This window comes from Myxine glutinosa, chromosome 4 (genome assembly GCF_964187855.1).
Source record: "Myxine glutinosa chromosome 4, kmMyxGlut1.1, whole genome shotgun sequence".
Lineage (NCBI taxonomy): Eukaryota > Metazoa > Chordata > Myxini > Myxiniformes > Myxinidae > Myxine > Myxine glutinosa.
Window position 1 is genome coordinate 112,339,850 of NC_136264.1, and position 72,089 is coordinate 112,411,938.

The 72,089-nt window shown below is 41.1% G+C and overlaps 1 pseudogene; it reads left to right on the plus strand.

Moving 5' to 3' along the window:
• Positions 1-24,078: 24,078 nt before the first annotated feature.
• Positions 24,079-55,019, plus strand: LOC144891642 (uncharacterized; annotated as a pseudogene).
• Positions 55,020-72,089: the final 17,070 nt, after the last annotated feature.

Below are 72,089 nucleotides of genomic sequence, written 5' to 3' on the forward strand. Positions count from 1 at the left end.
TCCTTGTTCACAATCCGAACTTGATGTCCAATAGCCAATTCAGGTCATTCCGGCCCATCCGTTCTCTTGTGTTGCTTCGCCATCCGGTCTCCCCGTTACTTAAATCGTTCCTGAATTTCCTGATGTCTTTGTTGTGCAGGAAGCAACAGAATGCTTGGTATGTTGGTGCGTGTTGGCCGCTTGAACAGCATTTCGCTTGGACTTGGGAGGTGGGAATCTACATGTGTTCACCTCAGGTGCCGAACATACTGAAGCACTCGGATGTGACCTTGGCTTGGTCTGCTCGTCATGCATCAAAGCACTGCTCGTCGTGCCTTCCATTCTCTTCACAACTGGGTACTTGCTGTATTAATCCGTCACTGAGAGGTTGTTGACGTTTTTGTTGACGTTTGAGCTGTGGTGATCCCAAATATAGTTGGTGGTTGAATTTAGTTTGCTGTATGTAAATCCCATTCAAATTTCAAGTGTTTCGGTTGAAAATTGAGGATTTTAGAAATTTGAAATTGTTGTTGACCTTTGGCCTATGTTGACCTTTTGGCCTATGCTGATCTCAAAAATAGTTGGTGGTTGAATTCAGTTTGCCGATATGTATATCCTATTCAGATTTCAAGTCAATCGGATGAAAATTGAGGATTTTAGAAATTTGTAAAAGGTGGTTGACCTTTGGCCTATGTTGTAATCTTTTGACCTTTTGACCTCAAAAAAATATATAGGATTTTGTCGGACCATGAACTCTACTATTTGGTGAAGTTTCGTGAAGATCGGTTTAAAATTGTGACCTGTAGGCAAGTATAAGTGAGCGGACAGACAAACAGACAATATGAAAAATCACTCATAGAGTGACACTTGGCAAAACAGAACAAAGTGCAATGGCACTCAGCGGGGCATCCTTTTGACCTCAAAAATAATTAGTGCTTCAATTCAGTGACCTGATATATGCAAACCGTCTTCAAAGTTTAAGTTAATCAGATGAAAATTGACAATTTTAGAAATTCGGCCTATGTTGACCTTTTGGCCTATGTTGACCTCAAAAATTGTTGGTGGTTGCTTTCAGTAAGGTGATATGAAAATCCTTTTAAAATTTCAAGCCAATCGGATGAAAATTTACGATTTTAGAAAATTGAAATTGTTGTTGACCTTTGACCTATGGTGATCCCAAAAATAGTTGGTGGTTGAATTTAGTTTGCTGATATGTAAATCCTATTCAAATTTCAAGTGAATCGGATGAAAATTGAAGATTTTAGAAATTTGGAATTGTTGTTGACCTTTGGCCTATGTTGACCTTTTGGCATACGCTGATCTCAAAAATAGTTGGTGGTTGCTTTCAGTAAGGTGATATGAAAATCCTTTTAAAATTTCAAGCCAATCGGATGAAAATTTACGATTTTAGAAAATTGAAATTGTTGTTGACCTTTGACCTATGGTGATCCCAAAAATAGTTGGTGGTTGAATTTAGTTTGCTGATATGTAAATCCTATTCAAATTTCAAGTGAATCGGATGGAAATTGAGGGTTATAGAAATTTGAAATTGTTGACCTTTGGCCTATGTTGACCTGTTGGCCCATGCTGATCTCAAAAATAGTTGTTCGTTGAATTCAGTTAACTGATGTGCATATCCCATTCAAATTTCAAGTGAATCTTATGAAAATTGAGGATTTTAGAAATTTGAAATTGTTGTTGACTTTTGGCGTTTGTTGCTCTTTTGGCTCAAGGTGATCTCAAAAATAGTTGGTGGTTGAATTTAGTTAGCCAACATGTAAATCCTTTTCAAATTTCAAGTCAATCGTATGAAAATTGGGCATTTTAGAAATTCGGAAAAAGTGGTTGACCTTTGGCCTATGTTGACCTTTTGGCCTCAGCTGATCTCAAAAATAGTTTGTGGTTGAATTCAGTCCACTGATATGTAAATCCTATTCAAAGTTCAAGTCAATCGGATGAAAATTGAGGATTTTAGAAATTTGAAAAACGTGGTTGACCTTCGGCCTATGTTGACCTTTTGACCTTTTGACCCCAAAATACATAGGATTTTGTCGGACTACCAACTCTACCATTTGTTAAAGTGTGGTGAAGATCGGTTTAAAATTGTGACCTGTAGGCAAGTATAAGTGAGCGGACAAACAAGCACACACACAAACCGGAGTGATCAACAGACTTGCAAAAAAATTTTTTGTTTTTTTTGCCAAGTAACAAACGGACTCAAATAAAATACCCTCTCCTCCTGTGAGGGTAATAATCCAGACTCGCCATTTCTGGGAAGTTCAACCACACCGTTGACGAGCAGTGCATCAGCAGTTCTCGCCAATGTTCAACCATCTTATTGTAATAGAGCAAACGTATATGGTTATGTCACTATGTTTGTCGCTATGTTTATATGCGACTAGCTGAGGTACCCGGCTTCGCCCGGGTTGAATAAGAATAAGACAAATATATGATGAAAAGAACATGTTGTAGCGGCTACCGCTGGGTTTTCACAATCGCCTTGCACCTATCAAGGACGCGGAGCGATCACCATGCCAGGCTCGTCCAGGACGCCCGGGCAGGCCCGCGCTCAACTTACCAGGCCTCGGTCGGGACGCCCGGGCATGCCCGGGCAGGCTCGCCCTCAACTTGCCAGGCCGCAGCCAGGACGCTGGGCCACGCCCCCTCTCGACTTTCCTGGGCAAACGCTCCGGGATAATATGTATATATATTGCTGCCCGATAAACGGGCTTTTCAGAGTGCCTGAGTGTTTGGCTTGATTAAAGCAACTCGGATGAATTCCAGCTTTTTGTCGCGTCCATTCTTCCGATCGACGTGGGAGCCCCAGCTCCTTCAATGTATATTTTAGAGCAATATCACAGTACATTTCCTACATGACGTTTTGTCAATTTTCAATTTCTCAAAACCTCTGGGTATACAACATTTCTGGTTTTCTTACTTGGTGCCAAGACAAAGATTGCTTGGTTTTCCAAACCTCGAGCAGCCCACGTACAGCTGGCCATGGGCAACACTTGTTCTGTGAAGTTCAAACCTACAACCTTCATTGATTGCCCCTACGCCTTGTTGATGGACATAGCAAAACATAGCCTGATGGGGAACAGAATCCTCTTGAAGGAGAATGGAAGGTCAGGTGGAATAAGTGGTATCCTTGGAATGAATACTTTCTCTCCTCTGTATTGTCCTGAGAGGATGGTTGCCTCTAGGACATGCGGCATCATTTGCTGGACTGTCATTCGTGTTCCATTACACAGCTTTGGTGGATCAAGATTCCTTAGAAGCATGATTGGTGCTCCCACCTTGAGAATCAACCTGTGTGTTGGGAGTCCTTGAGGCTTAAGACTGTTGAGAAACTCAGTTGGGAAGTTTACTGCCTGATCTTCATCTGTCACTTTGTCAAGAGAATCATAATTTATTTCATGACTGGGAAGTTGGTGGAGGAGCAAATTGTTGATCTCTTGAACAGCATTGTTCTTGGGGGCCAAAATGGCTCTTTCGGCAAACCATGATGAGTCCTGGAACTGGGTCTCCATATTGGGAAAGACCTTTTTGATCAAGTCATCTTTTGTTTCAACAAACTGTCCAAATGGTAGAATTATTTGTTCTGATGCATCTTGAGGGTATAGGCCATTGCCAACTTTCAAAAGCTGACTTGAGAACGCCCCTGCAGTGTTGGCACCAAGAAGGTGGACTCTCATGTTGGTATTCAGGGTAAGTCTTTGCACATGTGGCCAGAGGAGATAAGAAGACTTGATGCAGGCCTTGACTTGATCTGCTCTTGTGCCCCGTTGGATGACTGGGAGAGTCTGACGAAAGTCTCCAGCCAGAACAGTTGTCACACCACCCATGATTTTCTTTTTGTTGCGAATATCTTGGAGTGTTCTGTTCACTGCTTCGAATGCCTGCTTGTGGTTCATAGTAGCCTCATCCCAGATGATGATTTTGCACTGTTGAAGGATCTTGGCGTTTGCTGAATTCTTGCTAATGTTGCAGGTTGGGGTGTCTTGTTTGGTCAAATCCAAAGGCAGTTTGAAAGTTGTGTGCTGTCCTTCCTCCTTCAAGAAGTATAGCTGCAATTCCACTTGAGGCCACAGCCAGAGCAATTTCCGAATTTTGACGAACCTTGGCCAGGATGATATTAATGAGGAATGTTTTTCCTGTCCCGCCAGGAGCATCGAGGAAGAATATCTTGCCAGCATCATCATCAACACTCTTCAGGATAGAAGTAAAGGCTTGCTGTTGGTCCTCAACCATTCTTGGGACATTCTGCTCGACAAATGTGGTCAGCTCTTCCATGTTGTAGTTTGTTTCCCTCAGAAGCCCCTGAGCCATTCCCTCAATGCTGTTTTCTGGTTGGGGCATTCCACAATTTGCCATAGTGGTGCCATAGGCAATCAGGTGCTTCTCTAGCTCAATCAGGGCTTGATTGTAGATTGCACAGTTGAAATCGATATCCACACCAGGGTTCTGACGTCTGGCCAAGTGAAGAAAGTCTTCAGACATATTTCCTTTGTGGTCCTCCCAGAGCTTCTCTGGATCCTGAATGTCACATGCTGCCAATATGATGGAAAACAGCTGCCGTAGTTGTTTTGGTGCCTGTGAGACTGCTGCCTCATCAATGGCTTTTTTCCAATGTTCATCTTCTTCCAATAGACCATGGAGTCGGCAGGCATCGCGGAAGGTGGCACAATCTTGACCATTAACCCGTCGCAAATCTTTAAAGGATGTTGGACCTCTGACAGTGTGCAGGAGAAGGCACAGAAAGAAACAGTCTCTGTTCTTTGGATGAATTGTGTAGACTCTGCCAATTGCGCTGCTGGCATAAACTCCAGGATAATTGTCTACTGGAATGTCCTTCTTCTTGCGATTCCACATTTTGTTTTCCCATGTGTAGCCTACAACCTTCATTGATTGCCCCTGCGCCAGAAATATGTCTTGAAATATTCCTGAAATAAGTTGTTGACCTTTTGGCCTACGTTAACCTCAAAAATAATTGGTGGTTTAATTCAGTGATCTGATATGCAAATCCTCTTCAAATTTCAAGTCAATTAGATGAAAATTGACGATTTTAGAAATTTGGCCCATATTGATATTTTCACCTTTAGACCTCAAAAATAATTGGTGGTTGAATTAGGTGACCCGATATGCAAATCCTATCCAAATTTCAAGTCAATTGGATGAAAATGTAGGATTTTAAAAACTTCACCTTAAGTTGTTGACCTTTGGCCTATGTTTACTTTTTGGCCTATGCTGATCTCAAAAAGAATTGGTGGTTCAATTTCAGTGACCTGATATGCAAATCCTCTTCACATTTCAAGTCAATCAGATGAAAGTTGAGGATTTTAGAAATTCGAAATTGTTGTTGACTTTTGGCCTATGTTGACCTTTTGGCCTATGGTGATCTCAAAAATAGTTGTTGGTTTAATTCAGTGATCTGATATGCAAATCCTCTTCAAATTTCAAGTCGATTAGATGAAAATTGACGATTTTAGAAATTTGGCCCATATTGATATTTTCACCTTTAGACCTCAAAAATAATTGGTGGTTGAATTAGGTGACCCGATGTGCAAATCCTATCCAAATTTCAAGTCAATTGGATGAAAATGTAGGATTTTAAAAACTTCACCTTAAGTTGTTGACCTTTGGCCTATGTTTACTTTTTGGCCGATGCTGATCTCAAAAAGAATTGGTGGTTCAATTTCAGTGACCTGATATGCAAATCCTCTTCACATTTCAAGTCAATCAGATGAAAGTTGAGGATTTTAGAAATTTGAAATTGTTGTTGACTTTTGGCCTATGTTGCTCTTTTGGCCTATGGTGATCTCAAAAATAGTTGTTGGTTGAATTCAGTTTGCTGATATGTAAATCCCATTCAAATTTCAAGTGAATCGGATGAAAATTGAGGATTTTAGAAACTAAAAAAAAAGAGTGGTTGACCTTTGGCCTACGTTGACCTTTTGGCCTACGCCGATCTCAAAAATAGTTGGTGGTTTAATTCAGTAAGCCGATATGTAAATCTTATTCAAAGTTCAAGTCAATAGGATGAAAATTAAGGATTTTAGAATTGAGGCTGACGACTGTTGAGAAACTCAGTTGGGAGGTTTACTGCCTGATCTTCATGTCACTTTGTCAAGAGAATCATAATTTCTTTCATGACCGGGCAGCGAACATCATTATGTGCGACATTACGTCACTCCTACGGACGTGAAAACATTTGTTTTCCTTAAAAATATATTTAAAATAAATAAAATAGTACATAAATTAACAATAAAATAAGCTAAAAAAACAATTTAAAATACAATAAAAAGCACATTAAAAAAATATAAATATGTACGTACAGTATACTGTACGTATGCGCACTGCTGATTCTCATTCAAAACAGGCGACGTACAGTATTCCTTTACTGTGTCTGTGTTAGCCATGGGTCCGAAGAAGGATAATGCTAGTGTTTCCAAGCGTAATGTGGTTACGATGGACGATAAGGTAAATCTGATTAAAAGGTATGGAAAAGGTGGAAAAGTGTCGGTGATAGCGCATAGACCTTATCGCGAATCGGAACCGCAATGCGTCATGGGATCGGAAAGGGGCAATAGCGCCGCCACAAACTACACCATGGAATTGCAGCTGGCCCGGTTTTTTAAACCATTGATATTAAAATAAAAAGTCGCCTATAACCACCGGGATTTTATGCTGATTCCGAATCTGTGTCTAAAACTTTTCTCCGATGTGTAGTTCTTGAGTTCTAAGCAGACATCAAGACAGACAGACACACTCCTCCTTTATATATAGAGACGATAACGTCTTCTTCTTCTTCTTCAAATAAAATGAACACCCTCGTAATTACGTTTAGACTGCTGAAACCCCTCAGACCTTTGACGACCCTTTAATTCCCCCAAGACCCTTAAGACCACCAACACCCCTGAAGACCCAAATCACCCTTGAAGAACTGAAAGACTCCAAAGACCCAAAACACCCCGAAGACCCAAAACACCCCGAAGACCCAAAACACCCAGAAGACCCAAAACACCAGGAAGACCCAAAATACCCTGAAGACCCAAAACACCCAGAAATCCCAAAACACCCCGAAGACCCAAAAGATCCTGAAGACCAAAAAGACCCCGAAGACCCAAAACACACCAAAGACCAAAAATATCCCAAAGACCCTTAAAGACCAAGAAGAACCAAAAGAACCTTAAGACCCAAAAAGCCTCTGAAGACACCAAAGACCCAAAAGACCCTGAAGACCCAAAACACCTTAAAGGCCCAGAGGATCCAAAATACTCCGAAGACCCAAATGGCCCTGAAGACCCAAAACACCATGAAGACCCAAAAGACACCGAAATGGTCAAAGATGCCTACCCCTCTGAAACGACGTGTGGTGAGGAGCTCGGAGCGCGCCAAGTCTGTTAATGGGCAGTGCATCAGAAGATCTCGCCAATGTTCAACCAAACCGTTGATAGATCAGTGACAAAAAAATCTCAATTTAATCCATTTTAAATTCAGGCTGTAACAACAAAATGTGAAAGAAGTCAAGGGGTGTGAATACCTCCTTTAGGCACTATAGCTCTGCCAGAATGGCAGATTAAGATGGCAGGTCGGGATAGACAGTCTGAATGTGGGAACAACGGATGGAAGAGGAGTTAAGGTGGTGGAGATGATGTAGAGAAGGACGTTAGAGATTATGTGTATAGGAGCCCAAATGGAAAGTGGACAGAGTGAGAGGTTGGTATAAGGATACAAGACGTTACATGCAGGAAGAGATAGAAGAAGTAATGGAGTTTGAATCATAGTGTCATAGTGGGAGGGGGGAGGGTGGGAGGGGGTTGGCGGAGGGAATCCATAGTCATACCGTGGTAAGTAGTGTGGTCCATGTGTTTCAAGTAGCAGTTAAATTGACATGTAATAGGGACCTGTCAGGTTAGGTTGTTAGAAAGATCGAGGCTCGTGTAAGAGCTAACATTAATGACAAAAAACCCAAAAACGAACGGACACATAAGATGAAATAAAGGGAGCGGGAGACAAGATGGGGAGAGAGGGGGAAGAACACAAGTACAACATTTGAGAGCAGGGACTTCGGGAGATCTGTGGGAGGTAGAGGCTTGGGGGGGGGAGGTGTGGGAAGGGGGGTGAGGTGTGGGACAGGTAAAAAACACATGGACACTGCTAGGACTTCCAGGAAAGAAGTCGGTATTTCAGAAAAGTGGATCTGGGGGAATTAACAGGTGAAGAAAAGATCAGGTTTTGGTTTGGGGAAGATAAGAGATGGTAGTGAACAGATGTTTTAAAGACCTGGAGGGATGAGTGGGATTGAAGAGAGTGAGGGAGTTTGTTCCAGAGGCGGGAGAAAAGAGGAATGAAAGAGTGAAGGTGAGCAGAGAGTCTTGATTTTGGCAATTTCACCAGAAGAGGGTTTCTGGCAGATCTTGTGCGACCTGTAGGAGTACTTGGGGGACAGAGCACATACAGGGCTGGGGGGCTAGGCCAGATAGGAGTCGGTAGAAGACAGAAGGACCACCAAACCTGCCTGCGGTGAGTAAGTGAAAGGCCCTCACAATCGGCTTCCTCGCGGTAGATTCCAATGATTCTGAAAACTTTGGTTTCAACAGTGTGAAGCCGAGCGAGGTGTGAGGCAGGAGCACTGGCCCATAGGGGAGAGCAGTATTCAATTGACCTGCGGATGAAAGCCTTGTATGTGTATCGGAGCTCAGGTGTGCCAAGGAAGGACTTCACACGACGACGGAGAATGCCCAGTTGGCGACTGGCTTTGGAGGCCAGCTTGGAAATGTGTTTTTCCCAGGAAAGTTCATGGCATATTGTGAGACCCAAGAGATTGAGTGACAGAACTTCTTGGAGAGGATTGTTGAGAAAGTAGATGGGAGGGTTGTCCAGTCGGTCTTTTCGAAGAGAGATAGTGAGAGTGTGAGATATGTCAGGATTGAAAGACATGTTCCACTTGTTTGTCCAGTCTGTGATTTTGACCATGTCTGCAGAGAGTGAGGAGACTGCCGATCTGAGGGATGAGGTATGGAGCAGCAGATAGTGGAGTCATCAGCAAACAGATAGGATTTTCCAGAGAGTCGGAGAGATCATTGATGAAGACCAGAAAAAGCACAGGGCCCAGAAAACTGCCTTGGGGAACTCCAGCCTGAACAGGAAGGGGAGATAAGAGAAATCATATTAAAATAAAGTAAAATATATAATAAAATATCATTCGCCCAATCTCTCGAGTCAAACTCGGCGCTGAGGTTCCTGTTTTAACGGGAGCTTCAGACGTGACAATAGTTTTGGTAGTGATTAACAAGAAGTTGATGAGAGATGGGAGGATTGGATAGTTATGGCATGGTTTGTGATACAGAAACGAATGGCTGATGTTATATCAGTGTATGGGATACAGACTGGAAGGACTGAGGTGGAGAAGCAGGAGTTCAGGGATGCATTCAAGAGGAGGCTGGGAATGGCTGAATTGGCGGTGATGCTATGTGTTGCAGGAGACTTCAGCTCACACGTGAGAGTAATCGAGCCAGATGAAGATAATATATGTTGGCAGATTCGGATGGGTAACAGGGCCTAGTGAGGGTAGAGATCTGGTAGAACTGGTGGCATGGAACAGTTTAGCCATAGCTTGTCCATCAGTGGGAGAGCCACAATATCGTATGCATGCAAGGATAGCACAAAATGGAATTGGGTTTGTTGATAGTTAGGAAGTAACAGGTGTGGAGGATCAAGGGCTGCAAGGCAGTGATAATAGAGCATGTCACAACCCAGCACAAGCCTGTAGTATTTGTTGTGTGCAGGCAAAAGAGGGAGGAAGTTACGAGAGTGGGCCGGAAGACTATAAAGTAGTGGAAGTGCAAATATAATGTCGCTGTAAAGTACAAGGGGCCTGGTGTTGGCTTAACAGTTAATGTGGCTGGCTTGATATCTCAGGGTCCTGAGTTCAAGTCCCTGTCATGCTATTGAATTAACACCAGGTGGGTTTACTCAGACTCATCCTTCTGAGGTCGGTGAAATGAGTACCTGCTTACTGGGATGAATGAGTCATTCAGTTATCCTGTGTGGGAGTGGCGACCGGTCCAGGATTGTACCCAATAGCCAAGGAAACTGGTTCAGCAGCCCTATGCATCATCGCAATGCAAAAAGGTGGGGTCATCATCATCAAAGTACAAGGAGAGGTTATAGTGAGGAAGCCGAGGGCTTGGAGGAGGAGTGGATGAAAATGGGTAACATCAGGAATGGGTAAAATATCAAGGAATATAAATCAAGAGTAGTGGACTGAGGAAGTATCGAAGGCAGTCAGTGAGAAGGAGGTTTGGAAGTGATAGAGAGCAGTGAATATGATTGTACAAAATTTGGGACAGCAACAGCTTGGTACTGTTACATGAAAGGGGGTGGGGGGATCCATAGCTAGAGTGTGGTAAGTGTTGTGTGGTCTGTGTGTTTCGAGTATATTAGATTGCCATGTAACAGCGACCTTTCAGAGGTTCTGTGTGTTTAGTCCGGTTTGTCGGTTAAGGAGTATACCTGTGAACATACCAGGATGTTCGTGTGCTAGGTAGTTGTAGGGATTAAAGATAACAGCCCTTGTTTGTCAAACCTGGTGATCAAACATTTGTCCCTTATGGCAACGCACACCTGTAGACACTTAGATAGGCCCTTTATTGCACACAGTAATTAAATTCCCTTCCCTGACGAGGACTTCGGAAGAGAACGGGCAGGGGGCCAGTTCAGGGCACCGCTGCATGGGCTGCAGGCGACTACACCTCCAGCTGGCCTGCAACGGCCTCGTGGCAAGGCCGGGGGCCACACCCGGGAGGACGGTTGGCTGGGCAGGGAGGGGGTCGAGCAGTACCGGTGCGGGAAGCACTTGACCAATCAGAGGGTGTGCCGAGACCGACATCACAGGCCAGGCCATAAAAGGGGGCGCTGGAGGACATTCGCACTTGGCTCGGAGCAGCAGCTCTCTTGGGTTTTCATACCGTGCAGTCGCAATTGCTCTCCTTTGGCCCTCTCTCCCCTTTTGCCGTTCTTCTTTGCTGGTCTATTGGCGCTGAACGACATCTGTTGGTCCCTGCGCTTCTCTTCATCGGGCTGACGGTTCGCTCGTTGTGCTTGGAGCGGTGCTCGGTGCTTCTGGAGCTCAGAGTGGTGAACGGTACCTCGTGGTGTGCAGCGGAGCGAGGGCATTGGCTCGGGCCTGGCGAAGCATGCGAGGCGGACGGAGGGTTTCTCCGCATCGGAGCTTGGAGCCGCGTAGGGACAAGACGACGGACAGATAAGACCGCACACCACTTACACACCATAACGAACGTTTCTTTTCGTAATTCATTCCCTCGTCTCGTATCCGGAATCTGTCGTGTGGGGACGTCCCGATTAGGATATTTATTACCGGCGCATGCTTTTCCTGTCCCACCATCCTTGCGAATAAACCCTTATATTATTTTCTAATTTTTTTCTGAACGCAGTTTCCATGCAGAACAATTATTTAACAGGTAAGACTGCAGGGCTCTTGCGCCGCCGCCCTCCATTCCGCGCACTTTGGTGTAGCTTTTTGTTTTTGGAGTCCGCCATTGAGTGTTCGCCTCAAGGGCTAAGGCCCTAGCAATCGGCTTCCGTGTCCATCTGATTTTAATCAAAGGCGGCCACACGACAATATCAAGTAATATAAATCAAGAGTAGTGGACTGAGGAAGTATCGAAGGCAATCGGTGAGAAGGAGGTTTGGAAGTGACAGAGAGCACTGAATAGGATTGTACAAAATGTGGGACAGCAACAGCTTGGTACTGTTACATGAAAGGGGGTGGGGGTGGAAAACCCCACTTTTCGCTTTGTGTGCGCGGGATAATTTACACTTGTGGAGCGCTCACCAGGTGGCGTAAGCAACCCAACGAAACAGTTGATAAGGAACTTGATCTTGAGACAGGCTTGGCCAGCGATAGCAATTAGCTGCTTCGTAATGAGATACGACACAGCCCTGGGTTAAAATCCCGACCCAGCTATAAACTGTTATTCTGGTGTTTTACAAGTAGAGTTTTTGCCCTGCACTCACGAAGCGAAAGTCGGGGTTAAGCCATTGCTTGTGTGCGTAAGTGTGGCGTACGTACTTGCATGTCTGCATTGAAAAAAATCATTTTCTCAGCAACCGCTGGTCGGATTGACACTAAATTTTGCACCATATATTCAGGTGGCTTAGTGACATTACCGTTACCAGGCGGATAAAAGCACAATATTTGGCATGAGGCTCCCTTGGGGTCTATTAATTAATGTTAGCCTAGAAGCCCTCCGTAGTTTTAATTTTTTTTCATGTAAAACACCAAAATTCAAGATGGCCGACCGATGACAAAATATAGCTTTTCTCGAATCCTGGTTGTCATAAGAAACCGCGGGTGGTTGACAATTTTGGGATTTTTTAGGTAGTTGAATGTTATTGTGGACATTATAATAGTACCAATACATTGTCATTGTAAAATATTATAAAGACCGTCATTATTCCAATAAATGACAAATTTCAAATAAACATCCACCCTCTTCTGGAAGGGAAATATTATCACCCAATAAAGTGAATAATAGTGAATCATGTATTTCAGTAACTGGCCTTGTGCTAGTCAAGACGATATTAAAAAGTCCAAGGCATTTATTACAATAACTACAGTAATTTGAATTGTACAGACAAAACTCAATTTTCAAGCAAATAACATCTCTATGCTTTATTCGTAGGTCTCCAAGTAGTTCTCAATTTCCCTTACTCTCTCACACTACGGAGACAATAGTAGGCCATTTCATGGAGTTGAGTTGGAATGCAATTTGTTCATAATAACAGTCACAGTTTCTTACAAAGTTTGTGGCATTGTCCTGTGATGTCTCTTGCAGTAACACACAGTGTGCAATGCTCTATGGAGTACATTTGCACTTGCAAAGTGGTGAGCAGTCCAGATTTGCTTTGCCACATTTGCAGCTAGAGCAGTTTCCTTTGCAGGAGCATTTGATCAGCTCCCTGCACGATCTGGAAACCTCTGGAATTGTCACCTAAACTGGTATCCATGACTGTGATACCTTGGTCCAGGCAAAATCCTGTGGAGAAGGAACCACTAGCTGTGTTTGTGTGCTGGTCGTCCAGATTCTTGCTTGATACACTGCGTGTCGGACATGTTGGAGTAGCACATCCTTGGTGGGTGTCCCACACACCATCCAATCTCGTGGCAGCCTGCAGCTGCTTCTCCAGGTAAGGGATGAATACCCTGCCTGCATACTCATGGAAGGTGCTGATGCTGGTAGTGGGCAGGCAGTGGACGATGACGGCACCATCCAGGACTTTGCAGTCATAAGTTTAAGGTGGCTCTGATTGCACAGGCTGCTCAAGACATTGCAGCAGGTCAGACATCGTGTTTGGTAAATGAAGCTTGCCAAAGTCTGAGAGGGAAGGAGGGAAGGACTGTATTTCATGTGCAAAGAAGTCGGCCAAGTCACCATCCCGGTTCTGCATAGATATATATAGCTGGGCAAAGAGTGCAACAATGTTCTGAAGCACTTTGATCTTCTTCCCATGCTTAGATATTGCCTTGTGTTGAGGTTTCATGAAGAGCACTAGATAATTCCTCTTGATTGGGTTATGGATAGAATGGCTGCGCACATCAAGCACATTCTTGACAAATTCCTGGTACTATTTCTTGCCTGTATCGTCCAAGGTGCGCACTGCGGCTACCACTGATTCGTCTGTGCAGTTGCGACTGTCGAGAGTTACTAGATCTAGGAAATCATCCAATAATGGATTTCCCATTCGTCTGATGGTTTCGGAGAGGCTGGAAACCTGTCTCTGGAAAATCTTCTGTGTTGAGAGACCCTGCTCATGGTGCGGGAGTGTTTTTGGGATCTCCATGTCATTATCAGGAAGGTATTCTTACTCAAACTGCTTCAGCAGTCTGGCCATCTCTGGCCCCGAGAGCATCCATCATCGAAAAGCAACAGGGTTTTCTGTGAGCCCAACAGCACCACCCGGACCTTTCACAATCTTGTTCTCCTGCTCGTGAGCCTGATCAAATGGGATAGTAGAGAACTTGTTGGTGGTCTTGGAAAGGACCCAGTGAGAACACTTCTCACACTCATCCTTGATAGTTTCAGGCAAGGACTTCATGTCCCTGATGTGGACAGGCACCCACCATGAGTAGTTCACATGATCCAAGGCAAAGAACAGTGGTGTGAGTTCCTCCAAGACTTCCACATCTAGAGGGAAATTTTCCTTTCTATGAGCCCTGATGAAGATGACAATGAGGGTTTGATATTTCATGATCAGGTCCCAGTACATGAAAGTACGACTCTTCTTCTGCATATCGTTTCTCCAAGCCGTGGCAGACTCAAAAAAAACAATATATATATATTTTAAATGTTTTTTTGAAATGCAGAATTTTTTTTTAAACTCAGGAGGGCTCCTAGGCTAACATTAATTAATAGGCCATAAGGGAGCGTCGTGCCAAAAATTGTGCTTTTATCCGCCCGGTAACGGTAATCTTGAAATATAGCATGAAGCCATCTGACTGAAAGGAGTGACTCCTGTATAATTTTGTAGTTATAATTACGACATCATAAATCACGTGGTAAGGACGCCATCTTGGAAAAACCTTGGACCTCTATATCTCCGAAAACGCTCGATGAAAAAGAAATTAAACATGGTTCATTGTCAAGTACAGTCGTGGCCAAAAATATTGACACTCTTGCACTTTTTCAAATAACTCACAATTGTCTCTAAAAATGAGTTGAAATTAACAAAAGTATTTGGTCTCCACAATTCTTTATTTCACTGTTAATATTACAGAACCTTTGTTTTTGATTGAGAACTTAATATATCCTTTAAAATCAGAGAATAAAACGAAATGGCATTGACAAAATTATTGACACCTGAGACTTAATATTTGGTAGCACAGACTTTGGATACTGTAATCAAGCGCTTCCTATAGCCATGAATGAGCTTCCTACACCCCTCTACTGGCAGTTTGGCCCACTCTTCTTTTGCAAGCTGCTCCAGTTCTTCCAGATTTGAAGGGTGCCTTCTCCGAACTGCTGTTTTCAGATCTCCCCACAAGTGTTCAATGGGATTTAGATCTGGACTCATTGCTGGTCACTTCAGAACAGTCCAGCGTTTTCTCTTGAACCATTCCTGGGTGCTTTCTGAAGTGTGTTTGGGGTAATTGTCCTGCTGCAAGACCCATGACCATTGACGGAGACCAATCTTTCTGACACTGGGTTCAGCATTGCGCTCCAAAATGCCTTGGTAATCTCCTGATTTAATGATGCCATGCACACATTCAAGGCATCCAGGGCCAGAAGCAGCACAGCAACCCCAAAACATCACTGAACTTCCTTCCTCCATCTTTGACTGTAGGGAAGGTATTCTTTTCTTTGAATGCTTCATTTTGTTTTCTGTAAACATAAAGATGATGTGCTTTACCAAAAAGCTCTAATTTGGTCTCATTTGTCCACAGGACATTCTCCCAGAAGGATTTTGGGTTGTTCAGGTGTGTTTTGGAAAACTCCAGTTAGGCTTTCTTTTGTCTCTCTCTCGGCCTGGGTCTCCTACCATAGAACCCCATTTCATTAAGTTGGGTGATGGATGTTGCGAGTTGAAACTGTCGTACCTTGTGTCTGAAGGTCAGCTTGAATCTGTTTGGCAGTTGATCGAGGTGCTTTCTCCACGATTTGAGCAATCCTTCGCTGCAATCTATGATCAAGTTTTCTCTTGCGGCCATCTCCAGGGAGGTTTGTTCCAGTGCCATGGGCCTTTAACTTCCTGATAACATTGCGTACGGTGGACACAGGAACATCAAGGTCTCTGGAGATGGACTTGTAGCCTTGAGATTGTCCAATGTCCATGCTTGGCTACAATCTTGTGTCTGACTTCCACAGACAATTCTCTGGTTTTCTTTCTTTTCTCCATGATAGTGACACAAAACAGCAGAATGACTCCTTTTCTCTATTCAAACCGGTTGAATGAGTGATTTTTATGTTATTGGCACCTGCAACTCACCACAGGTGAGTTAAATTCCAAAGTAAAGGAGAATCACCTACTTGAAATCTAATTATTTCCAACAACTTCTCAAAGGTACCAATAATATTGTCCGGGCCATTTTAGGATTTCTGTGCGGAATAAGCTAATACTGTATTTATTAATTTGTTTCAGCTTTTTTTTGTTTTGTTCCACTGCAAAGCAAAGAAATACATGTGTGGATTCCAAAAGATTTCTTAATTTCAACAATTTTCTGGAAGAAATATTACAATATTTGAAAAATGTGCAAGGGTGCCAATATTTTGGCCAAGACAGTGCTCCAAAAGGGGAATAAGATATTGTTGCGGATATGAGGACTGTATTTTTTTTTGATTGTGTCCTTTATTATTATTATTATTGTTATTCTGCGCCTCCTGCCTCCGGAGCTGTGTAAAGGTCAAAAGGGCGTCCCATAATTAGTCCACAAGCATACACGTCAGCCAATCATAGAATACCCCTGTTCGATAGTTATATCTTATTCTGTGTTTTAGGGTAAGGCTGTGTCTCCCATTAATAGAAGTACTCCATTGCACCAAGTGAAAGAGATAGATTCCCTTCATTCCCATTCCCAAAACCTCCATTCCCCCTTTTCGTCAATTGCCAACTGCATTTTGGGCGGTTTTCCCTTCATCCGCCATTGACCACGAGGCAGGGTTGGGGAAGAAAGGCAGGTCCCCACCTCGTCATAGAGGGGAGGAGTGAACCAGCCCTTGCCGACCAACCCAGAACGAGGGGTTGGCTTTAGAGGGCAGAGAGAGAACGTTTTGGGGAGGTTCGCAAAGGGTCAAGGGTGGGGCTTATATAACCCGAGGCAGAGGCCCCCGGAGAGAGTCGAGGAGGGAGGAGATCAGAAGACAGAAAGGCCTTGAGTTGGACTAAGCAAGAGAGGAAGTTGTTGGACTGGGTGGGACTAAGAAAGAGAGAGAAAGAGTCCTGAAGCTTGTGAGGGAAGGAGAGAGAACCCGTCACACCAACCCCCCACCAGCCGCGTTGGCTCCACCAAGCGTTCACCTCCACCAAGGCTCCACCAAGCTCCACCAAGGCTCCACCAAGCTCCGCGTTGGCTCCACCAAGCGTTCACCTCCAGCCATCCACCTCCTGCGATTCCTGTCCATTCCCCGCGTGAGTCTGCCTTTTGTTTGTTCTGTCCTGGGTTAATTAAGACTGTAGGTAAGCTAGTATTTTCACTGTGTCACCTGCGTCTTATGTGCTGTAAATAAACGTGACTGCTTTCTTTTTGCTTATGTGTGTAAATAGTAAATAAATTTAGTAGTATTTCCAAACCTTTCTTTGCCTTCGTCTTCCTCTTTGCATTCGTCGTTTTAGTCTTTTCCCTCATTGAGCAGCTGCGGTGCGATCCGGCCAACCTTTGGGTGGAATCGGGTTCTAATCGGGGAATAACTGTTCGGTCGCGGTAATACCAACCGCTCGGTAAAATAACATCTTTAACCGCGTCCGCAACAATATGTTAATGATGATGTCTGGTCACGTGGTCTGGCAACCATATTGGATCAAATAAAAATCTTTAAAAATAGAAGAGTTGGCTCACACCAAGTTGATTGCACGCGTAATTATTCTATGAATACCATCTAGTTAACTGTTAATGTGTGTGCCGGCCCTCGGATGAACTTTAGACTGGCGTTCTCGTCTACCGGTATTAGTTGATGGACGTTAAAGATCCTACGGTGTCCTTCGCGAAGAGTAGGTGAACTATCGCCGGCACCCTGACAAAATTGCAAATTCCTGCCCAAACCCTGCCCAAACAGTTCGAATCGCCACTGCCGGAGATCGTCGTGGCCGCTCCAGTCGGGTCGGACGTCCTGAAAACCTCTGCGAACGCTACACCCTTCGTGGAGACCAAAGGAATCACCTCGGACTCTGTATCCACTGGTCCACCGCGACGCTCAATGTGCGAGAGAAAAGCACCTGACCGTTTGAATCTTGGAAGATGTTTTTTTCACGTTGACACACACAGGGGCAGAAATATCCCCGTGTGCACTTGCTTTTGTTTGCACACATATTTTCACATGTTTTTGGAAATGTTGCTTTTGGAATGTCAATTTTGGAAATCTAGCACGTATTGCTCTTGGGAATTTTGGACTTAAAGGGGAGGATGTCATGTATGAAGGTGCAAACATTCCCCGTCTTATCCCGATATCGTGACCGCGGGTTTATTTCCGTTTCCGGGAGTTACGGCTCAGCTCGGACGGCTCTGGGATGAAATGGGCCTTCATCTGGAGAGTCAATAAATGTGCAACAATCGATTGTATTCTGTCGAGATACCTTACAATGTGGGTGTGTGTTTGTTTGATTGTTTGATCGAGGTGTGTTTGTGTTTGTTGATCGGGGTGTGTTTGTGTGTGTGTTTGTGTGTGTTGGATATTTATATGGATTTTTTTTTTTAAAGAGGTTTGTTGTGAAGCATTGATTCCTTGAGGCTAATTGCTTTGAGCAGTTAATTTTTTAAAACAAGAAGCAACTTCATGAGATGGACTGGCAGGATGGCCTCGGATGGAGGATGGCGTAGGCCCTAGATGTACGCACACAAGCCTCTAGGCCAGGGGCGGGCAACCCCCGGCCCGCGGGCCACATCCGGCCCGCGAAGGCTTAGCGTCCGGCCCGCCACCCTGCTAGGCTTTATTATTGCAATCCGGCCCGCGGACCTCCCAGTAAAACTCATATCATTTGTAAATGTAAGAGTTTATATTTAGCCGGTCTGAATTCAAGAAAGGGACATTTTGTCTTCAGCACCGTCCTCTTCCGGAAGACATGCGCACGGGGAACTGTCTTGCCTAGACACCGCCTGCTTGCTGATAGGCGGTCTTTTCAAATCAGCCGGCATGTGATACGGACGTCCTTCCGATTCAGTCAGCTTGCGACAAACGTTGGTGTCTGGGACAAATAACTTGCAACAAAGAGGTAAGCGACGCAGAGTTCTCTAAACCTATTTCAATTTTCACTTTCTTTCAATTTGCTTTGTTTTGTTTGTTAGAACATGTTATTATCTTTCATTTGCTGCATTTAAATAATTTTATTCTCCCTTTTTATTTGTAAAAATAAAAATATAACGAACTTTCTATTTGTAAAGAAAAAATATATATAACGAACTTTCTGTTTGTAAAAGAAAAAAGAAATTGACGAACTTTTGTTTAAAAGGAAAACGAAATTGACGAACTTTTGTTTAAAAGGAAAACGAACTCTTTAAAAAAAAAAGTATGCAGACTGATTCATTTCCTGTATTTCAGTTTTACGGTGAAACTGTGTCATATTCAGCGTTGGCCACGTGCGCGCAAAATAAATACATTCATCTGTACAATTCGTCTTCCGAGATTTTTTGTGCCCCAGATTGCTTGCTGTTACATCATTTATTCATTGCTGATATACCTAATTTTCTTCCTTTTCAGCTCATCATGTCTGCGACCCAGCGTGTTAAGAAGAGGAAAGTGGACCTCGAGCGTCGGATCTTCAACCCTGAGTGGGAGAAGTACTTCTTCATCGAGCGCTTTGGACAGGCCCAGTGCCTCATATGCTTGAAGACTTTGGCTGTCCTAAAAGAGTACAACGTGCGCCGCCACTGGGAGACAGAGCACCGCTCGTCAAACTTCGCGTCGGTGTCTGCCACCGAAAGGAAGGACGCCATGGTTAGACTATCAGGCAACTTGGAGTAACAAACTTCACTCTTCCGCAAGCAGAATACTGAGGCCGAAAAGGTGACGCGCGCCAGTTATGAAGTCTCCCGCATCCTTGCTCGCCGAATGAAGCCATTCGCGGATGGGGACTCCTCGCTGTAGTGGACTCCGTCTGTCCAGAGCAGCGTTCCGCCTTTGAGAACGTGAGCCTTTCGTCCCGCACCGTTCGTCGCCGCATCGAGGATATGTCGGAAAACGTGCACGACTCACTCAAAACACGCAGCTCAAATTTCGTCGCCTTTTCCCTCGCTCTGGATGAGAGCACCGACACAAAGGACACGGCCCAGCTGTCCGTTTTCATCCGTGGCGTCACCGCTGACTTTCAAGTGTGTGAGGAATTCCTCCAGCTTGTCCCGCTGCGCGACACCACCACTGGGAAAGACATCTGCGACGCCGTGCTTCTGTGTGTTGATCAGCACTCCCTGGACCTCTCCCGTCTTGTGTGTGTGACGACCGACGGTGCCCCGGCGATGGTTGGTGAGAAGAAGGGCGCCGCTTCGCTGCTAGTGCGTCACTGTGCAGCCGCCGGATACACTCAGCCCATTAACAAGATGCACTGCATCATCCACCAAGAGTCCCTGTGCGCTAAGTCTGCCAACCTCGTTGGTGTCATGTCTGTCGTGGTGAAGGTCGTCAACTCCATCCTCTCCCGCAGCCTTAACCATCGTCAGTTCCAGGCACTGATGGACGAGGTGAACGTGCACTACAACGACCTGCTCTACTTCTGTGAGGTACGCTGGCTGAGTCGTGGGGCCATGCTGTCTCGGGTGTGCGACCTACAGCAGGAGATTGCCACCTTTCTACGTCAGAAGAACCTTCCCCACGCTGATCAATTCTCTGATCCGCGGTGGCTAGCTCGCCTGGCCCTGCTCACGGACATCACGGCGCACCTGAACACCCTCAACATAAAGCTGCAAGGCAAAGACATTCTCGTGACAGACATGTACGCGCACATCACTGCCTTCGAGGTTAAACTGCGCTTGTGGGAGGCTCAATTGGCTTCTGGTCAGTTTGTGCATTTTCCTCGCCTTGCTGCATGTGCCCCTGACGATGTGGACCTGGGCACTTGCGTTAGTGTCATCAACTCTCTACGTGAGGAATTTGCTTCCCGTTTTGCAGGAGTCAGGGTGCTGGCTGCGGACTTCAAGCTTTTCACTGCTCCCTTTGACTTCCCCGTGGAAGACGCCCCTGCCTCCTTACAGATGGAGTTGGTGGAGCTGCAGTGCAACGATGAAATGAAGGCGAAGTTCCGCACCTCTTCTCCATTGTCCTTCTTCCGTGACACCGTTCTCCCTTCTAACAATTTTCAAAAATACATTGCCCATGTCCAACGCATTGTGGCCATGTTCGGCAGCACCTACTGCTGTGAACAGCTCTTCTCGAAAATGAAGTACACGAAGTCTCACCTTCGCTCCCAACTCTCGGACCGCCACCTCAATGACATTCTTCTGTTGTCTACCTCAACCATCGAGCCAGACATGGAAATACTTCTTCATGGCAAACAGCACCAGCAGTCTCATTGATTTGTAGAGTGTTCAATGCAATTTTTGTACAATCTATTCATGTAAACAAAATATAGTAATTCTGAGATTTCGTTTTTCACTCCGGCCCGCGATCTCCTTCCAAAAGTCTCATCTGGCCCTCACTCTGAAAAGGTTGCCCGCCCCTGCTCTAGGCCATGGGTTCCCAATCAGTGGGCCACAGCATGTTTTCCAGGTGGGCCACAGAGACTGCCCAATGTTTGCCCAAATAATATAATCTTTTCACGCACAAGGCCTAAAACAAGAGTTCAATTCTGTGTGTGTTGGTGGTGGCCAGTGGTAGCCACCCACTATTCCCTGCATATTTTTTAGTCTTTAAAATATATATATTTCCTTTTTTTTTTCCAGAAACCCTCCTGAAATGACAAAACGAGGATATGATGAGCAATGAATAAGGTTTGGATTCACATCCTTACATGATCGTGGAGAATTAAAGGGAAAATGCGTCCTGTGCCAGAAAATTCTCGGAAATCGATCTTTGCTGCCATCGAAGTTGAAGCTCCATTTGGAGAAGATTCATCCACATTATCCACATAAGGATGTGGACTTCTTCAAGCGAATGGAGGAGAATGTGAAGCGCCACCGCCTGGATCAAAGTGGCACATTATTTCAGCAAAACAAGCGTTTTACAGAGGCTTTCTGAATTCGGAATTCCTGATACGTTTATGAGTGATAATGGTCCTCATTTCTCCAGCGCATAATTTCGTTCATTTTGCTGGGAAATGGAATTTTGACCACGTCACTTCATCCCCAACATAGCCAAAATCTAATGGATTCATTGAGCGCCAAGTCGAGACTGTGAAATCTATCCTCCGCAAATCAAAAAGTGTGCGAAAACGATTTTTATCTGGCTCTGCTAGCTTGGAGGTCCACCCCGGTGATCTACAGCTTGGCAAGTCCTGCTCAACTGCTGATGGGGGCAGAAAAATCAAATCGCTGGTACCAACCAGAATCACCAACGTGCACGACGATGACAACTTCATCCATGAGGAGCTGGAGAGGCGCCGCTACTTACAAAAGCACCACCACGATAGGCATGCTCGGACACACGAAATGTCGGGCTTATACCCTGGACAGTGAGTTCGCGTTCAGGACCACAACACCCATTGTTGGGAGCCGGCCACGGTTCTCTCCATGTGTGAAGAGCCACGGTCATATTTGCTCGCATCAGCAAATGGTCAAACACTCCGACGCAACCGAGTTCTCATTCAGGAGCTCCCGGCGTGTGATGCGGTGCCCCATCAATATTCGGGCCAAAACAAGTTCTGAAGCCACAGTGAGTGGGAACAGCGAACCATCTGCAAGGTCTGGTAATGAACCTATGAATCATGACTGTGACGTCACTTGCGCGACCAGAGCAGAGATGGTTCATCAATTAGTTGAGAAGGAAGAAGGGGTCCCCATGCACCTCGTTGATATATTTTTTGGTTCACGAGTTATCAAACAGAGTGACCACTATATTCGTCATGTGTGTGTGTCTGTGTGGCTGTCTGTCTGTCCACAGCATAACTACCCGATGATATGATCCGATCTTGATGAAACTTGGGTGTGAGGTTGATATCATGATCTAGTTGTGTCCTGCCAAGAGTGGGCGTATGGGGCCCATTGTGGGCGAAGCCACGCCCGAAAAAGATGTCTTTTTAAGCTGAGGGGGTAATCGAGTTCAAGCTACATCTTCTCCGAGGGGTTTGATGGAATGTGACAGGTGTTTCGATATTTGGTGAGGCCAATGTCACGTGTCTAGCCCCACGGAGCTCGATTTTTCACTTTCGCCCCAAGGTCAAGGTCACAAGGTCACGAAATTTAGAAAAGTCGATTTTTGATGGTTTTATTACATTGTGCGCTTCCTGATGGTGAAATGTCGTACATGATCTTATATTATCACATACATCATGAAATACAAGTAATACATCAGGTTTTTTTTTTTATACATCATGAAATACAAGTTTTCCAAAAAAATTCATAATCTTCGACCATTGAACTTTGAAGGTCACAGAGGTCAAATTTTCAAAGTTGTCTGAATCGAACCGAATTTTCGGTATTGTGTAGCTAACTAACCTCATAACTGATTATACATTATTTTCTATCTCATTTCAAGGTCAGTAACCTTCGTTTTGACATTTCAAGGTCACAAAGGTCAAATTTTCAAAGTTGTCGGAATCGAACCGAATTTTCGGTATTGTGGAGCTAACTAGTCTCATAACAGATAATACATTCCTATTTATATATTTTAAATGTCGGTTTTGACCTTTGTCATTGAATACCGCTCGCTCGTGAACCATCGTCATCTCCTGACTTGTCTAACTTACACTTTTGGAATCCTCAAGGTGTCTAATAAACGAATTTTCATGTTCCCAATACGAAATATTGTCCCATGGGGTCCGTTGACTGCCATCTTTGCGGCCATCTTAGATTTCCGATGAAAATCGCTAATTGGTATAACTTTTGAACTGGACATCATACAGAGGCAAATGATCCCATTTTCCGGCTAATTCTGGCCTGAGGAATCGTTGGAGATGGTTATTTTCATGATTTAAACAAGTTTAATACATTAAAACTCGAAGAGTATGCAAAAAATCAGGAAAATTTCACTCCAAATCTTGCCAGACATCTAACTTCAAATATACCAAACTATAAGATGCCCATGCATACTGGAAATGATAATACTTGTGAGTAATTAGGGTTAAATAAGACAATATAACACACTATTAATTCAATAAATGAAAATAAGAAGAAAACTTTGCCAATAATGTTCTCCTCTTGCACGACAGGTCAAGCCACAGAAACGGTAAGCAATGTCATTTCTTCATGTCAATGTCAATTGGCCATTCCACACCGGGATGAATTACATGGGTATGGTGACTGGTCACAAATGCAGGGGCTCAGGCTACTCTGAAATCCTCATTGAGGCTGGACTCGTCACAAGTGGCTGCCTGCATAGTGTGCTGAGGGGGAAGGCATACACTGAAGCCCTGTACTGTCTCAAAACAGTCAGTGAAGCCATGAAACGGTTGTTAATTGAGAGATTCACGGAGGAGGAGAAAGTTGAGGTCACTAACCCCGAGGCCCTGCTCAATCCCATGCAGACATGTAGTCGCGAGACCCTCGACCTTACTTTGCAGGACCCTTCCACTCTCACCATCCTCGAGCAGTATGTGGCCTATGAAGACAAGGTGCGTGCCGGCCACCTCGGCAAGACCCCTACATCTTAAAATTAGTATGGTGAGTAAACTAGAATAAATGATGTCATTATCTGATTTGTAGTCGTGATGAAATAGTTACTTACATCCTTTCTATCTTGTTGTGGCTGGAGGAGTTCCTGACAAATATCAATCAGTCATCATGGAGCCAAGCAGCTGCTGAAGAAGTGTGGCATCGCCGTGGCACGGTCCCTCATTCCTGGTGCTCTCAGCCTGGTGGACAAGACGATGGAGGAGACCTTCATGAAGTTCGCCAAGTCAGCAGGTACTGAAAGACTATGACTACTTTGGTGTTTTAGATGAAAGTTAGTATTAAAATATTTTCTATCACTCCATTATTTATCTCTCCAGGTGGATTCGTGGGGCTCTCCTCCATGTCCGGTGCCTTCCAAAGATGGTGCCGTACGACGTCAACCCGTGCTCAGTACTTTGAGAAGATGCTAGAGATGTGTGGCCGAATCGACAACCCGGACTGTCCGAATGCTGGGAAACACCGTGAGCTGGAGAGGGCTGAGATCAAGACGTCTAACCTCTCACCATCCCCTCTGCCCTAACCTCTCACCATCCCCTCTGCCCTAACCCCTCACCATCCCCTCTGCCCTAACCTCTCACCATCCCCTCTGCCTTAACCTCTCACCATCCCCTCTGCCCTATCCTCTCACCATCCCCTCTGCTCTCACCTCTCACCATCCCCTCTGCCCTATCCTCTCACCATCCCCTCTGCTCTCACCTCTCACCATTCTCTCTGCCCTAACCTCTCACCATCCCCTCTGCCCTAATCTCTCACCATCCCCTCTGCCCTAATCTCTCACCATCCCCTCTGCCCTATCCTCTCACCATCCCCTCTGCTCTCACCTCTCACCATTCTCTCTGCCCTAACCTCTCACCATCCCCTCTGCCCTAACCTCTCACCATCCCCTCTGCCCTAATCTCTCACCATCCCCTCTGCCCTATCCTCTCACCATCCCCTCTGCTCTCACCTCTCACCATTCTCTCTGCTCTAACCTCTCACCATCCCCTCTGCCCTAACCTCTCACCATCCCCTCTGCCCTAACCTCTCACCATCCCCTCTGCCCTAACCTCTCACCATCCCCTCTGCCCTAACCTCTCACCATCCCCTCCGCTCTAACCTCTCACCATCCCCTCTGCCCCAACCTCTCACCATCCCCTCTGCCCGAACGCCTCACCATCCCCTCTGCCCTAACCTCTCACCATCCCCTCGGCCCTAACCTCTCACCATCCCCTCTGCCCTAACCTCTCACCATCCCCTCCGCTCTAACCTCTCACCATCCCCTCTGCCCCAACCTCTCACCATCCCCTCTGCCCTAACCTCTCACCATCCCCTCTGCCCTAACCTCTCACCATCCCCTCCGCTCTAACCTCTCACCATCCCCTCTGCCCCAACCCCTCACCATCTCCTCTGCCCGAACGCCTCACCATCCCCTATGCCCTAACCTCTCACCATCTCCTCTGCCGTAATCTCTCACCATCCCCTCTGCCCTATCCTCTCACCAGCCCCTCTGCTGTCACCTCTCACCATCCCCTCTGCTCTTACCTCTCACCATTCTCTCTGCCCTATCCTCTCACCATCCCCTCTGCTCTCACCTCTCACCATCCCCTCTGCCCTAATCTCTCACCATCCCCTCTGCCCTATCCTCTCACCATCCCCTCTGCCCTATCCTCTCACCATCCCCTCTGCTCTCACCTCTCACCATCCCCTCTGCTCTCACCTCTCACCATTCTCTCTGCCCTAACCTCTCACCATCCCCTCTGCCCTAATCTCTCACCATCCCCTCTGCCCTAATCTCTCACCATCCCCTCTGCCCTATCCTCTCACCATCCCCTCTGCTCTCACCTCTCACCATTCTCTCTGCCCTAACCTCTCACCATCCCCTCTGCCCTAACCTCTCACCATCCCCTCTGCCCTAATCTCTCACCATCCCCTCTGCCCTATCCTCTCACCATCCCCTCTGCTCTCACCTCTCACCATTCTCTCTGCTCTAACCTCTCACCATCCCCTCTGCCCTAACCTCTCACCATCCCCTCTGCCCTAACCTCTCACCATCCCCTCTGCCCTAACCTCTCACCATCCCCTCTGCCCTAACCTCTCACCATCCCCTCCGCTCTAACCTCTCACCATCCCCTCTGCCCCAACCTCTCACCATCCCCTCTGCCCGAACGCCTCACCATCCCCTCTGCCCTAACCTCTCACCATCCCCTCTGCCCTAACCTCTCACCATCCCCTCTGCCCTAACCTCTCACCATCCCCTCCGCTCTAACCTCTCACCATCCCCTCTGCCCCAACCTCTCACCATCCCCTCTGCCCTAACCTCTCACCATCCCCTCTGCCCTAACCTCTCACCATCCCCTCCGCTCTAACCTCTCACCATCCCCTCTGCCCCAACCCCTCACCATCTCCTCTGCCCGAACGCCTCACCATCCCCTATGCCCTAACCTCTCACCATCTCCTCTGCCGTAATCTCTCACCATCCCCTCTGCCCTATCCTCTCACCAGCCCCTCTGCTGTCACCTCTCACCATCCCCTCTGCTCTTACCTCTCACCATTCTCTCTGCTCTAACCTCTCACCATCCCCTCTGCTCTCACCTCTCACCATTCTCTCTGCTCTGACCTCTCACCATCCCCTCTGCTCTAACCTCTCACCATTCCCTCTGCTCTAACCTCTCACCATCCCCTCTGCCCTAATCTCTCACCATCCCCTCTGCTCTAACCTCTCACCATCTCCTCTGCCCTAACCTCTCACCATCCCCTCTGCACTAACCTCTCACCATACCCTCTGGCCTAACCCCTCACCATCTCCTCTGCCCTAACCTCTCACCATTCCCTCTGCTCTAACCTCTCACCATCCCCTCCACACTAACCTCTCACCATTCCCTTTGCCCTAACCTCTCACCATTCCCTCTGCTCTAACCTCTCACCATCCCCTTTGCCCTAACCTCTCACCATCCCTTCTGCTCTAACCTCTCACCATTCCCTCTGCTCTAACCTCTCACCATTCCCTCTGCTCTAACCTCTCACCATTCTCTCTGCTCTAACCTCTCACCATTCCCTCTGCCCTATCCTCTCACCATCCCCTCTGCTCTAACCTCTCACCATCCCCCACCTCTACCTCTAAGTTCCCCAAACCTTCACCATCCCCCCTCTACCCATAACCCCCCACACCCGACGTGTGCCGCTCCCTGCGGCTCCGAGCTGGACGAGACGCGGATGTTGTCGCGTTTAAACTGATGATCATTTGTTCGGCGCTTGTATCGAGTTTCTCATTTTACGGATAAACTGTCAAGGGTGAAATGAAGTGGAGAAAAGTTTGATGGGAGTTGGGAATGTTGATAAGAATTCCCTTATTGTAAACGGGTTCAGGTATTGATACTTCCGACCTTATAGTTCACACAATAGAAGATATGATGATGAATTTATTCAGCTCTCAGTGATGTTTCGGGTCTGGAAGAAGTTAACCCTGTCGATTAATTACGTACCGAGACGATGGGAAATTTCGCAATGACACGAATTGAAGTCACAAAATATTCCCTGTGAGTTGAATTTGCGGAAATATTTATTTATAATGTGAAGAGGAATGTCATGAATGAAACAGCCGAACTACATGTGTTTCATAATCAGGAACCTGAAGAGGAAGATTCTTGTTTATGTTCAACTGTTGGACTGTTCACAGCTCTCTGGGACATGGATAATGTGAGGTCAAGATGGTTACTTTCTCCTCGTCGGTCCGTGGGACTCGGAATTAAATGTTTTATAATGAATGCAACTTCATTGACAGGTAAAAGAAGGGCAGGTAAATGTTCCATGCGAATTCATTTCGATCTAAAAGTTCGGACTCTCCTGCAATGAACAAACGGAACTTTCTTTTCGATGTTTCCCTCCATCTATTTTTAAATATATTTTTCTGCCTGGTTTGAAAACGGCGTCAAAACGTTGATCTGAACAATTCAAACCAAAAACGTATTTTTTACACTTCCATCTTTGACGAAACTTCCAAATGTTCATCACCGCCTCCCCCATCACGTGGTGCGTCATCCATCACGTGCCTTTGCTCTTGCTTTGATGAGGCAATTAAATATTTATATCATGTAATCTGTACGCACAGTAAACTTTCTTTGAAGATAATGGTTCATGTAAAAAGGTGTTGTCATCGATTATCGTTTCCTTTACATTTCAATAAGAACACTTAATCACGTGTTGATTGCTCAACATTAAGTGTAATTGTACTTGATTGTAATCGGGATTTAGGATTTTGTTATAAAACCAGGACCATCCCGGGCTCATTCTCCTGTTGTGCTCATCGAGTCCGCTGTACCTTCACATCGCCGAGGATCCATTGCCTCCTCTTGCTGTCGCGGTGGACACTCTCTCCTCGATGCAAAGCTTCGGTTAACAGGTATGTCGATGAGAACCAATAATCACAAAATATCGCGAGAACCGGAGAGTTTGTTGAGAAAACTTTCGAGTCGGATGTTCTTCCTTTCTCCGTTTGCTACCTGCGCCACCAAAGGTTGATGGACGTTTTGTTTTCACCGCTGTCTGTCCGTTTGTGAACGAAATATCGCAAAAGGTTGTGGACGGATTTGGACGAAATTTGGCAGAGAGTTATTGTATGTGATAAGGACGAAATGATGACATTTTGGTGAAGATCCGGATATGGAACCGGATACTGGAATTTTTTAACTGAAAAATTTCAGCGAGAGACGACCATTGGAAAATTGGGCCAAAACGATACATAGCAGGATATCTCAAGAAGTTGTGGACGGATTTGGACGAAACTTGGTGGACATGTCATGCGTGTGACAAGGACAAATAGATTCGATTTTGGTGAACATCCTAATATGGATTCCGATATGAGAATTATTTAGTTTTTCATGTGATTCTTTTACATTGCGACACGGGGCCAAAAACGATACATAGCAGGATATCTCAAAACGTTATGGATGGATTTGGATGAAACTTGTTGGACAAGTTGTGGTGTCTGACCAGGACGATTCTTTTCGATTTTGGTGAACATCCTAATGTGGATTCCGATATGAGAATTATTTAATTTTTCATGTGATTCTTTAACATTGCGACATGGGGCCAAAAACGATACATAGCAAGATATCTCAAAAAGTTATGGATGGATTTGGATGAAACTTGTTGGACAAGTTGTGGTGTCTGACCAGGACGATTCTTTTCGATTTTGGTGAACATCCTAATATGGATTCCGATATGAGAATTATTTAATTTTTTAAGTGATTCTTCACCAAGTTGAGTGATATGGCCAACCAGGTGGAGGTTGTGATATGATATGGCTATGATATGATATGGAGTGATATGGCTATGCTCTCTACTAAGTGCCGTTCTAGTTCTTTCCGCGACGGAGCGCACTGGCTAACTTTTGAAAACGTTTTCAAACAAACTTTTTGCCTCCATTTTCATCGCCCACGATTCGCGCAAGAAGTTCGAGTTTTATCTTCACGTTGAAGAGTTCTCATTCGTTTTATGTTGTAAATTGCATCTTTACCGCAAACTTTTAACACCGACATTCCGTCATTCGAGTAAAAGTTTACGGCTGTATTAATAAGTAAACGTCGTCGTGTAAAGGAACCAAAGTTAAACAAGCATTGTGAGTATTGCGCTGCAACACATGTCCCCTACCGGCAGTTTGTCGTCCGGAAAACCGTTGGGGAAATTACCAAAGTTCAAAGTGCCATAACTTTGTCAAAAATGATCGAAACGTCGTGAAGTTCGAACTTGATCTGTAACTTATCATGAGGAAACCATGCACCAAGTTTGAAATCATGGGCATTAAGCGTTTCGAAAAAAAGTCCGGAAAACTGTTCTTTGCGTGACGGACGGAAGTAGTGTAATAATGTTGCTTCTGGGACACCTCCGTTTAACATGGGAAATCCCTATCTAATGTCATTTACCCCCTTGTCTTTTTCAAAAATCATAAACACCTCTATTTCTCCCACCCTCATCTTTATGAACCTTTTGTCTGTAGTACCTATCCTTAATGTTGTTCATTAGACCACTCAAACACTACAAATATTTGTTTTCTCTTATAGACCTATCATCCTTCTTCTACATATCATCTGGCAGATTAATCTTTGACCCATTCACTTCCATATTGACCCTAAAGACCTCTATTTCTCTCACCCTGTTCTTTACGAACCTTCTAACCTTTTGACATGTTATCCTTATTCATTAGACCACTTAAACACCTGTGATCCTTCTGACCTTATGGACCTTTTAACCTTTGACTCTTAATATCATCTGGTGAATATAACCCACTCAAACAACGACCCTACAAATATTTGTTTATGCGTGGGAAATAATTTAATTCTCCTACAACTCTCTTCACCATCTAATATATTAACAAAAAATATGTTTGAGTTTGGTTCTTTATTAAGATATTTTAACTGAGCTAAGATAAAATGGTAAACCTCCCTCAATGTTCTTATTTGAGCGCCTCCAGTGCCACATACCATTTTTAAATTAAAGTATATATTTTCCTGACAACCATCAAAGTTTTCCGTCCACTCAAAAATATTTCCATCTTTTTTACCCAATTCACCGGTAATTAAATTAATTCTCTTATTTGTTTTGTGAACTTTTTTACCAGTTGCCTTTTCAATTATACCTATTTGATATTTTTCACATTCATTATGTTTTCCATTTATATACCAAGGTTGATTACACCTCCACTCTTTAGTCTGGTTGATACTTGGTTCTATCATTTATATAATAGTAAAAAAGGCGGCGGTAGCCCGTTAAAATCCCCAACCCCCCCCCCCCCCTTTTTAACTTATCACTTATATATATCTTATCACTTATATATATCTTATCACTTATGTATATCTTATCACTTATATATATCTTATCACTTATATATATATCTTATCACTTATATACTTATATAACCATAAGGGAGACTATCAATTCCATTTTCTAAAATAAACCTCTTATCATCAAAAGCCCCCAATGCTTTCTTATTTATCTCTTCTGAATATAATTGATGTTTATAACTTCTTATTCCATTAATCTTTCTAAACTCTTCTTTCTTTGTTGTTAAACAGTTATAATAATCCTTAAAGTTTATTGTTTCTTTAATAACATTTTTCTTTACACCTTTTAACTTCTTATCAGTCTTTTCAACGTTATTCACAATGTATTTATAAGCATAAGCCTTTGACCTCAATCCCACAAATTCACTCATAACATTTCCTCCTAATTCATCCTTGAACTTTCCAATCACCTTTTTATTTTTAGAAGAGAACAACTCACTCTCTGGACTGTAATTACTCGTGTCATAGATATTAATGTCTCTTTTCATGTCTGAATAAACATCGTTGGTATTAATTTTCAAAATAAAACTATCTGTATCCATATAAAGTAGATTAACATCATTTTGATATTTCTTCCTCAAGTTATTATAAAAGTAATCATACATTAATGACTTTGATAAATCAAGAATTGTTGTTCCAATATAAATAGGTTTGTTCATTTCAATACTCTCTTTAATCAAATGGATCGCACAAAAGTTCTCAGTAAAGACCTCAGCTCGAGTAAAACTCGGTCTATTAATTAATTTTGATGCTTGTTCCCAAGATGTTGATAGTCTGATATTTTGTCTTTTCCTCACATTCTCCATAGTCTTACCAAAGACCGCATTATTCATCAATTTATAAAAGTCTTTCTCAAAATCTGTTTTTGACTCTGTTCTTCTTTGTGTATTAAAATCAATGTACCCCTTTAACCAATGACTTTGATTGAACTTTAGAACCCTATGGATCTTCTCTACTCTTAGACCTTTTGATAAATATTGTCGCAAATTTCTTTGGTGTAGAACATAATTTTTCTTGTTATATAATGTAGTAAGTAATTTTTCTGTTGATTCACCTATATCAAACGATCGTTGATAATCACTCAACCATTCTTTCTTTGGACTTTCTTTCTCACAAGCAAATGGGAGATCTTTGTGTAGGTTATGGAGTTCCTCTGGATATTTTAAATCAATTTCAAAATAATAACCAACTTTTTCTTCATCCAATTCTTTTTGTGTAGAGATACATACATCTTGTAAAACGTTTTTGTAGTCTTTTTCCTTTACCCATCTAAGTTTTCCATAAGGAAGAGCCTGAGACATTGCCCAGCCATACAGGTTGTTCGCGTCATAGTACATCAAGTAAGAACTCTCTTTCGTTGGATCATAATTTGGAAGATATTTGTTATTTGCTTTTGCGTATCTACTCGAGCAGACTTGTGAAATTCCACCTCTTTTTGCCTTTTCAATCATCAAAAGCATATCAACATCGGTTATCAAATCCAAATCTTGTTTTGTCATTTTCAACATCGCACTCCAGGCCAATCCAGGTGCTGTGTAGTAGTGAGCAGGATCCAATCCATATCCAGTGCGACAAACAGATCTAAAGGCTTCAAATACATCGGCCAATAAAAGCACATCAGTTTTGAGATACAAATCGTGATACTCGCCAAGATTCTTGATGTTATATTTTTCCCAAACATTTTGTGCGTGTACATAATCTTTATCAGATATATGACTATTATTTAATTTGTTATAGAAATTTTCTTTTGAAGGAAGTTGTGTTTCATTGAATCTCTCAAATGAGTCCATATAGTCATAGGGGTAAATTCCCTTTTGTGTTAGAAAATCTTTATCTAAAAAATACTCTGAAAGACATGGAAACTCTTTTAGATTTTGAACCAAGTTAACCAATGGACTTGCCATGAATTTAAATGTATCAAGAAATCTGATATGAGTAATAGGAGATGTGTGAATTGTTTTTGTGAATGAAATGTATTTCTGATCCGTGTTTGGAATTGCTGAGATACTTCCAGAAGTCTTTGAGAGTTCCTTGATAAATAGATGTGTATCATAATGAGCGTTGTTATGAAGAAAGACAGGAATGAAAGAGGGGAGTTGATAATTAATATTACAACTTTGATGAGCCGGACCTCTATATTTACCAGTGAGATGACAATGGTCTCTAACCTTTAGACCTTTACCAATTTTCTCCTCACAAATATGACAGACATTGTTTTTTATAAATTCCCTTTTTTCTTTACTTGTTAAGGACATTGGTTTATTGGTTTCTCTCATTATCTTGGTTAATCGAACACAGTCTTTTTCTAGTCGTTTCACAAACTCCTCTGGGGTATTTGAGCCTCTATACATCTCTAACTTGTTATATTTATCACCAACGGATGATTTGATATAATAACAAAAACCACAAGGAGTATGTTTTTGATATTTATTTGTGTATGATTCTTTTGGATCTGGAGAAGCAGTATCAATTTTTTCTAAAATACTTTCAAAATCAGCATATATAACAAATGGATGTTTGATCTTTTTATTTTCATCTTTGAATGTGATCTTTGAGCCTTCTTTAGGCATATTGATTACCGTTGATTTATGTTCGCCACAATAATTTGAATGTTTATCTAATCTTTCTTGTGAATTGAAGAAGTTAAGACAACGCAAACAAATATATATTTTATTTGTTCTCTTACAGACTTGTGGTTTTATTAATTTAGCAATATCTTTGATGTATGTATAATGTGAATTTTCGTCTGAATTAAAATATAGAAGATTAATATGAGTTTGTTTACAATTGTCAGAAAGCTTTAAAACCTGAATGTTGTTTGTTTCTGTTAGACCATAAACATTAACTGATAAATTATTCATCTTTTCAAATTTAGGAATATCATTTAAAGTCATCGGAAACTTTAGATCTTTCGTATTTAATGTATTCTCATATTTTTTATAATGAGATACTCTTTCATCATGAAAATGTGGAGGATGTAAGTGTGCTAAAATAGACCAGAGAAAACATTTATTGTCTTTATTTTTGATATTGATAACTGCTTTTCTATTTTTGATAACACTGGGTAAATCAATGTAAGAAGAAGCTTTAAGAGGATCTGATTTAAGAATATGAATGTCTATGTAAATAATTTTTCCTATATTGAATCCACTTCCTACGATTGAATTATCCACATCTTGCTCTTGTTTAATAAGTTCATCATAGACTCCTGATGTTTTAAAATCTTGATATGAAGATATAAAGTGTGGCTCAGTTCTCATGTATGGTGCATCTATAACTCCTTCATCCTTTGTCATTTCTAATTTTACTCCCATATAAAATTTAAGTGGTTTCATTTCCTTTAGTGTTTTTTCAATCAACGTTTGAACAGCAGGTTTAACTATTTCTACAGCATCAACTATAGACTCTGGTTCAGGAGGTTTGAAGTTAAAGACTCTTATTTTAATATGTCCTTTGAATGCTCCATCAGAGTTTTTAGTTGTGATAAAATTTGATAAATGTAGATTTGTTTTAAGATGTATTTTGAAGCCTTTCTTGAGGATATTTTTATTACATGTAGAACAGTGTTTTGTTTCAGGTGGAAGAGGGGAAAGTTTGTTAAAAATGTTGTATGTATGTTTTGCGGTGAGAATATGTTGTTTATAATATTTTACTTCCTTCTCGCAAGTATCACAATAAACCATATTTATAGCGTGAGAAAACGTGGTGTTTTATATATATCACTGTGCTTAAAATAAAACACTTTTGAGCTTTACAGCTCCGTTTTATATATATCGCTGTGCTTAAACTAAAACACTTTTTCACTCAGAATCATCTAAGTCATAACTATCACATGAATACTCAGAATCATACTCAGAGTCATCAATAAAGCTACTCTCATAACTATCATTTGAGCACAAACTATTAGTATCATAACTATCATCTGTGTTCAATGAAATACTATCATCACCATCGTCCGAGTTCAATGAAATACTATCATCACTATCGTCCGAGTTCAATGAAATAGTAAAATCTTCACTGCTGTATTGACTCATATTTAATTAGCAGAAAAAACCTTTCCATCTATACCAATATACTTTCTTTCATTAACGGATTCAATCTCTACATTTTTAATATCAAAAGTTATCTTTAAATAATCTCTAACTATCATAGAACGAAATGACATTTCACCAGAAATATTAACATCATTCATTTTACTTAGATCTACACCCTTTGGATTATTAAAGAAAATACAAATGTCTCCTCTAGAATTATTAATGGTCTTATCATTCTTTTTCAAAGTATTGTGGTCAATCACTTTTTCAAGCTTTGAATAAATTGCCAGGAGTAGAGGAGAAACTTTTGTTAGATTTACTTTAATGGATGTCTTTCCAGGTATAGTTAGAGCTCTTCCTTTAAATGAAATAGAGGGGCTCATGTTATTTTCCATAACTGGTTTTACCCAAAAATTTCCATATTTATCTTTGTTCAATTTAACATCTTTGACATATTTTTCTATATCTTCCACCGAAGTAGAGATTGATTGAAATTTGTCTTTTGTGCTTTGAAACATTGTATTTATTAATGAATAAACTTGCGTTTAGTTTAAGTAAAAATTTACTATATAAATATGATAAGTTCTGAAGGATATTTAGAATTTCCAGACTCTCCATATGATAAATTAGAGAATTGTCCGGCTTGTGATAGAATAGGGCTTAATAATGAGGGTTCATATAAACAATGTTTATTCTGTGATTATATTCTAATTAATGATAATAAGAAATATAAAAAAACATATAACTCTTTTAAATTAGAACCAAAAATGAATTACTTTACAAGATTAATAAGAGAGATGAATGTTAAGCATTATGGTGATAATACACCATTTCTTACAAGGAAAGAGACTCTTTGTATTGAGGAAATGTATAAGGGTTTAATGATATTTATTATTCAAAATAATTTTAATGGAAATGTTAATACAAGATACTATATAAATAAAATAATGAATTATTTTGAAATTAAACCCGAACTCAGGATAAAATATAGAGTTTCTAAAATAGCTCAAAAAAAGTTAGATGACTTGTTTTCCAAATATATAAATGAATGATTTTTTACCCGTTTGGGAAAATAAGATAAAGTTTAATAACCATAAAAACATTCCAAATTCATTGAGATGTCTAATAGTTGGTTCAAGCGGATGTGGGAAAACCTGTTTACTTTTAAAGATGCTCCTTGGTCCTAATTTTTTAGATTATGATAATTTAATAATTTTTACAAAGTCAAGTTTTCAACCCGAGTATCAACTACTCTCACAGGGTTTTAATGCAGGTCTTAAAAAGGAAGACATTATCGGTTTATTTAAACTTCAAAACAAACTGAATGATTATAATATTGAAGATATAATACAATTATTTTGTGATACACAGAAATCAAAATCGAAACCCATAACTTGTATTCTCAGTGATAATACGGATGATATACCTTCACCTCAAGATTTAGATAAATCAAAAAAGAACCTCGTCATCTTTGATGATTGTGTTAATGAGAGAAACCAAACAGTAATGGATAGCTACTATACAAGAGGGAGACATTCTTCTTGTAATTGTATATATCTTAGTCAATCATATTTTCAACTCCCTCGACGCTCAATAAGAAACAATGCCAATACTTTTATTTTATTTAAGTTAAATTCAATAGATGTAAATAATTTTTGGAGAGATAATTGCTCTACGTTATGTAGTAAAAAAGAATTTGAAAATTATATGAAACACACGATTGGAAAATATAAATATATTGTTGTGAAACAAGATGAGATACTAAATGATATTTTTCAATAAATAAATACAGAAAATGAATACCGAAGAAAGAGAAAGAAAGTTTAAGGAACATCAACAATTAGTTTCAAAAGTTGTTAAACAACAGGAAGAGATAAAGAAGAAACGGAGACAGAAACTAACTGGTGAAGAAGCCTTTGAAAGAAAACAAGAGAAATTCTTTAAACCACTTTTGAAAACTCAACACTCACCTACAGTTCCCACGGTAGAATTTACTCCGAAAAAACTTCAAATGCTCAAAGATTTTAGTCAGATAACAAAACAAGAACTTGGTGAATTAGAATATGATGACGAGGGATTATTTCGGAAACTTGAGGAGGTAAATCAACCCCCTAATTATGTTGTGGAAGCTCTTCAAAACAATGAATATTCGGCGGGTTCAAAAACCAGAGCAGGTCTCATTCCAACAGAAGAACCAGCAGTGTTTCATCTTGTGGAAGAAAAGGTATTGATATTTAATGATGAATTGATGTTCTTGAGTTCTACTCAACCAAATGTTAAATTAACTCCAAGATTAATGTTTCTTCTAACAAACCCCGGATTCAGCGGTTCAAAATATTTTGAGGAACCACTTGATATGGAAAGAGAGGAAGATAGGGTATATATTGAGTTGCTAAATGCACTTGATTATGGAGTTTCTGTTGCTGGTAAAAGTAAGAAGAATGAGAAGGAGAAACATATTATTGATGCTTTAAGTAAGCTTGGTTCGGGTGTTAGTTTTCTTCCAAATGACCCATCACAATTAGTTAATAGGCTATTATTGTTGTTAGGTAGTAAGAAGGCTGGAAACAACAATTGTTTTAATGAATCCTCAGCCATTTTAGATCAGTTGATGAACATGAAAATAATTAATAAATGTCAATACAAAGATATTTTATTAGATATTAAATAAGATGAGAAGCACAATTCTTAGTTTTAATTTCACAACGAGCGATTACACAGCTTCATTCCCTTACCCACTACAACTTGACCCCCTTACCTCATATGAGGCATCTTTATTGTCGATGGAAACTTATAATACCTTGTTTAATATCACAGAGAAAAACAACAAGTTTAGTTATAATCCAGGAAGTGGATATAAAACTATAACCGTTTCACCTGGAGCTTACGAGATTTCTCAAATATCTTCAGAAGTCTCTCGCCTTATGAAAGAAAAAGGTGATGAACCAAAAAATATTGTAATAGATATTCAAAAACACACTTCAAAATCAACTATTAAACTTAAAAATAATTATAAAGTTGATTTCACGATTGAAAATTCGTTTAGAGAGCTATTGGGTTTCTCTTCAAAAAAGATTGAAAATAACGGGATGTTTTACAGTGATAATGTTATCCAAATATCCTCCGGTATAAATTCAGTATTAATTCATTGTGATTTGATTGATGGTGCTTATAACGATGGAATAAGAACAAATACAATATTTTCATTCAGTGCATACTCAACCCTGATTGGTTATAAATTTAATATGGAACCAAAAAATCTTGTCTATTTACCTGTGTCAGGAAAAACCATATACAGAGTAAATTTTAGGATAACCGACCAAGATAATCGTATGATATCCTTTAATGATGAAATTATATCCATCAGAATTCACCTACGTGAAGTTTTTCAATAAATAAATAATGGTTATTGTGAGAAAACACGAGTTGGGAAAATATAAAATAATTACAGGGGATGGGATGTTCCTTTCACCATACTATACAAGGTATGTAGGTAGAGGATACTATAAACCAAAGAGACAACGGGGTGTGGGTCATCAATTTCGAAATAAAGGAGATGGGATAATTGATACTCTAATGGGTATTGGTTCAACCATCCTTAAACATAAAGACCTAATTGGTTCAACTGCTTCTGCCGTGGGCTCCGTTGCGGGTGCTATAAAGAGTATAAAAGATGCTCAAAAGGAGTCTCATAAATTACAAGCAATCAAAGAAATAAAAAAAGGTAAAACTCAACTATCTTCACAAGAACGACAAAAAATCATTAAAATACTTGGGTCAGGGTTTCAACGATTTTAATACTATATAAATACAAGTATGGAAGCGATTGATAGTATCTATGATTTGGATGATACAATTATCATTTCAAACTCCACGAAAAAGGAAGACTATTTTAAGGTAAATGCTATAACAGGAACAGACTGGAATTCAAACGGAACAAAAAGTTTTGAAATAAATAATCAACAAACTTACTTGAATATAGCTGATAGTTTCTTGCTGTGTAAATTTAAATTCACTAAGGCTGCGAATAATACTAATGCTACACTCGTAAATGATTTCTTCTGGAAAATGTTTGATAGTGTTCGCCTGTATATTGGAACACAAGAGGTTGAAGCGGTTGATTATGTCTCTGCTACATCTGAAATGATGAAATTTACACTATATTCGTTTAGTGATAGAATGGGTAAGGGAGCTGTTGAAGGTTTTATTCCTGATATGTCAACGGGTACAAACGCAGACCCTGGTTATAGTCAAAGGAAGTCAATGTATAATGATGACGCAAAAGCTGAGAATAGTTTTACCGTAGCAGTACCTCTGAAAGGTATATTTGGATTTTGTGATTATGATAAAGTTTTGTATGGGCTTAAAATTAGATTTCAACTACAAAGGAATGATAATGTAAATAGATTGCTTTTTGGGGTTGAAAATGCTTTTGGAGAAAATAATAAATTTGTTATTAATGATTTGTGTTGGTATATCAGTGAATATACTCCTAATCTTAAAACGGAAGAGATGTTAAATAGAAGACTTAACTCAAGGAAACCGCTAAATGTATCATACCTTAAAAGAAGATGTCAACACGTTAAACTGGAACACACTACCTACACTTGGAATTTGGGTGTTCTTCAAGGAAAGCCACGATACCTCTGGCTCATTTTTAAAAAACCAGATGGAGAGGACGGTACTAATAAGAATAATGCGCTGAGTGATAATGCTAAGGTGAAACAACTTCGGGTTTCTCTTGATGGCACATTTTATCCGCGAGATAGATTGGAAATTGATTGGGAAAAAAATGATTATGCGGAAGCCTACAAGTCCTACCAAAAAGTGTGTGAAAGTAATGGTAATAATGATCCTATTTTGGATATGGTTGCATTTAAAGGTTTATATACAATCTACGCAATTGACCTGAGTTCTCAAAAGGAAACTATAAAGTCTAATCGAGTGGATACTTCTCTATACATTGAAAGAGGGGAGAATGAAGAAGTTGATGCTTATTGTTTGCTTTTGGAGGAAACAGAATTACAGATTAATACAGATAATGGTGTTATGATTAATATCACATAGGTTTTTTCTCATAAATAAATGGTAGGGGTATATGTTAATCAAATCAATCTTAATAAATTAACATCTTGTATTCAAAATCAAAAGCCTTGTATTATTAATGTTAATACAATTCAAAGAAAAGGAGCTGTAAGAATTGATGTTTTACTCACACACACACAAGTAAAAACACTAAATGATGTTGGATCACTTAAAATTAAAATGACGAAACCTATGTTAAAGAAATATTCAATAGACGAGTCAAGAGGAGGATTTCTCCCGTTTCTAATTCCTTTATTTGCTGGTTTAAGTGCGGCGGGAGCATTGACTGGTGGTATTTCAGCAGCGGTAAAAACTGCTAACGAAAGGAAGGCACAACTAAAAGCTCAAAAAGAATTGGAAAGACATAACAAGGAGTTGGAGAAACAAATTAGTGGAAGTGGTGTAATTGTAGATTTTGCTCAAAAACTTGAAAGTCTACCTGATAAAGCTAGATTGTTGGTTGGAGATATGCTTTCCTCTATCGCTCAAGCGGGTGTTAAACTAACTAAACGGGGTAATGGATTGTATCTTTCTCATAAATAAATGGATAAATGGTTTAAACAATTTGGAAAGAATACAACGTCAAATATAGAACTAGCTAAGTATTGTAAAACACTAAAAATTGATAATGTGGTTATTTGTATGAGAGATGAATTAATACATATAAATAAGAATACAAAGAATATTATTATGAATTTAGACACACAGAATGGTTCTCATTGGGTTTGTATTCATAATAGTCAGGATAAATATTATTTTGATAGTTATGGTATGCCACCACCTGTTGAAGTAATACAATTCTTACAGAATGGTGTTTATCAAACATTTCAAGTTCAAGAAATTAATTCTAAATGTTGTGGTCAATTATGTTTATATGTATTATTTCAACTCAACAATAATGAAAATTTTTATGATATCATTTTTAATCTAATATAAATGACTTATGTTGGAAAAGATGGTTCTATCTTTGGAAAATCCTCTCAGGATATTGATTTATCAAATTATTATACAAAGGCACAGGCTGAACGACAAAAATATAGTGTAAGTAAAAATATTAATATGAAGAATACTTATAAATTAATCAATTATCCAAACCCTACAGATGCGAATGACTTAATTAGATTAAGTGATTTATCACAATATATATTTTTAAAGAAAACAGCACGTTTTGTGAAAGAAGTAAAATTTACAACCACAACACCTGGTTATACTGACCATACACCTTTCCTCATTGAATTTAACTACCTGCTTACAATTGAATTTTATAAAGAAGGACATTTAGTTAATATGCGAATTAATAAATGGGGGTATGATATGCCTGATTTAGGGTATAATTGGTCTTTTTCAATAAACATAGAAGACCTACATGATTTAAATCAGTCTCGTAAAGAAGAATATTATCCACTTGGTGAGGATAAGGATTTATGTGGAAGTACAATTAGTAAACAACAAATACGTGATTTTAAGAAAAGAAAAATATATGATAGTATAGCGATGGTTCGCATGACAAAGAAGGAAGGTAATGAGATAAGGATAGAAAGCCGAGGAATACAAACCGATTTGGTAGTGGGAAGATGGGGTGGTATTACCTGTCATAATATTAATCTCACATATATTTCTGATACATAAATGGCAGGAAGAAGACTACAAGAGAATTATAATTTTTGTATTCAAGGATACCTACAAGAAAAGGGTGCTCGGTATTACATACCTTATGATTTGGAGCATATACATGGGAATTTTGTCATTAAAAACTGGCCTTATACTGATATTGTTAAACCCACAAATAGAGACTTGTTTAAAATATTAAATAAAAATGAAGTTCTCAAAGTTATGAAATATAAAACTCTTTTAGAAATCGTCAACAAATCTTATTGGTATCCTATTATGAGAAAAATAATTATAGATACAAGAATATCTCAAAATCCAGATGAGTATATGTATAATATTCTTTGGGGTTCAAACTCAAGGGTAGCAAGGGATGAGGAAGGAGTTGAAGAAGAGAAGGAGGAAAGAGAGAAAAAGGAGAAGGAGGAAAGGGAGAGGGAGGAGAAGGAGGAGAGGGAGAAAAAGGAGGAGAAGGAGGAGAGGGAGAAAAAGGAGAAGGAGGAAAGGGAGAAAAGGGAGAAAAAGGAGAAGGAGGAGAGGGAGAAAATGGAGGAGGAGGAGAGGGAGCAAAGAGAGAGGGAGGAAAAATATAAAAAGATGGAAATCATTGAGATTCATAAAAGATTGAGTGTATTAAAGCAAATAAATCAATCTCAACGCACCGAAGAGGAAATTAAAGAATTAACAACTCTTATGAAGATAATAGTTTCAAAAATAAGAACGTCAATGTCTTCAATTTCAGAGATTTAAACGAGAAAGTGGTGAAGAAGAAGAAGAAGAAGAAGAAGGAAAAGATTATGTGATTGATGATGTTGGTGTCATTGACTTTAGTTAGTTTTTATTTGTAAATAAATGGAGGAGAGAGTGAAGGCATTCCTTAGGATTCTTTATGTTTTAAAAATAAAGATTGAAATGTATATGTTGAAAACCAAAAAGGTTTTGATACTCTGTCGGAATTTTTCTGATAAATAAATATGAGTTATTGTCTCAAATGTAAAAAGAAAACTAAATCTAAAAATATCTCTTATGTTAAAGCTAAAAATAATAGAGTTTATCAAAAAGGAATATGTCAAGTATGTGGCTCTAAAAAGTGCCAATTCATCTCTCCTAAAAGAGGAGGAGACATACAAAAGTTTCTGTCAGGAAGTAAATTTACAACAACTGGAATTCCAGGGGAATTACACCTTCCAGGGTATTCTTTCTGTGGTCCAGGAACAAACTTGGATAAAAGATTAGATGAGACTGACAATCCTAAACCTTGGTCTAAACCTACAAATAGGGTTGACGAAGTGTGTATGAAGCATGATATTGCTTATGGGAAAACCACTACGTTGACTGAAAAACATAAAGCCGACAGCGAAATGTTGTATAATTTGTCTTTGATACAAAATCCAACGTTGAGAGAGAAAGTTGATAGGTTTATTGTGAGAAATTTGATAAATGCTAAATTGAAACTTGGTCTTGGTTATTCCTCAAAAAACTATTAGGCTCTAATGATGTCATCAAGACTGAGGAGCTTTTGGCTGAAGAATTACACAAACCTATAATCACAAAGTTTAAAAGAAGGAAGGTTTATTCTAAATACACCGACCACATATGGTCCGCTGATTTAATTGAATTGAATAATGACAGGGGATACAGGTATGCTTTAACCGTTATTGATTTGAGGAGTAGATTTGCCTGGGTTGTCCCTTTAAAAAATAAAAGGGGTGATACTTTAATGTTAGCCTTTAAGCTAATATTTGATCGGGATAAAAGGAAACCAAAGAAGTTATGGACTGATGAGGGAACAGAGTTCTATAACAAAATATTCATGAAATTTCTTAAGGGGAAGGGTATTAAATTATACAGCACCTTTAATGAAGGAAAGGCAGTTGTTATTGAGCGTTTTAATCGTACTTTAAAAGAGAAATTATATAAAAAATTCACACAACTCGGTTCTCAAAAATGGGTGTATTTAATTCAGGATATTGTAGATAATTACAATAATACAGTTCATTCATCAACACAATCAAAACCATCAGAAACATTTACAAAATTAGAATATGAAAAGGAGATTAATTTGAGAAAGCCCAAGTTTAAAGTTGGTGATATTGTAAGAATATACAAATGGAAAAGTCATTTTGAGAAAGGTTATACACAAAAATGGACTCGTGAATTATTTAAAATCATTGATGTAATGGATACAGTCCCTTGGACCTACAAATTATATGATTTAAATGGAGAAGAAATCTTGGGTTCATTTTACTCACAAGAATTACAAAAAACACAAGTAAGCAGATAATACCCTTGAAAATAATAAATAAATAAATAAAATGTAATGGGGATACGTTTTTAAATCTGTGAACCCCAAACACAGAATCCCACAACTTTTTAGTTGGGGCTTAACTTTTGTGTGTGTATAATGGGGATACGTTTTTAAATCTGTGAACCCCAAACACAGAATCCCACAACTTTTTAGTTGGGGCTTAACTTTTGTGTGTGTATAATGGGGATACGTTTTTAAATCTGTGAACCCCAAACACAGAATCCCACAACTTTTTAGTTGGGGCTTAACTTTTGTGTGTGTATAATGGGGATACGTTTTTAAATCTGTGAACCCCAAACACAGAATCCCACAACTTTTTAGTTGGGGCTTAACTTTTGTGTGTGTATAATGGGGATACGTTTTTAAATCTGTGAACCCCAAACACAGAATCCCACAACTTTTTAGTTGGGGCTTAACTTTTGTGTGTGTGTGTATGTGCGAGTGAGTCATAATAATATACAAACCCTAACCCAACCCAAGCCCTAACCCAACCCCATCCCTAACCCAAACCCATCCCTAACCCAACCCATCCCTAACCCAACCCCATCCCTAACCCAACCCCATCCCTAACCCAACCCCATCCCTAACCCAACCCCATCCCTAACCCAACCCCATCCCTAACCCAACCCCAACCCTAACCCAACCCCATCCCTAACCCAACCCCATCCCTAACCCAACCCATCCCTAACCCTCACATTCAAAATCCCAACCCTAACCCAATCCCATCCCTAACCCAACCCCAACCCTTACCCTCACATTCAAAATCCCAACCCTAACCCAACCCATCCCTAACCCAACCCCATCCCTAACCCAACCCCATCCCTAACCCAACCCCAACCCTAACCCTCACATTCAAAATCCCAACCCTAACCCAACCCCATCCCTAACCCTCACATTCAAAATCCCACCCAAACCCTAACATAATCTTTCTTTTCTTCTTTTTTAAATACGTATTTCTTTTTTTTTTTTCCTCTTCCTCCAATTCTGTCTTTCAAGGCTTTTAAGTTTGAAGAAGTAGAAATGGGAAGAAAGAATTTTCCAGCATTTTCTTCCTCGAACTTTCTTGATATTGCTTAAATCAAGCGTCATTAAATAAAGAACATTGTTCATTGCTTTAGAATCCAAAGAGTCTCCAAGAGGAACCCCACAGGTAGAGTCTCCAAAATAAAACCAACTTTCCAAGTTCCCAAGGTATAACCACATTCCTGTTGAGCCTCCAAGATAGGTATCACATTCCGAGTCATCAAAACAAAACCCCCATTCAGAGTCTCCAAAACGAAACCAGTTTTCAAAGTCTCCAAGGTAAAACTCTTTTCCTAATTTTATGAAATTTAGTGAGTCTCCAAGGTAGGCTCCACAGTTAGAACCATCTAGGCAGACCTCATAATTAGTTTTTCCCAAATTTAGTGAGTCTCCAAGGTAGGCTCCACAGTTAGAACCATCTAGGCAAACCTCATAATTTGTTTTTCCCAAATTTAGTGAGTCTCCAAGGTAGGCTCCACAGTTAGAACCATCTAGGCAGACCTCATAATTAGTTTTTCCCAAATTTAGTGAGTCTCCAAGGTAGGCTCCACAGTTAGAACCATCTAGGCAGACCTCATAATTAGTTTTTCCCAAATTTAGTGAGTCTCCAAGGTAGGCTCCACAGTTAGAACCATCTAGGCAGACCTCATAATTAGTTTTTCCCAAATTTAGTGAGTCTCCAAGGTAGGCTCCACAGTTAGAACCATCTAGGCAGACCTCATAATTAGTTTTTCCCAAATTTAGTGAGTCTCCAAGGTAGGCTCCACAGTTAGAACCATCTAGGCAGACCTCATAATTTGTTTTTCCCAAATTTAGTGAGTCTCCAAGGTAGGCTCCACAGTTAGAACCATCTAGGCAGACCTCATAATTAGTTTTTCCCAAATTTAGTGAGTCTCCAAGGTATAACTCTTTGGCTGGGTCATCAAGGTAGAACTCGTTCAGTGGGTTTTGTTTTGATAACTCACAATAAGTATCATCATGGTAGAACTCTTTTTCAGGATTTTGTGGATCTCCAAGGTATAACTCTTTGGCTGGGTCATCAAGGTAGAACTCGTTCTGTGGGTCTTGGTTGTTCAAAAGATCTTCAAACAAAAAAATAACTTTATCCCAAGTTGTGTTAAAAGTAGAATTTTCATTTCGTAGCTCAGATACAATTTCCTCCATCGACAAGAGGTTCGAGTCCAGTTCATCAATCTGAAGGTTGAGCGCTACACAGGTAGTAGGACTCCAAGGAATAGCAAAGTTATCCCATTCCATTTCGGCATAGGAGTCCATTCTCAAGTGAAGCAGAAAGCGTGTTTGAAAAAGCCTGTGTGGTCGGTGCCTTTTATAAGAAGGGCTGGGTGTGTGTCATTTCCTGTGGAAATTCCCTGGGCGTGTCTTAACTGGAAATGATGTGATGGAAATTCCCTGAAAATGATGTTATGTATTACCTGGAAATGATACAATGCTGAAGAGTTTATAAAGTGGGTGGGACTTAGCAAAAGTGGGCGGAGCTTAGCAAAAGTGGGCGGGGCATAGCAAAAAGTGGGCGTGGCTTAACAAAAAGTGGGCGGGGCTTAGTAAAAGGTGGGCGTGGCTTACCAAAAAGTGGGCGGGGTTTTTCCAAAAAGTGGACGGAGCTTAACAAAAGGTGGGCAGAGCCTACCAAAAAGTGTGTGGCACTGGAGGCGCTCAAATAAGAACATTGAGGGAGGTTTACCATTTTATCTTAGCTCAGTTAAAATATCTTAATAAAGAACCAAAGTCAAACATATTTTTTGTTAATATATTAGATGGTGAAGAGAGTTGTAGGAGAATTAAATTATTTCCCACGCATAAACAAATATTTGTAGGGTCGTTGTTTGAGTGGGTTATATTCACCAGATGATATTAAGAGTCAAAGGTTAAAAGGTCCATAAGGTCAGAAGGATCACAGGTGTTTAAGTGGTCTAATGAATAAGGATAACATGTCAAAAGGTTAGAAGGTTCGTAAAGAACAGGGTGAGAGAAATAGAGGTCTTTAGGGTCAATATGGAAGTGAATGGGTCAAAGATTAATCTGCCAGATGATATGTAGAAGAAGGATGATAGGTCTATAAGAGAAAACAAATATTTGTAGTGTTTGAGTGGTCTAATGAACAACATTAAGGATAGGTACTACAGACAAAAGGTTCATAAAGATGAGGGTGGGAGAAATAGAGGTGTTTATGATTTTTGAAAAAGACAAGGGGGTAAATGACATTAGATAGGGATTTCCCATGTTAAACGGAGGTGTCCCAGAAGCAACATTATTACACTACTGACGGACATACGGAGGGACGGAGTGCAAACCTATAGTCCCCTCCGGTTTACACCGGAAGGGGACTAACAAGTGCAGGTGCAGTCCGTTCATCCATTGTCGTTCGACGTGCATTCACAGCTCGTAGGTCTTGGTGCTCTAAACCAGACTCTCAATCACGTGGTGGTATGTATACCTGTTAGTGATGGACACGAGTTGTTTCACACTCAGGGTGATTCACCAATTTATGCGACGTCCATGCAGGCGACTCATCGCCAGCATCCTGAACAAATTCCGAAACACGCAGGTGTGTACTTCTTAATTCTTCGATGCAGGCATAAAAAATCCGACATAAACGCAGCCATAGATGCCGCAGCCATAGATGTTTTTTTAATTCATTAATTTTTTTCATAGATTTTTTTCTTTCATATATGCTTTTTCAATCCAAGTCGATGCTCAGATGTGTATTTGCTCAGAAATGTGAATCATTAATCCTATTAGTTGGAAGAAGCCCATACACGTAATGAATCATTGTTGGGGTTTTTTGGAAAAAATATTTTGTTCTTGGTTTTTCAACTTTTTTTTCTCTAAAAGGTTGAGGCTCATGGAGGAGTATTTGCTCAAAAAATATGATTCACAAATCCTTTTATTTAGAATGTATATGTCCTCAACTGTCAAAAATCCTACAACAATGCCGCCATTGGGAGGAGGCCCCACAAATGTATTGGTGTAACGTTTTTTAATTTTCATATTTTTGTCACTGAATTATTTGTAACGAAGTTATAAGAGCATATAATGAGGCTCATATCAAGAAAATAATGATATAACATAGTAGTACAACAACATTTATGTGGGGCCTCGAAGGCCTCAGGCCTGCATTCGTGTCGGATTTTCGGGTTATAATTGAAGTAAGCCTCCGAGGCCCAATCACTACATGCAAGGGTAAAATCATCCAAACTCCTGCCATAACTAACGCTTGGAAGACAATTGCAAACCACCCAGTGTAATATTTGCTCACGAACTTGTTTTGGAAGTTTGGAAGAGCATAGCACATCAGAGAGAGAGAGAGAGACATAGCTCCCCTTTACCGGTGCATTGCCCCTCCATTTTTATCTCATATTTAAATTAAATTACACAATACAAACGGGGATGAGGAAACTCTGTGTAAGTACAAACGCTTTCGAGAGACGTCTTTTTTTCCTTCATTAACACGAGATTTCCAGGAGGTTCCTTGGTAATGGATGTCAAGCAAGGTTTGTTGTAAATTCAGTTTATTTTTTCAACACAATTACAGATTTTTTTTTTTTTTTTTTAAAATACTGAATCGAGGCTCGTGAAAGAGCTGACAACTGCGAGGGAAAGACAGTACAGGGGGACCGCGAGGGAAAGACAGCACAGGGGGACCACGAGGGAAAGACAGCACAGGGGGACCACGAGGGAAAGACAGTACAGTGGGACCGCGAGGGAAAGACAGCACAGGGGGACCACGAGGGAAAGACAGTACAGTGGGACCACGAGGGAAAGACAGCACAGAGGGACCGCGAGGGAAAGCCAGCACAGAGGGACTGCGAGGGAAAGACAGCACAGAGGGACCGCGAGGGAAAGACAGCACAGAGGGACCGTGAGGGAAAGACAGCACAGAGGGACTGTGAGGGAAAGACAGTACCGTAGGAACACGAGGGAAAGACAGCACAGAGGGACCGCGAGGGAAAGCCAGCACAGAGGGACCGCGAGGGAAAGACAGTACCGTAGGAACATGAGGGAAAGACAGCACAGAGGGACCGCGAGGGAAAGCCAGCACAGAGGGACCGCGAGGGAAAGACAGCACAGAGGGACTGCGAGGGAAAGACAGCACAGAGGGACCGTGAGGGAAAGACAGCACAGAGGGACTGTGAGGGAAAGACAGCACAGAGGGACCGTGAGGGAAAGACAGCACAGAGGGACCGCGAGGGAAAGACAGCACAGAGGGAGCGCGGGGGAAAGACAGCACAGAGGGACCGCGAGGGAAAGACAGCACAGAGGGACCGCGAGGGAAAGACAGCACAGAGGGAGCGTGGGGGAAAGACAGCACAGAGGGACCGCGAGGGAAAGACAGCACAGAGGGAGCGCGGGGGAAAGACAGCACAGGGGGACCACGAGGGAAAGACAGTACAGGGGGACCACGAGGGAAAGACAGCACAGAGGGACCGCGAGGGAAAGACAGTACCGTAGGAACACGAGGGAAAGACAGCACAGAGGGACCGCGAGGGAAAGCCAGCACAGAGGGACCGTGAGGGAAAGACAGCACAGAGGGACCGCGAGGGAAAGACAGCACAGAGGGACCGTGAGGGAAAGACAGCACAGAGGGACTGTGAGGGAAAGACAGCCCAGAGGGACCGTGAGGGAAAGACAGCACAGAGGGACCGCGAGGGAAAGACAGCACAGAGGGAGCGCGGGGGAAAGACAGCACAGAGGGACCGCGAGGGAAAGACAGCACAGAGGGACCGTGAGGGAAAGACAGCACAGAGGGACTGTGAGGGAAAGACAGCACAGAGGGACCATGAGGGAAAGACAGCACAGAGGGACCACGAGGGAAAGACAGTACAGTGGGACCGCGAGGGAAAGACAGTGCAGTGGGACCGCGAGGGAAAGACAGCACAGGGGGGACCGCGAGGGAAAGACAGCACAGAGGGACCGCGAGGGAAAGACAGCACAGAGCGACCGTGAGGGAAAGACAGCACAGAGGGACCGTGAGGGAAAGACAGCACAGAGGGACCACGAGGGAAAGACAGTACAGAGGGACCGCGAGGGAAAGACAGCACAGAGGGACCGCGAGGGAAAGACAGCACAGAGGGACCGTGAGGGAAAGACAGCACAGAGGGACCGCGAGGGAAAGACAGTGCAGAGGGACCGCGAGGGAAACACAGCACAGAGGGACCACGAAGGAAAGACCACTGATTGCTTTGCTTTGTCATTCGAAGTAAAGTACGTACAATATGCAGTTTTGAAAATGCATGTTAATATTTGATCATATAACCTGTATGATTGTGCATGAGATTTTAAAGGAAGGCCATTTCATAAAGATTCCATTTTTTTTTAAACCGTTACATTTTCATTAGGTTAACGCTTTGCATGACATGATGCATCATCTGGTGAATTGCACGTTTTCCAGGTGGGAAATTGCTTTGGTGCGAGCGTATAGGTGCGAGCAGTTGGTGAGGCGTTTGCTTTGACATCCAGAAAGTTCCACACCATGGTGGTAAGTGCCAATTACTTTGGGCAAGGAATGTATACCTTGACATCGATCAACATGGAAGGCATCTGTGTTTCTTTTATCTTATATTTTCTAAGTTTATGGAGGCATTTTTTTCACAGATTATCATATGAATAATATAATAGGCCTTTGCTTGCTCTTTCTTTGTCAGTGATCTGTGCGATATTCTTTCTTGAATATAATGGTCCACTCGTGTTCAAAAATATTGGCACCCTTGCACTTTTTTTCAAATAACACAGTTTTCTCGAAAAATATGTTGAAATTGACGAAACTATTTGGTCTCCACGATTATTTATTTAACTGTTAATATTACAGAACCTTTGTTTTTGATTCAGAACTTAATCTGTCGCTTTAAATCAGAAAATAGAAATTTTAGCACAGCCTTTGGACAAAATAACTGCAGTCAAGCGCTTCCTACACCTCTCTACTGGCAGTTTGTCCCACTATTCTCATGCAAACTTGCTCCAGTTCTCCCAGATTTGAAGGGTGTCTTCTCCCAACTGCTGTTTTCAGATTTCCCCACAGGTGTTCAATGGGATTTAGACCTGGACTCATTGCTGGCCACTTCAGAACAGTCCAGCGTTTTGTCTTGAACTATTCCTGGGTGCTGTTTGAAGTATTTTTGGGGGCATAGTCCTGCTGCAAGACCCATGACCTTCGTTGGAGACCCAGCTTTCTCACAATGGGATGAACATTGTGCTCCAAAATGCCTTGGTAATCTCCTGAATTCATGATGCCATGCACACATTCAAGGCACCCAGTGCCAGAGGCAGCACAGCAACCCCAAAACATCACTGAACCTCCTCCATGTTTGACTGCAGGGAAGGTGTTGTTTTCTTTGAAAGCTTCATTTTGTTTTCTGTTAACATAGAGATTATGTGCTTTACCAGAAAGCTCTAATTTGATCTCATCTGTCCACATGACATTCTCCCAGAAGGATTTAGGCTTGTTCAGGTTCGTTTTGGAAAACTCCATTCGGGCTTTCTTATGTCTATCTCTCAGCAGCAGTGAGGTCTTCATGGGTCTCCTTTCATTGAGTTGGTGACGAATGGTGCGAGTTGACACTGTCGTACCTTGTGTCTGAAGGTCAGTTTGAATCTGTTTGGCAGTTGATATAGGTGCTTTCTCCAACATTGAAACAATCCTTCGCTGCAATCTTCGATCAGGTTTTCTCTTGCGGTCACGTCCAGGGAGGTTGGCTACTCTATTCCTGATAACATTGTGTACGGTGGACACAGGAACATCAAGGTCTCTGGAGATGGACTTGTAGCCTTGAGATTGTCCATGCTTGGCTACAATCTTGTGTCTGACCTGCTCAGACAATTTTCTGGTTTTTGTTGTTTTCTGGTTTTCGAGAAGCACTGAGTCTAACAACACCTCCCCCCCCTCCCCACCCCCATCCCCCAACGTGGTAAAGGCTCAATAAAGCTCCGAATGTTCCCTTCACGGTGCACACGAAAAACGCGACCGCCCGTCACGACGCCAGTCCAAAAGGTTGAAGAGGGTGTGAAGAGACAAGCACCTCGACCTATCTTTATTCGCACACTAATTAGGCACGATGAAGACTCGGTCAAGCACACTACGTGACAACACCTTCAAGCTCTATGAGCAAGTCTTGGTGCCTTTGTTTGGGAATCTGAAATTGATTGGTAAATGCCCTTTAATCATCACCAGGGAAATAATCACCTCCGCGGAGGTTTCGTGAATGGAATATATTTGTCAAAAGTTATTCACGACGTGTAACGTATCATTGTTGTGGTGTAGGGAGGTGGTGAAATTTGAATGATCGCTCATTAAAAAGGGTTTTTGTAAATGATTTTTAATAGGCTAATTGTCTGTTCTCTCTCTCTCTCTCTCTCTCCCTCTCTCTCTCTCTCTCTCTCTCTCTCCCTCTCTGCTGTTTCTCCTTTTTTTGTCTTATTCAGTTTTATTTCAACATCACAAAGGACAAACTGGGAAGAAGTTGAACACATGCTCATTGTGTCCTAAGGATTTTGCACACTCGTGCACATTGAGACAAAATTTGTGAAGAATCAGCACAAGCGTTGTAAGGATTTTGTGATTATCAGCAGCAAGTCAAAAGGATCAAATGGAGATGGACACATCAAGTTGTGGGAGGACTGCGTTGCACCTGCTGAAACCTGCGAATGAAGATAACAACCAACGAGGGAAGTTGTACAAGTGTTATGTGTGTTCAAAGGTTTTTAATCAGTTATCAAATTTAAATATACATAAACGAATTCATCCGGGGGAGAAGCCGTTCAAGTGTTCTGTGTGTTCAAAGGTTTTTAGTCATCCATTAGCCTTAAATCAACACAGACACATTCACATTGGGGACAAATCATTCACATGTTCTGTGTGTTTTGAAGATTTTCGTTTTTCATCAAGCTTAAATAGACACAAACTAATTCACACGGGGGAGAAGCCATACAAGTGTGCTGTGTGTTCTGTAGATTTTCGTCATTTATCAAGCTTAAATAAACACAAACTAATTCACACGGGGGAGAAGCCATACAAGTGTGCTGTGTGTTCGAAGGTTTTTAATCAGTTATCAAATTTAAATACACACAAACTAATTCACGCGGGAGAGAAGCCATACAAGTGTTCCGTGTGTTCTAAGGTTTTTAGTCGTCCAGTAGCCTTAAATAAACACAGATACATTCACATTGGGGGGAAGCCATACAAGTGTGCTGTGTGTTCTGAAGATTTTCGTCATTCATCAAGCTTAAAGATACACAAACTAATTCACACGGGGGAGATACCGTACAAGTGTGCTGTGTGTTCGAAGGTTTTTCGTCATTCATCAAGCTTAAATGAACACAACCTAATTCACACGGGAGAGAAACCGTACAAGTGTGCTGTGTGTTCGAAGGTTTTTCGTTATTCATCAAGCTTAAATAAACACAAACTAATTCACACGGGGGAGAAACGGTACAAGTGTGCTGTGTGTTCTAAGGTTTTTCGTTCTTCATCAAGCTTAAATAAACACAAACTAATTCACACGGGGGAGAAACCGTACAAGTGTGCTGTGTGTTCGAAGGTTTTTCGTCATTCATCAAGCTTAAATGAACACAACCTAATTCACACGGGAGAGAAACCGTACAAGTGTGCTGTGTGTTCAAAGGTTTTTCGTTATTCATCAAGCTTAAATAAACACAAACTAATTCACACGGGGGAGAAACCGTACAAGTGTGCTGTGTGTTCGAAGGTTTTTCGTTATTCATCAAGCTTAAATAAACACAAACTAATTCACACGGGGGAGAAACCGTACAAGTGTGCTGTGTGTTCGAAGGTTTTTCGTCATTCATCAAGCTTAAATAAACACAAACTAATTCACATGGGGGAGAAACCGTAGAAGTGTTCTGTGTGTTCTCAGGTTTTTAGTCGTCCAGTAGCCATAAATCAACACAGACACATTCACATTGGGGACAAACCATTCAAATGTTCTGTGTGTTCTGGAGGTTTTCGTCATTCATCAACTTTAAATACACACAAACTATTTCACACGGGGAGAAACCGGACAAGTGTTCTGTGTGTTCAAAGGTTTTTCGTCAATCATCACATTTAAATACACACAAACTCATTCACATGGGGGAGAAGCCGGAAAGTGTTCCCAAGTGTTCCGTGTGTTCTAAGGTTTTTGGTCGTCAATTAGCCTTAAATGAACATAGACACATTCACATTGGGGACAAACCATACAAGTGTGCTGTGTGTTTGAAGGTTTTTAATCAGTTATCAAATTTAAATAAACACAAACTAATTCACATGGGGGAGAAGACACCGCACACTAGAAACTCACCCACATGTGGAGATAGCAGCCAACAACACAAACATACACACCTATACATGCATATATGGACACGCACACAATCACACAAACACAACTCACACACACACGAAGGTGGATACTTTGAGACCTGGGTTGCACCTTCTGAAACATGTGTAAGGGATTTCATTCGAATCTCAGTCTAATTAGGGGCAATATGACCCATTTGCCTCCCTAGCGTCTGACTGTCTTGTTTTGGGAAGCTGTTGACAAAATCTTTGTTTGACCTTGCAACAACAATCTTTTCTTATGAGCAGCTCCCCGCCTGCCGAGCCTTTCTCCTTGCTACAATCTGTGAAACTGGGGAAATGTTTTGAGTTCCTTGTCCTTTGAATAAAAGTATGTGAAGCAGAATACAAATTGTGATTCCTTGAGATGTTGAGATGAGATAACACAGCCCCCCTTCTGGAACCGTAGCTCCCGCAAGGTTCATTACAGGTGCTACCCACCCAGTCTTGCAACTTACTGACTCACACTTAATCAGCCTATGAAATAAATCAGGAGGGCTGTGCGAAGTGAGCCATATCGACTTACCTGTTCTCCATACCGTTCTACCCCCTTAAGCAACAACTTACATTTCAAATATTTACAATCATTAGAATCCTCGTTCGTAACTCCTGGGGAGGAAGAGAAAAACAGCAACACACACAAACTTACGTTAACCACAAAACTTATCAACCATTGCAAAATTTCAATAAAAACAACATACCCCTTCCTTCAGACCACGTTCCCCCGTGGGTGCCACAATACCAAATGTTACCTGCGGGGCCATCCCAATGGGCCCCAAATTTCCACGGGCCCTGTCCTGGTGTTACAGGTGAGTGACCTGGCTCGGTGGATTTCACCCTCATTCATTCACACAAATCCCTTACCCATTCACACACGTTTCAAAAATCAACAAAGCACAAAGGCATCAAAGCACGCATTTCACCACCCTGAAGGACCATGGCAAAGATGTCATCACACATGTGTGTGCGTTTCTACGAGGCAGCGGGTAGGTACCGTATAAGCAAGACGGTGGGGGCGCTTGAGGCTGTGGTACGTGTAATGGTATTCTTGGAGAATTATTAACAATTACTGGTGTTATGTTACTAAAACTTCAAGGGACTCGGTTTAGCAAAATCAATGTTTTATTCACTTTTGAGAATTTGTTGTATACTTGAGAATTTGTTGTATACTAAGCCGAGATCTTTAATGAGGCTTTGTTCCAGTCTTTGTTGAAGCTTGTTTGGTAGGTCTTGGTTGAAGCTCGGTCTGTAGGTCTTTTGAAGCTCGTTCAGTTGTTGACCAGTCTCCAGTTGTTCCCCGTCCACTCTCCTCTCTGCTCGCAACTTTCTCCTGGTTTTAAAGCCCCAAACTCCTTTGATGTTGCAGAGCATGCAGGGTGTCCCTTATCCAAAACCTTATTTGGCTCTCTCTTGGCCAGCTAGTACTTATTTCTGTTCAAGAGGTCAAATACTCTGACCTGCTGAGGAAGAATTTGCAGCCTGCAGTGAACTGAACATAGGCTATTTTTCTACACAGATGGCAGTCCACGAGCGTTACACATTTTTGTCTGAAATTAACTCTCCCACCCACCTGCTAGTTCTATGCACTTTACTCATTCGTAAAGTAAAACATATACTACTTTACACACGATCACATTGAGATATATATATTTTAGCAATACTGTCAATATGAATATTTATTCCCTGACAATCCCCAGTTTTTCATTTATGTTTATATTAACCATTAATCTAAACATTACCACATTTAAATATTCAAAACACTAATCTGGTAATTCAATTTCCTAAGGCATACACCGTCATTCTGGAAGAATTTTGATCACAATACATTTCCTTGTTCATTGACTCTTTCTATGTTGATAATTCAATTCAACTCATTTGCATAAAGATCACAAAACATTTCACCTTCATTGACTCTTTCTATGTTGATAATTCAATTCAACTCATTTGCATAAAGATCACAAAACATTTCACCTTCACCAAAACGCAATAATTTCAGTTCATCAAAATAATAAAGCATCTGCAACATTTGGCAAAATATTTGCCTTTAATCAAATATTGACTTTCTTTGTTTGAAAAAAGGGGCGGATCACTTGTGTTTGGAATTTCAGCATAAAACATTTTTCTCCTGTTGTCTTCATCACACCTTCACTATTTGCATAGGATTTTCCGCTGTTGTGATAGCTGGGCAGAGTCAAAGACTGACCCTGCTCTCCATGCAGCATCCTTGCCACTCTTGCTGTGAGCCATAGTAGATTTGAACAAGGCCTCCATCCAGTTGTAGTCGACTTGCCTCCTCACTAATCGTGAGCATGGAGCAAGTATTGATGTGATGTTGATTTGTCAACAAGATGTGGAGCAGGGATGCCGGATGCATCCGCAATGATGATGTTGGGACCATGGTACTCAGTTGCCCATGGTCCATACCAGGAGCCCACAGCAGAATCGTGCACAGCTGTTGTGAAGGAAAAGGCAGTCGTTCGCTTGCAGCTCCATGCTGGCTCCCCGGAAGTTGGTGAAGTAATGACACACGTCACCGTATCCCGTAAACGTTGCAGGTAAAATATCGTCGTCCTGCAATTGCTGATGTGATGAATGTTCGAGGTATTTGAACACAAGTAAGTGATCGCCCTTTTCCATATGTTGCAGTGTGACCCAGACAAATGGTCACATAATTTTCCCTTGGTGAAGGTAAACATCCATCTTCCAAAGGAGCATTTCTTCATCATTCTTTGAGAAAGAGGGTGTATGCCAAGATTAACTTCATTTTCACAAATTTTCCTTTTTCAAACTTCTTCCCAGATGTCGTTATCACTCCATTTGGGATATGGTCTTGTCTTTCCTTTACTTAGCCACATTTATATCTGCTCTCCACACAGATTGAATCAGATGGGGTACATTGTAACATGAAATCACTATATTTTATAACAACTTCACACGAATAATATTCAAATCAGACATGTGTTTTACACTACTAAAACTAAGAATAGCATCCACAATTGCTTTCAGGTTCATATAATTCAAAAAATTAAACACATGCAGGTGTTGTAACTCAACTCAAAGAAAATAAATGCATTAATAATGATTATATATGATTTAAATCACAAACAGGAATATCTAATTCCCAACAATTCTTGCAAACAAGCAAACTATGCCTAATGTGTTATTAGCATAGTCCTCCCCGCTTTTTGTTTTTCTTTAACAGCGTAACTTGTGGTGATATGAGTTCATTGATCTTATAAAACGGACATAGTTCACAACAAGTTGTTATGCCCTTATTTTAAATCTACTGTATTCATTTTCAACATTACTTGATTCAATCGTTGAATCTCAGTATTCATGTCGCCATAGAAGTCTTCCTCTTTTGTGGTTCCACATTCATTTCCTCATTTGTTGCTTTGTTTATTCCCTCTTTTGTGGCTGCTTGCACTATCATAGTGTTGTTTGTTATCTTATTCAAACCCACCGTCACTAAGGTTTTCAAGCAAGCCACTACTAAAACTATTGCCAATATAAACACTAATCCAATAAACAAATATTGGAGTATCTCAGCTGCTACTCCTCGTATTTGTTCATACCTATAACATAATTATATGTCAATGACATTCAACATTATATACCAAACTAACAACTTCTTAAAATGTGACTAAAGAAAAATCCCTTAATCTATAACATAAATCTGATTATTTGCCTTATCCTGATGCCCCTATCTCCCGGGGTCCATATTTATTTCTATTGTTATCAACTTCCTATGATCTGTGAATTCGTTCCAAAATACCACAACCATAGGTTTTAACAAAGCTCTACCAAACTATTTCCAATGTGAACTCAAAATACTAGTAAAACAATCAATTTCAAAGAATTAACTTCAAAGGGTCAGCAAATTCATTCTATAACCAGATCTAATTTTCCCATCCAATAGTTTGCCTTGACACATGTCATATTATAACATTTTAATAAACCTTCAGAAATGTTGCCCATCGCAACAACTTCCCTTTTACAAATAGCCATGTGTAAATTACGTAGTGAACGACAATTTTCTCTCAATGTGTTTGGCCTAAATGGCCGCAAAAGTGGCTAACACAAATTGAGGATATTATCCCTATCACATTCATTTATAGATTCATTTGGTTGTAATTCTCACTTTTCCCACTGCTATAAGGAAGAACAGTAGCTCTTATAAGTCTTTGTAATATCTCATTAAATTTACCCAGCATTGAAGAATTTATTTACTATCCATTTCCCTTCTGTTTACCAGTAACATTGTTTAAACTGCATAACTTAATTTGATAAATCCCATGTGTACAGCTACCACTTATTGAAACCCCTACTTTTGTAGAAAATATCCAAATACGTGGTTGTATACCCCCTTCAACTGTTGCTCATCCATTCCTATGCAACTTAGTGAATACTACTGACACCAGTATGCCAATATAGGTGTGGCAGATTAACAAAATATGTTGCAGGTACACGTAACATCGTGTTCTGAGTGTAAAAAAAACATAACAGCGCGTTCACGTCTGCCCCTCGGTTTTAAGATTCACAATGCATTTCGTTGTAAAACTCACAATAGTTCAATGCAACAAAATTTTCTTTACTATCTGCCCATATCATCTATGCCTAAGACACATCCATACATACAGCACAATTTATATGCTGATAAAGGTCAAGTTTATATATGTAAAAATCCATGACCAGAGTACTCTGGAAAGTCAGTGTAAGACCACTTCCAAATTTGACTAATTTTGTACTCATTTTGTTTATGAAGCTCCTATCCATAAATAGCTGTTATTCTCATATAAATTCTATCAAAAATGGAATCCCAAAATTACTCACAATTCTACTATTAATTAATGGCCGCTCATAACCTAGCACATCACATCCGTATATTCCATCGCCCTTGACAAAAGAGATAATGTTCATAATCAAATTATATTCCTATTTTATTTTACGAATTTTCTGGCTATTCTTATAAGATTGACACACAAAACAAAAAAACATTGACACACAAACATACACAAACCCAAGCATTATGTATATTTGTTTGCATTTGAACCATCATTAACAGATCAAGATGGGTGTCAATTGCATTTCAATTTCGTAAAATTTATCCTTTAATTTTAGAAACGCTAATACACAAATAGACAAAAAGTTTATTTTTTAGAAAACCCCTATAATGTCACATTGAAATTACCCTTTTTGGTCCCACAATAATTTATCCAAATTGTACAAATTTACAAATTGTACAAATTTTACAACACCTCTATTTACATGTCAGTCGACCACTGACCTATCAGCATGCAAAAAATAGTCCAAAATGCCCACCTGCTGATCATGTGATGCTCGTCACTTGGTTTCCAAAAAATTTTGCAAAGCAATGTTCCACACTTTGGTAATTGTTTTGTTGTAAAAAATTGTTTCGCCCAAAATACTCCCTAAAACCACATTTATAATTGGCAAATATGAGGCTTCCAGAATGAACTCTAATTCTGGATCTTTTAATTCATGTTCCAAAAAAAATCCAATTTTGGCATTTTAATCAATTAATTATTAATTCGCTAATAAGCAAAAGTAAAATTCATTCTTGCTCCGAAAAATTTTTTTTTTTTTTTAGACAAGAAGCATGAACAATTATTCATGTTGGTCTGTTGGCATTTGGGATCTGCAGCAATGAAGGCCTAATCGTTATCTGAGGTACCAGTAAGCACTGGTACCCTTGAACCTGGTTTGTCCTATGAACTAGTCTTCCTATTTGAATATGGACAACGTCGTTTCCAGTGTCCCATATTTCCACACTTGTAACATCGGTTTCTGTCATTGCCTGATCTGCCCACCTGTTCACTTGTATTTCTGGGCTGCATCTCCAGATCCCTGAGTTGCCACTGCAATCTCTGGTTCTCACCTGAAACACGAAAAAATTCTCTGTACCGTCCTTTTTGGGGAGACAAATGGGAATCAGATGGGACAACTGTCACTTTTATTCCTATGTTCGAGGGCAGTTGTGCATTTATGTCCTCTAATGTATCCTGCATCGTTTTTATTTTAAGTTCTAGGTCCAATATACGTCCTTGCTGTGCCCTATTCCTGGATTCCATATCCCAATAATGGAATGCAAGCCAGTCTACTGTTAAATTATGTTGCTTCCTGGCTTTCAATTCTTGTCCTAATCTCTCCAATCGACTTCGCTCAAATGTACCATCTCTTGGAAACTCCTTATCATGTCCCTTTGTCCACAAATACCAATTTTCAACCTCACTAATCGCCTCTTCACCATATCGGTCATACATATAATATGCACAAGTACCTTTTTTTGGAATATCTGGGTGTCCTTGTGTATTCTTACAAGCTGCATTCCCCATTCTGCCTGTATATGAATAACACTCAGTATTTACTCAATGTACCAGAGAACTACCAAGACTACACTTTAAATTACACTTGTACCCCCTGTCAATTTCCTAGCTTATTTCCTATAAGCTTGACTCCGTAATCGTCCAGGAAGTGTCTCTCCACCTTTGCAATTGATGACTTCAAGTGATTGCCAGAGAGTCTCCCTGTTCTGTGGCTTTTCCCACACCCCAATCTCACTGATCAGTGTTGCAGATGAGTCTGGATCAGTAAGTCCTGTTAAGGGGGGGTCAAACAAAAATAACCACATAATATAACAAATAACCACTAGACTCACCACCTCGCTCATCATCCCAGGTTGTCTGCACATTGATGTTTTGCAAATGTCTCAAAGCTTCTTTCTTGAGACCGCACTTTTTATTCATCCATCAATTGACTTGATTAAATTAAATTTAAATAAATCAGATCAGATTAAATTAATCAGATCAAAATCAATCAGATCAATCGGATCAGAATCAGAATCAATTCAAATATGCAATTTCAATCAATTTACCAACATTAATCAATAAAATCCTAATAATAATACATCATATATGACAATATCAAAAGTCACATTTATCAGTCTGATAACTCTATATCTAAGCCTGTTCCCAATGTAGGCAAAACAGTTCCGTCCGCTGGCGGAGGTATTCGATCATGTCGGTCGTCACCTCGTACCCATACCTTCCGCCAATTGACAAATAACCGTTCTGCCTCTGGATCATATCTGACATATTTGTTCAATCCTGTGTGGTCATTATCTATCTATAATTCCAGTAATCTCTGTGTGTGTGTGTGTGTGTATGCGACCGCTGTTTCTCGACAACTACCGGTCTGATATACTTGAAACTTGCCAGGTATATTGCTGGTGACCTGAGGATGTGCCTTTTCAAGGTTTCATATTAATCGGACAAGTAGTTACCGAGCTATGTCCAAAAAACGATTCAACCAATCAGAGAGCAGCGAGCTATCACGTGTGCCGAACGTGGCGAACAGACTCTGCCTCGGACGGCACATTTGAGAGCGTATTCATTTTTTTCACGTTGGCAAACTATGTTGCCGCTATGTTGGCGTTAAACTATGTTTTAAAACTAATTAAAACTAATTTGCGATTCTTTCGCTTTCCTGCGCGTTTGTGCACGCTATGGCGATTTCTTTACCAAACTCCGCAAGCCGTTCACTTTGGACCAAACCATTTCATGTAAATAGAGGGGGGGGATTGTCACCGTACTCGCAAGCCGTTCGCTTTGGACCAAACCATTTCATGTAAATAGAGGGGGGGGATATAATTTTAGATATATATATAGTACGGGCATGCCCTAGTATCACAAATTAAAGTTGAACAACCACTGAAGGCAACTCAACCCTTCATTTGTGAGACAATCAGCGAAAATTGAACCGACAGACATGAGCCAGTCCATTGGGCAATGTCTCACATGTCACGTGCCACATGTCATGTGTCACATGTCACACGTCATGTGATGTCACATGTCATGTCATGTGTCACCCACCATGTCTCACTTTGCAAGACACTCAAAGTTCTTGACAATTAAAATGGTGTAAGATTCCTGAAATGTGTACCAATGAATGGCAATTCATAAACATAGTCATACCATAATCATCCATTGCAGAAGACAAACATTTCCTGTATCAACACATCCACGTGGTATAATCAACAATGAAACAGTTATCATTAACAAAATTTGAGAATGAACATCAATAATAATCAACAATATGACAATCATGATGACAATGATGAATCTCATCAACAATGAGAGAAAACAATGAGAACTATGAAAGGTGAAAACAGGTAAAAGACAGGTAAAAAAGGAGTAAAAAGAGGAGGAAAGAGGGGAGGAAAAAGGGTGGGGCAAGGGAGTAGGAGGAGTGGCAGGATGCACTGAAAGAGGAGAAAGCAAACAAGGGAGGAATGAGGCTGGGGGGGGGGGGGGTGGGGGGCTCCCTTAGGGGTATTAATACTATGCGAAATACGACACTCATTGTTCAGTTAACCTAAACCTAACCTAACCTAACCTAAAGTTAACCTAAAGATAGCTGTGTATCATTGGCCGCACTCATGACTCCCTTACAAGGCTGTGAGAGATTATATGGTAAATACTGTCTCCCTCTCGAACTTCTGTGCGAGCCATTACACTCATCTGTGTATTATTTAACCATTCCAACTGTGTCGTATCATGGCACTCATCACTTTAACACTATGGGGCCATATTTTTTAGGGAGAGGGAGAAATTTAAAAAATGAGAATGAAAAACACATACCCACACACACAAAAACACATAAAGCCACATAATGAGGTGATATGCGAAATCAACATGGGATCCAATGGGATATGCAATCCCATTCAATCCCATACAATCAACGATCCTATACATGCCTCATACAATCAGTAATATAACATGATTTGGAGGGGGTGGATAATGGTAGAATGAAGTTAGGGTTAGGATTGGGTTGGGGTCAACAAATTCATGTACATGTAAATTCATTCATGTATAAACAGATCACAATATATTTCATCATTGGTTTCCCTCCATTTAATTGCCTTGCCAAATGTCATAATATCTTATATCAATAAATTCCCTTTTTAAAATATTAAAAAGACAGATGAAATATAAAATGATCAAATGTACATTCCACGGTTCTATTTTTTTAGAGATTCCGGATCACAGTAGCATGGGATTGGCTCTCATTAAATTTCATCTTGATTGAAGGATTTTTAGCTGTGGTCCAAGATGGCCGCCGCCATAAAAAATCCTAAAAATATATATATTTTTTCTAATCAGGATGTAAATATACAGGTAAAAAGTAAGTTTGGAGAGAAAAAAGGAAGGGGAAAGGGATGCAGAAGGGAAGAAAAAATGGGGGGGGGTTTGGATAATAGTTAGATGGGGTAAGGGTAAGGAGTTAGGAAGGAGGGGGGGGGAACGGAAGGAGGGAGGGGGAAAGGGCGGGGGAAGGTTGGGGGGTGTAGGGCAAGAAAAGGTGAAAGAGGTTACATTAAAAAAATCGCTTCTGATCCCATATGTAAAAGTGGACGGGACCAAACCGCAACACCAAGCGTTGCCATGGGCAACCTGCCTGCACGCATTTTACAACGTGCCTGGCTGGACGTGGAAAAGAATGCCTATTTTTGGACTGTCTGTCGACTCGTGCAGACAAATTGGCCTGGCGCGCACGCTAACACGTGTCAGATGAATTTTTATGACAATGCTTTTGTGACAATGCTCACAATGCTCACTGTTGTTACCACACTGGGAATGCATGTTTGAAAATCGAATCCAGCCGATTGTCCCTAGCAATGTATGCTGTATAAAATGCAGTTTTTTACAAAAATCGCTAATTATTAAAAAATCCTCAGATAATCGTGTTTAAAAAATCGCTTTTTCGCTTTAAAATCGCTTTTAAAAATCGCTTTAATCACTTTAAAAAAAATTTTTTTTTAAATCGCTGTTCAACTTGTGCGAGAGCATATCGACTCGTCCCTCGTGACCACATCAAAGAAGAGGCTCACCACAGGAAAAATATTGTATAAGTCTCAACCGTAGGAACCCAACAAATTTGAATCATCATACAAAAGGAATGGGGAGATATGTGACACAGACCATTGAACTGGAATCACGTATGAAATCAAATGAATTCACAAAAAGCATATTCATACACACAAAATATTTTCATGACTGGACGAATGCAGCACCGTTTTCGCTAACGTCCCGGGATTCGTTAGTGGCTCTTTGCACTCGTAGAATGTACCGAAAAAAAAAATTCAAATTACAGAAAAAAACAAAAAAAAACAATTTTTTTTTTTTTTTTTTAAACATTTTTATCGTCATGATTTCTGAAATTAAAAAAATCGTACAATAATTATACAGTATATACCATATCAGTGGTCCTTCATGAAAGCACAGCACCTTTTCTAAAGACAAAAGGCTTTAGTGGATATTTGTGACGGTCCATGGCACCATCCCTGAAAAATGCGTATACAGAAATTTTGGAAGAAAAAGAGAAAAGAAAAAAAATTGTCATGATTTCTGAAACCTGTTAAAGGCCTCGTGTTTTTTTTTTTTTTTTTTTTTTTCTCTTCCCACATATCAACAAACATACACAAAACTCAAACACTGAACTATTTTGCGCAGATTAACATCAGACTACACAGATAACAAACAAAAGCTTACCTTGTTCTGTGGAGTTGACTCCCTTACGGGCCACCACTTCTTGGAGAATTATTAACAATTACTGGTGTTATGTTACTAAAACTTCAAGAGACTCGGTTTAGCAAAATCAATGTTTTATTCACTTTTGAGAATTTGTTGTATACTTGAGAATTTGTTGTATACTAAGCCGAGATCTTTAATGAGGCTTTGTTCCAGTCTTTGTTGAAGCTTGTTTGGTAGGTCTTGGTTGAAGCTCGGTCTGTAGGTCTTTTGAAGCTCGTTCAGTTGTTGACCAGTCTCCAGTTGTTCCCCGTCCACTCTCCTCTCTGCTCGCAACTTTCTCCTGGTTTTAAAGCCCCAAACTCCTTTGATGTTGCAGAGCATGCAGGGTGTCCCTTATCCAAAACCTTATTTGGCTCTCTCTTGGCCAGCTAGTACTTATTTCTGTTCAAGAGGTCAAATACTCTGACCTGCTGAGGAAGAATTTGCAGCCTGCAGTGAACTGAACATAGGCTATTTTTCTACACAGATGGCAGTCCACGAGCGTTACACATTTTTGTCTGAAATTAACTCTCCCACCCACCTGCTAGTTCTATGCACTTTACTCATTCGTAAAGTAAAACATATACTACTTTACACATGATCACATTGAGATATATATATTTTAGCAATACTGTCAATATGAATATTTATTCCCTGACAGTATTACATTAGTTGTGTGGAACCGGAAGTGCTTGCTTGCGTTTTGGACTGGAGTATGAAGGCGGAGTTCCGGGGTCGTCGGGGTCGTCGACATGAACATGATTCCGGGTGTTGCAATAAGTGATTGTTCTCTTTGACATCACCTCGTGATCTATTTTATATCGGAACTTTACATGGTGGCAGCGGTTTTACGACGCATATTCGAGCTCATCGAGGCAAAAAGCCAGTGTTTCCCGTGCTTCTTATAATCGGCTCATTCCTCGTTGACCTCGCAGCCACCGTTCACAATGGCGGACCTGGCGGGAATGCCGTGCATGGATTGGACCGCGCTTAACACAGCGGCGGCCTTTAAGATGTTTAGGCAGCGATTGGGGCTGTACTTTCAAGTTTGAGGCATTACAGAGAACAACCAGGTGCCACTGATCCTGCTTCAAGTGGGAGAGGAAGGCCTCAACCGGTACAACACATGGACTTTAACAGAAAAACAGCGGCAGCAACCCGCACATATTTTCAATTGCTTCCTGGAACAAATGGAACCCTCGGATAACTTCAGGATCTGTCGACTGGAGCTTCGTTACTGCTGCCAGAATCTCGGTGAGTGGCTGGATGCCTTCATCAGCCGGTGCAAGCTTCAATCTCAGAAGTGTGATTTCAGCTCCAGACAAGTGGAGGATCACCGCTTGATAGAACAGATCATTGCAAGTACCCAAATGTCCGACTTCAGAAGGTGCTTCTGACAAAACCTAAGACCTTTACTCTTAACGAGGCCTTGAAACTGGGGCGCACATACGAGACGTCGGCCACATACATCAAACAGCTGCATACTATGAGTGATTTTGCTAACAAAGCAACCGACAACGTAAACATCTCCATAGCGGGGCAGATATGTGAAACAATTGTTCAGATTGTGGTAAAAGCACCAAATTTCGTACAGTTCATCTTGAATACATATTAATCGATTTCAGATATAGTGCCAAGATAAAAATCACCCTGGTGGCCATATTTGGCCAAAATCCAAAAAGGCCACCAGCCGAGCCGTGAATTTCTATTAAACCCGATATTTTCTTTAATATTCAAGCTACAGACATGAATAAAACATCATTTTGTATGTTTTCAGACACAAGGAATCCAATTACAGCATTAATTCTTTCATAAAATACATTTATTTCAACATAATGGGCTTTGTAGAGCTATGTAGAGTCTCGAAAACAGTGCACAGTCACTTTTAAGTGATGATAGGTGTGTTGCTTTAGATGAGACCTTTGGTGGTGGTCGGCTGAACAAAGGTATGTTGTTTCTCTTGATGGGATCCATTATAGGGGTTGTTCTCTCTAACATACGCTGCTGGCCCAAATTCTCTATGGAGCGCACGTTATCCGCTATTTCTGAATCAACAATATCTCGGCTATCCAAGACCAAGAACCAGGGAGCCATTGCTTCTAGGGTTGCGACATAGAGTGCGAAGTTCCCTTCACGAATAGACCTCACTTACACCAAAACGAGGAGCTCTAATCATATAATTATCAGCCAGTACTGGAACTGTGGAGACATCTCAGCCTGTTTAAGGCACCACTTGTCAAAGGCCAATGGTTCTATTTCCTCACACATGTAGGTGTCGTAAGCTTTACGCATGAGGATTGACAATGCACTAGAAGTGACTTGATGGGCATGCCTCGTTCTTGTAACATGTGACGCCTTTAAAAATGAGTCAGCCATCCCTGCTGTGGCAACGTTTGCTTGGGTTAGCGCATGTGTCCAGCCACTTCCGTCCAGCAACTTTCCAAGGACTCTCAAGATGTCCATCTCTGTGTGGAGTCCACCAAGCAGAATAACAAACTTTTCTTCTCCATACACATCTGGCCAGTTCCACTGGATCAGCTTTGCAATTGCAAACAGAGGCTGGTCCGCTGTTAACACTGGTACCTGACCAGAATTCAGAAGTTCAACCGCAGATTTTACAACATCCATTGCGTGACGGATCATGGCGACAGACTTGGAATCGTCTGAGAACAACGGTAACAGTGATGTAATTGTGACATCAAAGTTTATTGGACTTTCCAGTTTGTTTGCATGGAACGCACCCCACGATATTGGCTCATCTGTGCTCTGAAGCTCTTTGGTGATAAGGTCTTGGGTATTGTTCAGCCATTTAGTTTCACAATCAATAGAAGATTTCACAAGTTCTTTGTCACATGTTCGTGGACCATTCTGCAATGGAACAATGGGATCCTTCTTGATCAGTGTAACCGGTGTCAAAGTTGTGTACGAGTCCGGAAGTTGCGGTATCTGTGTTTTTGAAGACGTTGGTTGCAGAATGGCGGGTTCACGTACAATACCATCAGACGCTGTTGCTCAGTTTTGAAACAGGGATATTCCTGTACCATGAAAGGCCTCGCATGCTGTAGTTGAGCTGGGGTTGTGGTCGATATTGTCCACTGCAGCAGTTTGATAGATTTTGTAAATCTATCATATTTTGTAAATCTAAATTACAGTTGTAAATAGATTTTTACGCAGGACAAGTGGACACACAACCCCATCAGTTTGATATTGCTCAGACGCTGAGATGGCAAGTTCTGTCGATATGCCAAGAACCCTGTCATATGAAACTGACAAGCCGAGATGAAACAGTATATCCACCAGTTCACGTTTATGCGTATGTCCATGGATCATCAGGCCAATATAAACAGGCAGTGGGGTCTCTCTGTCCTTACAGTGATGCGAATTGGTGGACTCCTGGCGCCTTCTCACATGACTGTTGTATTGCAACAGCTGAGCGAGACTCAGAGTTGCTTGTCCCACTGTGTCAGATGCCTTGTTATTTATATTGGGTTCATCCATTAGCATACCAAGTAGTGCTACCAACGACTTTGGTACAGCATCTTCCTGGCATCCTTTTTCAAAGTAGCCATCAAAGTGTGATGTGTGCTTCTTCAGCATGTCTCGGCGAATAATCTGTGCTGCCTTTGCGATGCAAATAGCTTCATCATCGAAGTCATCCAAACATGCATCTTTCAGAGCAAGTCCTACATCCTCTTCGAATGTCAGAAGGATGTCGCGACCTTGCCTGTATGCGTGAAGACCTGATACATGGGCAAGGAGTCTCTCTTTCAGACGTGTCGAGTTTATACGGCCCGATATGTCCACCCCTAGCTCTCGTAAGCGATCCGTATACAGCTGCAGGAGATTACTCAATTTGAATATTGGAGCCACGGTCTTGTCAGCTAAACGTATATCTTCGATATAGCCAATTACCTCGACCAAAGCTATACCGTGAGCCTGTCCATCTGGGCTCTGGTTTTGTTCTTCCTCTACTTTCCTGTTGCTAGCATTGTACAGTTTCACCAGACATGCTGAATGGTATTTCGCTTCCTGTGCCACTAGGTCACCCGCACTAAGTTTGGCAATTAGCTTTTGATCCTGTAGCTTGAAAGCACAGTGATTGACACGTTGTGTAAGTTTTGACGTGATTGCTTCGTGCAGCGGACTACTTTCTGTTCCCATTATGTCACAGAAGAAACATGTATCACTACTTTGATCTTCACTAGCTTGTCGACGCATATAAGGACCATCTCCTTTCTGACTGGTGCATGGTTCCACCGGTTGTAGTCTTGTCAGCCGACTAGCAGAGTACTTCAAGCGGCAGGAGTGATGCCATTTGGCACTATGTTTGGACAACGTATTTGCAATGCCATCACCCTCATCAAGCTGTGATATATCTATAGCCACCGCTGGCTTGCCCAAGTCATGAAAACATTTCAAATTGTCAGCCAATGTGTCATAACCAGCTCCCACATCTGTTCGTTTTGATAGTGCAGGACACTGAAGTCGTGCAGTCGAACGTTCTTGAAATAGCACACATATTGTCCAATCAATAGGTCCTGGTGTGTTTCGAGGTGAGGACAGCTTCTCATGTTCAATGAGCTTACACTTTTTCCGTGTCGACATTGTGGGAGCTCCGAAGGTTCAGACTTAACACCTGGATGGCATCATTGGCGCCATACATGTAGACCTGACAGAAAAGAGAAAAGAATTGTTTCTGAATACAGTTAATAGTCATATTAGAAAGTAAGCATTCACCTTTCCGACTGTTGTCATCGTGAATATTCCAAAATGTAATCCGGTCAATTGTTCGTCGATTGTTGAAAATTTCGACATAAACATGCCCTTTATGCTGAAATATATGCATTTTATGAAAGAATTAATGCTGTAATTGGATTCCTTGTGTCTGAAAACATACAAAATGATGTTTTATTCATGTCTGTAGCTTGAATATTAAAGTAAATTTCGGGTTTAATAGAAATTCACGGCTCGGCTGGTGGCCATCTTGGATTTTGGCCAAATATGGCCACCAGGGGGATTTTTTTCTTTGTACTATATCTGAAATTGATTATTATGTATTCAAGATGAACTGTACGAAATTTGGTGCTTTTACCACAATCTGAACAATTGTACTGATATTTGGCACTTCGCTGCCCCGCTAGCAGTCAGCCTCCTCAATGCGCAACAGAAGAAACCTCACACAGTCGGAGAGACTCTGATCAAGCCATGTGCTCTGAAGATGGCTAGGATTCTGCTTGGAGAAGAAGCTGAAAAAAAGTTCAACAAAATTTCTCTGTCAAATAATACGGTTCAAAGGAGGATTGCTGACTTGTCTAGCGACATAAAAGAAGAGGTGATTGCTGAAATCAAAGACGCTGCATTTTGAATCCACAGATGTTTCATCCTGTTCCCAGCTTCTTGCCTTCGTTTGGTATGTGAAAGGTGATTCCATCAAGGAAGAATTCTTATTTTGCCGGTCTCTCGAAAGAAATACCAGAGCTGTGGATGTGATAGAAAAAGTAACAGAGTTCTTTGACCATGAGGAACTGAACTGGCACAATCTCTGTGGAGTGTGCACCGATGGCGCCCCAGTTATGCTCGGAGCAAAAAGTGGCTTCCAAGCGCTTGTTCGAAATCTATCTCCAGGTATCATTTCTGTTCATTGTCTGATTCATCGGCTAGCTCTTGCTTCAAAAACCCTTCCATCTCATCTTCAGGATGTTCTTGAACAAGTCATCAAAATTGTGAACTGCGTGAAAAGCATGCTTCGAATTCCCGACTGTTCAAGCAATTGTGCACAGAAATGGATTCAGAGCATAAGAACCTGCTTCACTACACCAAGGTGCGTTGGCTATCAAAAGGAAATGTTGTGGCAAGAGTGGTTGAACTCCGAGAAGAGTTGCAGAGTTTCCTACAGATGCAAGAAAAGCACAAACTTCCATGAAAAGCTGTGGGTCTTTCGCCTTGCATACCTTGTGCATATTTTTGATCAACTGAACAGACTGAATCTAAAGCTGTAAGGAAAGGGAACAACTATCATTCAGTTCATTGACACTCTCAGTGCATTTATACAGAAACTTGAAAACTGGAAACGAGAGGCTGAGGAAGGGAACTTTACCATGTTTGAATCTCTTTCAGAAGTCACTATTAATGAGTCGTTGGATCCTGGCGTTGCAAAGGATGTTGTGACACACCTCAGCTGTCTCAGAGAATAATTTCTGCAGTACTTTCCAGAAATTGGGAGAGAAGGACTGGAGCTCATGAGAATCCTTTTCTTGTTAAAGTCAGTGACGTCCAGGATGACCTGCAAGATGAACTGATTGAATTTCAAAATGATTCTGGATGCAGAGATGTCTTTGAAGCTTCCTCTATATCTGAGTTTTGGCCAGAAATGATGGGAAGCTACCCCAACATTGCAAAGGAACACCTTCGGAAACTCCTGCCCTTTGCAACAACCTATCTTTGTAAATCAGGCTTCTCAACGTTTGTGCAGCTGAAGACAAAGGCTCGGAACCGCCTTGAATGTGAGGCAGATCTTAGATGTGCGCTTTATACAACAGAACCTAGGATTTGGAAACTGGTGCAGAAAATTCAGGAGAACATCTCTCATTAAAGTAGCTTCAGGTTAAACTGGTTTGAGGTTTTTTTTCAATTGGCAGATACTGCAATCATTTTGTGTTACAGCCCAGAAGCAAAGCACCCTGGAGATGAGTTTTCAAATATTTTTTATTTTCCTGGTTATTATTGCAATGTGTTAATAGAGTTTCATTTCTTAATTTATAATAAATATTCGTTTATTATGAAAAGCCTTGAAGTCTGAAGTG